This window comes from Muntiacus reevesi, chromosome 17 (genome assembly GCF_963930625.1).
Source record: "Muntiacus reevesi chromosome 17, mMunRee1.1, whole genome shotgun sequence".
Classification (NCBI taxonomy): Eukaryota; Metazoa; Chordata; class Mammalia; order Artiodactyla; family Cervidae; genus Muntiacus; species Muntiacus reevesi.
In genome coordinates this window covers 13,887,107-13,959,195 of record NC_089265.1, presented here as the reverse complement: position 1 = coordinate 13,959,195, position 72,089 = coordinate 13,887,107, and positions in this window count along the sequence as shown.

The window sequence follows — 72,089 nt, the reverse complement described above, 5'->3', positions numbered from 1 at the left end:
TCAAGTCAAAATTGCAATTAACCTTTCATTAAATTTATAGCAATCTTTTACTCAGAGAGTGATCAAGTCAGATAGATCAAAGTAGACATACGGCTTCTGTGATCCAGATTGACAAAGAGCAATCTGTCAGTTGAAGAACGATTCATTGATCCGCTAAGTCAGAATTCCCAATGATAGCTGTGCAAGGTGCATGCCGGCCAAGTCTGACTGTTGCAACCTGTGGACTGTAGCCTGCCAGACACCTCTGTCCATGGAGTTTTCCAGGCAAGAGTACTGGAGAGGGTTGCCATTTCCTTCTCCAGGCGACCTTCCTGACCCAGGGATCGAACCCACGTCTACTGCATTATCAGACGGGTTCTTAACCTCTGAGCCATCAGGGAAGCTCCCAAGATAGCTATAAAGATGTTTAAGCTCCTAGCTAGCAGACCGGAACTTTTGAATTATTACTAGTGGGTTTAGGAAGTTGTTTAGTACAGCTTTATAGTTGTGATTTCATTGAATCATTAAAAAACACTTAAGAAATACAAAGTGCTATGCTAAAATCCTCATTTTACAGATGACCTTGTTAAACAGCTACAGGGCCTGGGTTCAACTCAAATCTAACTCCAACCATCAGAGTCCAACCATTAAACCATCACATTATTCTGCCCCTTCCCTAATTTGGGTATAGATACAGGACCATTTGTTTTGACAAGATAAACATGCTATGATAGATGCGTACTGTGTATGAGTTGGAAGACAATCACAAAAATTATTCTTTGCCTTTTATCCCTCTCTCCTGTTGTTGATATGTTGAAAATGCAGCCAAGGACAGATGGAGAGAGGTAAAAAGAGTATCTTTATCTTGTTCTGCCATGAATCAGTCATATAATATGCATAAAGAGAAGCAATGAGAACTCAGTTCAAAGAGGAAATTACCTTTTAAAAAGGAATATAGTTTTCCTATAAAATAGCGTAGTGATCCCTATTAAGCATAGATAATTACAGAGACTGTAATATTTGTATCTAAAATGTCCATAATTTGAGATAGCATGGTATCATGATGTTGATACAATTTCTTTTTTTTCCCCCCAATTATTTTTATTAGTTGGATACTAATTACTTTACAATATTGTAGTGGTATTTGCCATACATTGACATGAATCAGCCATGGATTTACATGTGTTCCCTATCCTGAATCCCCCTCCCACTCCCACCCCATCCCATCCCTCTGGGTCATCCCAGTGCACCAGCCCCGAGCACTTGCAATCCCACTCCTGGGCATACACACCGAGGAAACCAGATCTGAAAGAGACACGTGCACCCCAATGTTCATCGCAGCACTGTTGATAATAGCAACCTAGATGCCCATCAGCAGACAAATGGATAAGAAAGCTGTGGTACATATACACCATGGAATATTACTCAGCCATTAAAAAGAATACATTTGAATCAGTTCTAATGAGATGGATAAAACTGGAGCCCATTATACAGAGTGAAGTAAGCCAGAAAGATAAACACCAATACAGTATACTAACGCATATATATGGAATTTAGAAAGACGGTAACGCTAACCCTATATGCAAGAGAGAAAAAGAGACACAGATGTATAGAACAGACTTTTGGACTCTATGGGAGAAGGCGAGGGTGGGATGATCTGAGAGAACAGCATCGAAACCTGTATATTATCAAGTGTGAAACAGATCACCAGTCCAGGTTGGATGCATGAGGCAGTTTCTATCTTAACATACTAGTTTACCTAAACTTGGCAAAAAGGTGTGTGTTCTATTCTAAGGTAGAGAAGCCTATGGAAAATGTTACCAAATAATGACCACACATAAACTTGCTTAAACAGTAATCCTCAGCTAAAGAGCTCCAGTGCCTACAGATTTTGTCCAAAACATATAAGCAATGGCAGATAAGCAAATTCTGCCTCTCTGAATATAAGGACATGTGGGTGCTTTACCAAAGATTCCTTTCAAACTAATATACATGAAGAAGATAATTCAGAATAATAGAAGATGAAGAAAAAAGAATAAGCATGTGCTGAGCAAATAAGTCAACATTTATGTTATGAGTAATAACTGTATTGTATGCTTACATATTTCGTAATAAGAAATAAAAACAACCAGAGTTTATTAAGTTCTTTCTATGTACCAGGCATTGTAGTAAACATCTTACAAACACCAGGGCATTTTCTTCTCACAACAATTTTGTGAGATATGCATGAGGACTCGCAATTTACAGTAGAATAAATAAGATTTTTTGCTAGGTTAAGTAATCTGCCCAAAGCCATGCAGCATTAAACTGCCATAGTTAGGATGCAAACCCAGCTTCATGGACTCAAAAGCTGCGAGGTAGAAATGCCTTATTTGAACCCAGGTTGTGTTTTAGATTATGGAATTGCACCAGATTCTAGATAAACATCCAGGTACAGATGATACACTGGTGAAATTCACCTGTAAATGCCATTTCCATCACCCTCCAGGACTTTCAATCAAAGGATTAGCAAGATCTTGCCTTCTCACCCCACACTGTCATCTGCCTTCAGACACCAATAGGCTACTGGCTCTAGGAGATTTCTTAGCTATCTATATTAACTCATCTTAAGAAGCCCACTGCAAGTATTATGATAAGCCCTTTACCTGGGACCTTCATACTTCCTTTTAATCTCTAGGAAATGTGCCAACTACCTGGGCACAATCTTTTCTCTGGGAATGGCTTCCTTACTCTTCGGAAGAATTCAAGTAGGAAAGAAAACTCAGAAATTTGATTCAAACCTTCTCCTGTAATAACTGTATAATTAAATAATTAACTATAGTTAAAAATGAAGCTTTTTTTCCAAATATAATTCTGGGAGAAAAAAAATAAGATGACTCAACTCAGGTTAAAATTATCTTTCAAAAATAAAATTCAAATTATTCAGCTATAGAGTGGTTGGACTTTTCAAAGAAAATACAAAGTGATTAGCATTCTAACTCTTATTTATTTTCATTGGGAGAAAAATTAGACAAGGAAGGGCTGCGACCAAAGTTAATCAAAGAAGAGCTGAATACTTTAGCTTTGTATCCCCCCAAAAGATGCTGGACTGTCCTAAATTATTGTTTTGAGCAAAGTAAAGGGAAAATTTATTTTAATGATTTTATTGTATTTTACACTATTTTAACCTATGTGTGCAGTTTTCCATTTTAGAGGTTGAAGTGAAAGTGTTAATTGCTCAATTGTGTCCGACTCTTTGAGACCTTATGGGGCCCATCAGGCCCCTCTGTCCATGGAATTCTCCAGGCAAGAATACCGGAGTGGGTAGCCTCTCCCTTCTCCATGGGATCTTCCCAACCCAGGGACTGAACCCATGTCTCCTGCACCGCAGGCAGATTCTAGCCACCAGGCAATCAGCTTGTTAGGACAGGTTTTCCCATCATTGTCTGCTCAAAGCAATCACTTATGAAAATGAGAGTGCACTAGATAAAGATCTGTGACATCTAATGAATTCAAACAGAATCTCATCCTGGACCCCTATAAATTTCTTTAGATCTCAGGTCAAGCACACTTTCTTAAAGAGACCTTCTCTGACCTTCTTGACTATGTCAAATTCCACTTTTAAGAGCTCATCTCTTTTGTAACATCAAGCAAAATTAAAAGTTGGTATTTATTTATGTAATTATTTGATCAATGTCTGATTCTCCCACTAAATTGTAGACTCCTTGAAAACCAGCAGATGCCCAGAACCCCAGAGTACTTGCCAAAGAAAGTCAAACTGAAAGTTGGTCAGTCATGTTGGATTCTTTGTGATCCCATGGACTACACAGTCCATGGAATTCTCCAGGCCAGAATACTGGAGTGGGTAGCCTTTCCCTTCTCCAGGGGATCTTCCCAACCCAGGGATCGAACCCAAATCTCCCGCATTGCAGGCGGATTCTTTTCCAGCTGAGTCACAGGGAAGCTCATGAATACTGGACTGGGTAGCCTGTCCCTTCTCCAGTGGATCGTCCTGACCCAGGAATCGAACTGGGGTCTCCTGCATTGCAGGCAGATTCTTTACCAACTGAGCTGTCAAGGAAGCCAACAGAGGCGGCACTCAATGCATGCAGTTAAATGAATGAGAGAATGCAGTAACTGGATAGAAAGATCTTGATGGAAAGTTCAACACAGGTGGTGTTATATTTTTTTTAATTTTTTACTGTTCAATTAGCAACTCACTCACCAAATTATTTAAACCTAGGTCACAGACACGTTCTTTCCCACACAAAATGTACTGTGATAACATTTCAATTGAAAGTGGGAATTGGTTCTTAAATTAATCTATTTCATCATTATCATACCTGCAGTTTCAAAATTAATATTTGGCAGCTTGGTTCACTGATTTTCAAAAAATTCATCTTATTCTGGAGTCTCTCGGTTGTAGAAAGTCACTACCTTATTAAAATAGCTCAACAGGAATTAACTAAGTGTCCTGTGACAAGTAGGAAAGCATAAATTAAACCATTGAAGATATTCAGATGTCTGCTTTCTTGAGAAACTTAAAACTAACAATGAAAAATAAGAGCCACTACCATCAACAGATTGCTTATTATGTATATAAAGGGCAAAAGTTAAGACACAAGCTCATTTTTTCCCCACAATAACTTTTTAAAACAGGTATCACTCTCCTTTAACATTTTTTGAAGAAGAAATCAAAGATCAAAGAGCTATAATATCTAAAGTTTGGGGTCCACATGAATGAAAGAATGAATGAATGGAATCAGAACTCCTAACAGTTTTTGCCTGAATGAGGGGCAACATCAAGGAATAGCTAAAAGATATGATTTCATTCTTGGAAGCTTTCTGAAGCTAAATATTACTTTGACACTAATAATTATAGCTAACATCAATCTAGCACTTATTATATTCCAAGCACTTTATACACTTGATCTCTCACTTAAACTTATGAGATAAATATGATCTAGGTACTATTACAAAATGTTTATCCTCGATTTATCAACAAAGAAATTGAGACTCAGAGGTTGAGTAACCTGCCCAAATAATAAACATGTGTTAAGTGACTCAGCCGAGATTCAGATTCAGTTCTAAAGTCGTGACTTGAGCTCTTAGCTTCCACACTAAGTATCCTGTAAGTAGTTCCGACTTCCTCAGTTACAAATTTGGCCTCACCACAGCCAAGTATAGTGGATCTGAATCGATAGTGGCACAGGTTTGTTTTTCTGGAGGATATAAAAAGGGCACAGTTAGAGAGGTGAGAATGAATGGTAGGTCCACTTTACTCACCTCCTTGCTGTCTATAGAATCAATAGAATAACCACAAAACAACGTGTAAGGCAAAATACTAAAGTAATCAAAGCCAGGACAACTTAGGACACATCAGGCGAACTTTTACAGGTCAGAGGACGTACCTGTTAATATGCCTCTTACATTAACAGTACAGTTGTGAGGAGCTTCAGTAAGGAACACAGGAGTAAGTGCTTGAGAATGATGACTGAACTGAGTAGAATGTATATTTCTCTTCAATTACTTATCTTAGAAAAGATAAGTTCTGTGGGTACTTAGGGAGTTCTATGGGACAGTCTTAAATTTTTTAATGGGATTGAATGAACTATTTATTTTAGAAAACACATGGTTCTTTACAAAGAACCCTAGCCCAGTAACCTACCCAATGTTTTAACTAATGCAGATTGTGTGGTATTGAGGGAAAAAAGCACTGAAAGCTTGAGTATTCATCCTAGTTCTGGCATTATGAGCTAGACCTGGGTAAGACTTCACCTCTCTGGTTCTCAATTCCATTCTCAATAATAAAAGGGAATGGGGCAAGTTAAAATTATAAGAATTTTTCTGGAGAAAATCCATAATTATTCAATGTTCTTCTGGAAAATTAACAGCAGAAGGTTAAATAAATAATTGAAAGCATAAAAACAGTAAAGAGACAATATATACACTATTTTTTTCTTCCTTGTAGTATTAATTAATTCATTTCCAAACAAAAGTGTCTAATCAAAGATGCAGATAAGGTTTAATATATGGATCCATTGTAGAAGCCACAAGTAAGACCAAAACCTGATCTCAGAAATTTTACACACCACTCTTAATTTACCAGGTACATTCGACAACAGTTGGGAGAAGTTGGTAGTCTAATGATCAAGAGCAAAGATCTTTATCATATGACATGGATTTAAATCCTAGTTTCACAGCTTCCCCAGTGGTGTGGTGAACTTCTGAGCCACAGAAGTTTAGAAGAGACTAAATAATTTCCCATGAGTTCGTAAATAGGAAGCAATCAAACTAGAATGGAAACTTTACTCTATTAGATTTTAAAGCCCAAGTGTACTTTCCCCAAGACTGTTTCCCGAAGCTGTAGCTCTCTCACTCATACACTTTGGAAGATATTTTATCTCCTCAGCCTTCATATTTTGGTCCTGCTGATAATTAGACAATAAGTTGCTTAAGTAGCTTCTGTTTTCAATTCATATTTCCTAATACCCAAGATAGGGTTTCAAAAAGTAAGGTGTATGAAAATAGGAAAATTAGCCCTTATTTCACTAAAGAAAAAGGGTATTTTTGATTGGGTTTATATCCTAGCTCTGGCATTTTATTAGCTATGGGATCTTGGGCATATTATTTGACTTTTCCAAAAAACTTTTTTTCTTCATTGTAAATGGGCATAACAATAATTGTTGTTGTTTACTTGCTAAATCACTTCCAATTCTTTGCAATCCTATGGACTGAGCCTACCATGCTCCACTGTCCATGGGATTTCCCAGGGAAGAACACTGGAGTGGGTTGTCATTTCCTTCTCCAGGGCATCTTCCCAATCCAGGTATTGAACCTGCCTCTCCTGTTTGGCAGGCAGATTGTTTACCAATGAGCCACCTGGGAAGCCTTATAATAATAAAACCTACCTCCTGAAGATTAAATACATAGGTTAAATACGTTATGTGCTTGTACATATTAAGTGCTCAATGAATGAATGCCCTTTTAAATATATCATCAGTACTTCCATCTAGGCTTCTTTGTGCCTTTGATTTTCCTCATCCATCAAGTGAGCAGTCTACCTCAAAGGACTGCTGTGAGGATTCAATGACAAAATGTTTGTATATTCCTTAGAAGTTACAGTAAGCTCAAATAATGTATTACTTTTATTAGTGTGATATTAATACCTGCTTTCAAGATCACAAAAGAGTGACCACATTTAACAGCTGTTAGTCCTTCATCTATGTGCCATATCATCTGGGTCTGGTTCTCTAAGGTTCCAGCCTGCAAGCCAATACACAGTCCTCTCTGCCAAAACCAGTACTGCTCACTTCCTCCAACAGGGAACCTATGCAAACTGGGACCGCAGCCTTCCTCGGAAGAGGTGACTGAATGCATTGTGAAGCCTCGACTGTCAAAGGTATTCATGAGCCAGGGGCCCTTTCTGTATGCTCCGGACACCACTTCACTGTGACCTCGTGTGCAAGTGGCACTCAGGCTGTGACTCACTACAGCAGGAGTCCGATAATCATTCTGATCTCACCACTACTTTATAATCCCTTCTAACTGAAAAAAGGACAGGAGATATCAATATAATCTGGCATCTTGCTCCATAAAACAAGAACAATCCCTATGAGGATTATTGTTTATTTCTGAAAAATATACTACAGGCATAAATCCAAATCCGATTCAAAGATACTCTTTATGGATTCACAGTCTTTCAATTTACAATGGATATCTTAATAGATGTGTTTGCTTGAAGAGTTATATTAGAATCTGCAATGCTGACAATATAGAAAAACAGACATGGAATGCTGAAATTTTCATAGAGCTAAAATGCAACTAAAATACTATTATCAACTCTAGTAACATGGCTTTCAGCTAATCTCGACTGACAATTATGAACCATGTGCTCCGCATAGGAGGGCAAATAGTTTTGCTAAAATAACTTTTGTTCTGTGTGTGATGATTACCACATTCCAAGGAAACAGGTCCAGGGTTTAGACATCTTTATTGGAAGTGAAATGACATGTCCCCCAAACTTTCACCCCTTCATTTTTGGAGTAGACCAAAAGTGCAAAGTTTTCATAAAGCTTTCACCTGTTTGTTTTGGGAGTAGACCAAAATTGCAAAGTTTTCATAAAGCAATTAAAATCAGTAGGATGTTAACAATAGGCCCAAAACAGCATTGAACACAATGTTTACACTATAGTCTTCTTTATTTATATTTATTATACTAATCTCTTTCTTTGGACAAAGTATAGTAGTTTTGGTTGAACAATAATATACTCTTTTGTCAAGTAAATGATCCTAGTCTTTCAAATGTTTCACAGTAATACCAACAGCTATGAAGCAGTAATACTATTATTTTTAACAATCTTCCAAACTGCTTACAAGTCTGCACATAAATAATGATACAAACTATCAGGCAGAGAAAGGAAACAATACTTACAAAGATCAATTTTAATATGATAGATATTTTTTAAAATTACTTCAAGCAAATAAACTTCAAAGTCTCTTTTCTCTCATTCTCCCTACCCTTTATTTCTTTTTCTAATTTTCTAGGCCTTAGTCATAAAGTCTGTACCAAATTATAACTTGGTAAATACTCTTTTTGATGAGTTTGTGAATGACAGCTTTTTTTTTATAAATCTGCTTGGTCTTATATGGTGTTTGTCATGCAATCTAGATTTGTGAATGCCGGTCACTATCGAATGACTCCTACAGTGCAGAGAATGATATGCAAGCTCTGAGAGAACAGGATTTTCTGTTTTGTTGATTGTTGTATCCCCATGCTTAGACCAATTTCTGGTATATATTAGGTGCTAAATAAATATATGTTGAATAAATGTTGAATGATCTATATAATTTTAGTTTTTTTCATACTAAAAGTAATACAATTCATTATTGTTGTCATATTATTCAAGAATAAACTGCTACAATTTAATTACATATTAACATTGATGTAAAGAATGTATAAATATGGGGACTCCTCTGTGTGTTTTATATACATATATAAGCCTCTGATGTGTCAGACACTGTAATGGATGCAGAGGGATTCTCCTCACATATCTCTCTAACGTACCCCCAACCTAGCATCTGTCACAATGTATTGTAGTGAGTTTTGTCATTTCCTGTTCATATCATGCTCTTTCATCCTCTGTGCCTTATCATATGACATGCCATCTGTCCTTCAGATCCATCATTCCATCACCCAGCTCCATATGTGACAAAGTCCTGCCCAAATATTCCTCCTCTCTGAAACGTTCCTTCCTCAATACTTATTCATCACCAGTCCCACAAGGCTTCCTCTCCAAATATCCTGAACCACTGTCATATGGGGCTACCATGTCTATGACTGTTTCTGCCATCGCTGTTTCTTAAGAAGCTTCTTCTTAATCATTTTTTAATCTCAAGTGCCTAACACAGTTCTTAGTACAGATCAAGTTCTAAATTCCTGAAGACTAAAAGAATGAAAACATGGCAACCTATTTTCTCATAATCTGTGAGAGTATAGAAAGCACCATATTGTACATATGTATTAATTTTGTTTGCAATGAAGAAAACAAACTCTATGATTTATTCATCAACCCAAAACAAAAATCCAGAAATTTCAAGATCAGAAAGCCAAAAGCAATGGTTGGATGTGCAATCTAAATGATGCCAATTCAAGTCAGGATTTTAGTAAACTTGTTATGTATGTGTCCCTGATGTGATTAAATGATGTCTTTAGATAATAAATTCACTAAGTAGGAACAATGGCAACATTTTCCATTATAGCATTTATATATATGTATAATATGCAATAATAATATGTAACATATGTGCACATATATATATATATATTCAGGAGTCATTTACTACCCATCTGATGCTTATTTTTCAGTAATAGGACCTAGAAATTATTTTCTATAATAAATATTAGTTGATATAATTTCTAAATACACAAGTATTTTTTTTATTCCTCTAAGATAAAAGAAAGATACTTAAAGCACAAATTCTGTCAGTCCCACTTAAGATGATTGGGAAAATGAAATAAGATTTTCATCTTTCCTATCTGTCCAGCCTTTCCACCAACAGTCATGGCACTGAATGAAATTTAGATTCATCTAGAACACTGAAGATTGCAATTCCAAATACGACATCTCTTGGGAAATTATCAAAGGATTATTGAAAGGGAAAAGCTGAAGCTACAAATGCATGCCTTATTTGGACAGATGACAGAGTTATTCTTTTTCTTTATTTTATGTTTCTCAGCTATGCCAGTGAACTCCCATGGAAACATGGACTCTTCCATTGTTTCAATTTAGAGACATTATTTTCAAAATTAAATGTTATAAGGAGTAGGAATAGGAACAATTCCATGCAAATAGTAATATTTTCAAAATGGCTGCTTTTGCTAAATATATATAATGAAGAAAAACAGAATTCACTTTATTTAAAGTCAAGGGCTAGATGGGAGTGAAACAGCTCTCAGCCAGCACCAATTACTAAAATGCTCCAGGGAGCTTTGGAAGGTATTACTTTAGGTCTACAAATCTGGGCCACTGGGGAAATGAAACCTCCTCCGCAGTGCAGAAAGTGAAGAGCCCCTGCTCTCAGTTACCTAGTAATGTACAGATGATGTCTACCATGGTGCAGGACAATTCCAGCAAAGACTGATTTCTCTAAATTCCAAAGGAGTATCTGTCATAACTAAATAATTTTGACTCTAAATTCCACATTCAATACATTCACCTTGCCCTGGGTATAAGTAAAGCCACTTAGGTCAATACCTAAATTTCTATAGGTTCCTAAAGTTTGAAGAGACCCCCACAGAGAAGGCAAGTGGATAGAATGCACATGGTATTGTTTAGGGATCTATTTTCCATTATTAAAAGGCATGGCCAATGTTTCCTTGACTAATAAGTAGTCTGGCTCTCAATCTCCCATGCTTCACATAGAAAACTTCAGAAAGTACTTGAGCATAAATAATTATATGCTGCTGCTGCTTAGATACTGAATTGTGTCCGACCCTTTGCAATACTAGGCTCCGCTGTCCTTGGATTTCCCAGGCAAGGACACACTGGAGTGGGTTACCATTTCCTCCTCCAGGGGATTTTCCCAACCCAGAGATTGAACCTGTATCTCCTGTGTTTCCTGCATTGGCAGGAGGATTCTTTACCACATGGGAAGCCCAAATAATTATATAGATCCCCAAATATCCTAGTTATTTATATAACGATACAATCTTTGATGACTACAAAAACAGTAATCATAGCCATAAAAAAGAAAAATGATCATCGTAAACCTGTACTGAGCAGTCACCCACAGGCCAGGTACTTTGCAAGAATCTATGCTCAAATTATATTAGATAATAAAATATCCCTGTAAGTTAGGTACTGATTAATATTTCCATTATCAAGATGAGGAAACAAAGGCTCAGAGAGAAAAAACAACATATTCAACTCCTCATACCTATAAGTGGTGGAGCCGAGTTACAATCCAAAATCTGCTGAGCTCCAAAGTCTCTGCTTCTTACCACTGCTGTGTCTTAATATAGGCATAACACGATAATCAGGTAATAATTAGATCTAAGCTCTTCCCTTGTGGCTCAGCTGGTAAAGAATCCGCCTGCAGTGTGGGAGGGCTGAGTTCAATCACTGGGTTGGGAACATCCCCTGGAGAAGAGAAAGGCTACCCACTCCAGTATTCTGGCCTACAGAATTCCATGGACTGTATGGTCCATGGGGTCGCCAAGAGTCAGACATGACTGAGCGACTTTTATTTTCATAAGATCTAAAACCAAGGCCAACTTACCAAGTATTCTAGGTGAGTGCCTAGGACCAAAAAGATTGCTAGGAACTTATAAAAAGTTTGTACTCTTAAACCAATCATTGGCTCTAAAATAGGAAAAGACAAAGTCAAGATTAGTTTATAGTTATCTGTAAAACCCAGTAATATTTTCACTAATCAGAATCACGTAACTTAACTTCATATAGTGATATAAATACCATAATCAGTATCAGAGTGATGAATTTTACTGTGTTTTATATGACAGGGAGAGAGAATTTAAATTTGTAATGGAGAATATAATTCATGTATTTAAACACAAATGAAAAAATATGTTGATTTTTATATTATGAATATATAATCTGCTCTATAGGAAGGACTGTTTCAACAAAATCTGTCTAAAGACTGTTTAGACATAATTTGCAATATTTTATAAATGAAACCAAAATCTCTTAGGAATTACCTATATTTTAACATCTATATCTCTTCCTTATAGAAATAATTCATGTATTTTACAGTAGCAGAAAATAATTTATGTCATCATGACAATCATTTTATCCAGAACTAAGATAATTCAAAAGACTTGGTTTCCACATAAATCAGAAACCAGTATCAAGATAAACATATCTGACATTCTGTACTAATTTATCATTATTATTCCTGGCACTAATAGTAATACATAATATTTGTATAGCATTTAACCATTTATAAAACACTTTCCATATGAACTCCTTTCAACTACCGTATAATTTACTTCATCAGTTTCCATATGAAATTTTACTAAAAACAGCTAGTTAAAATAGATTAATCTGCTATTTTTTTCACACATTATATAAACAATTCAAAATGTAACATTTAAGCAATATTTCTTATATTCAAAACTAGAAAATATCATTTCTACGTTACCTATGAGAGTCCTTAGAACACAGTGTAGTTAGAGAACCCAGCAGCAGGCACAGATTTAAAAGGTCACCTGTGCAATTTGTATCATTAGCTAGCTATAAAGGTCTCTTGAATTTTAAAAAGAACATTAATATATAAATGAGAAGTGCCAGAAAACAGTGGAAATTACACTTGGTTTCTAAGAATAGTCAATGCCCATTGATCTTTTTCCCTTTCCTAAGGAAACATTTGAGTATGCTCAACTATTTATTTAATAAAGAGCGTTTTTGCAAGTTTCATCCAATTTGGACCAACCTGATTTTTGGACAAGACTGACTTTTCAAATTACTTTGCTCAACAGAATTCATTAAGAATAAATTCTATATTTTAATTTAAAAAATATTTTTGGAGTCAGAAAAAATCTTCTGCCTTGGCAGCTCCTCCATAGGTTCTCTGGTTTCTGAAGAATGGGCACTACGGTGTTTAATTATTTGAGCAACTGATACAAAATCAGATAAAGCACTTCATCATTGAACAGTGTCCTTACAAAACAAAAAGCCTAGATTAGCAAATATGTGTAATAATAAAATCCTTTAAAATCCCTAGAGCCAAAACTATACTTCATTATAACATAGTTATGTGTGTGTGTGTATGAGTCGTTCAGTCTTGTCTGACTCTTGCGAGTCCACGGACTGTAGCCCTCCAGGCTCCTCTGTCCATGGGATTCTTTAGGTAAGAACAGTGCAGGGGTTAGCCATTCCCTTCTCTAGGGGATCTTCTCAATCCAGGGATCGAGCCCTGATCTCCCACATTGCAGGTAGATTCTTTACTTTCTGAGCCACCAGGGAATCCCGATTTAAAGGTATGCAGGTAGTTTAATTCTCCTCATACATAAAGGTGTTTTTTAATGATTCACAGAGTACTGTGATATTTTATTCAAACTTGATACAATGTACTTTACTGACAAGAGCACAACCTATTAAACTGTGTTTAGTCACTCAGTCATGTCCAACTCTTCTCGACCCCACACACTGTGACCTGCCAGGGTCTCTTGTCCACGGAATCCTCCAGGCAAGAATACTGGAGTGGGTTGCCATGACCTCCTCCAGGGGATCTTTCCAACCCAGGAATCGAACCCAGGTCACCTGCATTACAGGTAGATTCTTTACCATCTGAGCCACCAGGGAAGTCCTCCTATCATACTAATTTTACTTATACAAAGATTTTCAACAGACTATTACATGGCTTTCTCTTAAGTTGTATAACTTTCTGCTGCTGCTGCTACTAAGTCACTTTAGTCGTGTCCGACTCTGTGCAACCTCATAGATGGCAGCCCACCAGGCTCCCCCATCCCTGGGATTCTCCAGGCAAGAACACTGGAGTGGGTTGCCATTTCCCTCTCCAGGGCATTAAAGTGAAAAGTGAAAGTGAAGTTGCTCAATCGTGTCCGACTCTTAGCGACCCCATGGGCTGTAGCCTGCCAGGCTCCTCCGTCCATGGGATTTTCCAGGCAAGAGTACTGGAGTGGGGTGCCATTGCCTTCTCCATGTATAACTTTCTAGAGTAACATAACTTAATATTGGAAATAAGAGCAATTTAATATTAATATTGGAAAAATGAAGAAACTGAAGGAAGGAACAGTTAAGTGGGTTGTGTAAATCTCAAAGGGAGCATATTCAGTAATCTCTCTATACCTGGCCAGCCCAACACAACAGCCATAGGGCCATACACTCCTACCCACTTAAAATATGCTGATTGGCATTGAGATGGGCTATAAACGTAAAACTGTAGCACAATAAAAAATATTTGTGCTTTGTTCCCAGTTCCTGGAACAGATCTCCTAAAACACTTAGAATCTCCATAAGGGCTATGAGTACCTTCTGTTATTCACAAGGAGCTTCTTCTGGGCGCAGGTAAATTTATGCTAATGAGGTGACTGGTTACTGGGGTTAGGCTCCAGACAGCCCCAGGATGGCACCCAATAAGTCAGCATATTGGGAAAACTCAGCTGCAGCCACAGGGCTGGAAAAAGATCAGTTTTCTTTCTAATCCCAAAGAATGGCAATGCCAAAGAATGTTCGTTCAAACTACCATACAACTGTGTTCATTTCATATGCTCGCAAGATAATGCTCAAAATCCTTCAAGCCATGTTTCAACAAGATGTGAAATGAGAACTTTCAGATGTACAAGCTGGATTTAGAAAAGAAAGAGGAACCAGAGACCAAATTGCCATCTGTTAGATCACAGAAGTGAGAGAATTCCAGGAAAATATCTACTTCTGTTTCATTGACTACGTTAAAGCCTTTGACTGTGTGGATCACAACAAACTGTGGAAAATTCTTAAATAGATGGGAGTACCACACCACCTTACCTGCCTCCTGAGAAACCTATATGCAGGTCAAGAAGCAACAGTTAGAACCAGATGTGGAGCAATGGACTGGTTCAAAAATGGTAAAGGAGTGCATCAAGACTGTATATTGTCATACTATTCATTTAATTTCTATCCAGAGTACATCATGTGAAATGCCAGGCTGGATGAACCACAAACTGGAATCAAGATTGCCAGGAGAAATATTAATAACCTCAGATATATGGATGTCACCACTCTAATGGCAGAAAGTGAAGAGGAACTAAAGAGTCTCTTGATGAGGGCAAAAGAAGAGAGTAAGTTTGCTTAAAACTCAGCATTCAAAAAACTAAGATCATGGCATCTGACCCCATCACTTCATACCAAATAGATGGAGAAACAATGGAAACAGTGACACACTTTATTTTCTTGGGTTCCAAAATCACTGTAGATGGTGATGAAGCCACGAAATTAAAAGAGGCTTACTCTTTGGAAGAAAAGCTATGACAAAACTAGAGAATATATTTAAAAGCAGAGACATCATTTTGCCAACAAAAGTCTACATAGTTAAAGCTATGGTTTTTCCAACAGTCATGTATGGATTTGATAGTTGAACCATAAAAAAGGCTGAGCATCAAAGAATTGATGCTTTTGAACTGTGGTGCTGGAGAAGACTCTTAAGAGTCCCTTATACAACAAGGAGATCAAACCAGTCAATCCTAAAGGAAATCAGTCTTGAATATTCATTGCAAGGACTGATGCTGAAGCTGAAGCTCCAGTACTTTGGAACTTTAACATTAAGAACTGACTCACTGGAAAAGACCTTGATGCTGGGAAAGACTGATGGCAGGAGGAGAAGCAGGTGACAGAGGATGAGATGGTTGGCCGGCATCACCGACTCGATGGACATGAGTTTGAGCAAGCTCCAGGAGATGGTGATGGACAGGGAAGCCTGGTGTGCTGCAGTCTACGGGGTAGCAAAGAGTCGGACATGACTGAGTAACTGAACAAGACCACTACCGGAAATACTGAGTGATCAGATAAGTAGGAACTTCTTCACCACCTACTGAGCTCTGGGAAGGGGAAGTGATGGAGAGGTTGGAGATTAAGCTCTATAAAAGTCTGAAACAAGGATACATCGTGAACTTTCAACTTTGTTACCTATGAAGGTGCTGGGAGGGTTGTGGGCCCAGAGAAGGCATGGAAGTCTCACGCCTCTTCCTCCACACACTGCCCTATGCAGCTCTCCCATCTGGCTCTTCCTGAGTTCTATCTTTGACTAATTAATCAATAAATGTAAGTAGAAATTTCCCAAGTTCTGTGAGCCTTTTTAGCAAATTATCAAACCTGAGGAGGAGATCGTGAGAAGCCCCAAGTTACAGCTGGCTGGTCAGAAGTAGAGGCAATCTGGACTCGTAATTGGAATCTGAAGTGAGGGCTGTCTTGTGAGACTGAGCCCTTAACTGGTGAGATCTGCACCGTTTCCAGGTAGTGTCAGAATTCAGTTATTTAGGACCTTCAGCTGATGTCTAACGAAAACTGACTTACTGATTGATGTGGGAAACCACACCTACATTTGGTGTCAAAAGTATTGAGAGTTGAGGAGGAGCAGAGTTTTTCCTTCCAAATATACACACCAGATTTTGGCAACTTAGTATAAAAAGGTAACATAAAATACCTCAATTATATCTTTATTTGATTTTTTATCAACTGTTATTGGAGTATTGTTGATTTACAATGTTGTGTTTTTTGAGGTATACAACAAAGTGAATCAGGTATACATGCACTTACACCCACTCTTTTTTTAGGTTCTTTTTCCATATAGGCCATTACAGAATATTGAATGGAGTTCCCTAATAGGTTATTAGTTATCTATTTTATATGTAATATTGCACATATATCAATCCCTGTCTCAATTTATACCTCCCCACTCCTCTTTCCCCCTTGGAAAAGATAAGTTTGTTTTCTATATCTTTGATTCTACTTCTGTTTTGCAAATATATTTATTTCATAATATTTTATATGAATTCTATGTTTAAAGGTATTTTAGATATACCATATAAAATGTTAAAATCATTTTCATTTCTTTTGCTGCACCCTTTTAAAATGTACCTACCAGAAATTTTAAAATTACATGTGTAGCTCACATTATATTTCTACTTGACAGTGCTGTTCTGGACCATTACCTTTTACATTATTTTAGAGTTACCTCTTTCTGAGATTTCAAGTACATACAGTAATTTAATATACAAAATTCATATTTTTCATTAGTCAACCAAAGGAAAAATTCTCCTTTGTCATTCAAGAGCTTAATTTTACACAGTCTAATACCAGACTAACCGATATAGGCTTATCTACTTTCAGAAATGTTTATAGCTTTATTAACACTCTGTCCTTCACTTTGTTTCATACACATTGATTTCACTATTCTAAGATAGTCTTCCCTAAACTCTGTATAGTCATCCAAAATCTGCTCTACTCTTTGATAAATGCATGCTAGCAAAGAGTTAAAAGGAAAAAGAGAGTATTGAGTTTTCATTGTCACAAGAGAATAATAGAAGATAATTCCAGTTAAGAATAGACTTTTGATTAAACTATGGCAACTGCTAACAACATTTCTGAAAAGGAAAAAAACAATTATGTTTATATTACGAGTCAAAGTTAAAACATATTCTTCCTGAAAGGGGAAAATGGACTAATTTGAAGACCTCATGAATACAAAAACAAACCAAAATAACACCCAAAGCACAAAGCCTTAACTTACCCTGGACAACAGAGCATCTAAACGTGTCCTCGATGAGTGAATAATTTGAAAGCAAGAATTATGTCATAGGAGCAGGCAATAAACATTCTCCTTAAATACTGGTGAAAATTTTCAGTACAGTTCAGGCATCTTCAACAAATGAACTTTTGAAAGCCGTGTACTCTCTAAGGATTGGCAAATAATTCTTGTTATAAAGGGCTGGGTTTGGGATGACTTTATACAAATCAGAAGGATTCCGTTTACTCCTTTCCATTCAGAACTCATCTCTAGATACAGATAGCCCTAAGTAATATTGATGCATTAGAAGAGGAGTATCCAACCATTCATGGAAGAGTGTTTCTTTTTCAATTTTCTAGTACCTTAAAGAATACTGACACATTAAGACAACAGAGCAGATGTTGAGAAATGCTTGCAGCTATTAGTTCTCAGAAACAGAATCATTCTGGATTTCCTGTTTCATCAGTCACCAGCTAGTCATCACAATTCCTATTCCAGGAGCTCTTCTCAAAAGTCAAATGATCTTACTGCTGACATCATGGTGAAGCTGCATTTTTATTTGTGTGATGCATATCTGAAGACAAGGAAGACAGCATAATCATGTTTTGTTTTGCTTTTAAGAAATAAGTCAGAAACCAGGAGTCTGTTCTTCCATAAAATGACTTTGGGCAAACCTCTTCCCTGAATCTGAATATAAACACTCCAAAGGTAAAACCAGATGCAGTGTACATTCTACAATATTTCCTAAATGGACGTTTATGAACTTTCAGGAGATGATGAGTCTATTTCATTGGGTTCCTTCCACATAAAGACCTAATAAAGCATATTTATATATTTTAATATAATAATTATACTACTATAATAATAAAATTTATTTCTGTTACTATTCTTACTAATAAAATAGCAACATTTATTGTCCGCTTTACGAAGAACACTTAGTGCATCTTGAGTGATCTAGGAGTGGGAAATAGTGGGGACTGGATGAATATGTTCATGGCTTTTTTTTTCATCCAGCTGAACACAATATTCTTGGATGCCATGAGGGTGTTGATGGTTACCTTGATTTTAATTATTTATCTTAGTCATATATTTAAAATTTTAGTTTCTAAAATTTGCCCCACAAATGACTCTTACTTAGAGGCAAGAAACATAATAAAAACCATTATGGAATTGTTATAAGTTAATATGGGGCTTCTCTGGGGCTTAGTGGTAAAGAATCTGCCTGTCAATGCAGGAGATGTGGGTTGGAACCCTTTGTCAGGAAGACAGATCCCCTAGAGAAGGAAATTTTGCAACCCATTCCAGTATTCTTGCCTGGGAAATCCCATGGACAAAGGAGTCTAGAAGGCTACACTTCATGGTGTAACAGAAGAGTCAGACATGACTGAGTGACTAAACAAGTTAATAAGAAGCATAATATAGTAATTCTCCAAATTCCAAAACAACAGCATCATCAAACACCAACATTTCTCTCACATATCAACATTTAAAAGTATACATTTAATAGGAATTATATATGTTCTTCTTTCTGTATATCATGACAAAGTCTATACACATTTTAAATCTATTCATCTTTGAAGAGGCTTTGTAGATAGCATCATGAAGCCTTCTCCCTTATCTCATCATTAACAAGCAAAAGAGGGCACATAAAATGTAAACAGTATGCTATTTCAGTGAAAAAATAGAGGAAAAATTGATCTATTTTTGATGTTACAAAACTTATTAAAGTTCTATAATTAAATATATATCTAGCTCCTAAACCAAACTCTGTATCCTATTTTTGTTATTTTCCTTTTCATGCCCTCTCTTACATGTCATTTAAAGCAAATTAAGCAATGCTGGGAATAGAAAAATTTAACATTTTTGTATGCTATGAGTATTGTTATGTATTAAAATATATATTGAAATAAATTTAAATTCATTATGTATTAAACATACTATGTTTAATGCAATGTGTTTTAATGTACTATCTATTTATTAATGCATTAATGTATTGATTAATTAATGTACATTAATTATTAATGTATTAATGTAATTAACATATTAATGTATGTGTTTATTAATGCTATGCATTAATGTACTATGTATTAAAATAAATTTTATGGTATAATATTTAAAGTTCTGCCAATCCAAATTTTTTAATTTTTTAAGTGCTTTATTTTTTTTTCCATTTATTTTTATTACTAATTACTTTACAATATTGTAGTGGTTTTTGTCATACATTGACATGAATCAGCCATGGAGTTACACGTATTCCCCATCCCGATCCCCCCTCCCACCTCCCTCTCCACCCGATTCCTCTGGGTCCTCCCAGTGCACCAGGCCCGAGCACTTGTCTCATGCATCCAGCCTGGGCTGGAGATCTGATTCACCATAGATAATATACATGTTTCGATGCTGTTCTCTCAAAACATCCCACCCTCGCCTTCTCCCACTGTTCTGTACATTTGTGTCTCTTTTTCTGTTTTGCATAAAGGGTTATCGTTACCATCTTTCTAAATTCCATATATATGCGTTAGTATACTGTATTGGTCTTTATCTTTCTGGCTTACTTCACTCTGTATAATGGGCTCCAGTTTCGTCCATCTCATTAGAACTGATTCAAATGAATTCTTTTTAATGGCTGAGTAATATTCCATAGTGTATATGTACCACAACTTCCTTATCCATTCGTCTGCTGATGGGCATCTAGGTTCCTTCCATGTCCTGGCTATTATAAACAGTGCTGCGATGAACATTGGGGTGCACGTGTCTCTTTCAGATCTGGTTTCCTCAGTGTGTATGCCCAGCAGTGGGATTGCTGGGTCATATGGCAGTTCTATTTCCAGTTTTTTAAGAAATCTCCACACTGTTCTCCATAGTGGCTGTACTAGTTTGCATTCCCACCAACAGTGTAAGAGGGTTCCCTTTTCTCCACACCCTCTCCAGCATTTATTGCTTGTAGACTTTTGGATAGCAGTCATCCTGACTAGCGTGTAATGGTACCTCATTGTGGTTTTGATTTGCATTTCTCTGATAATGAGTGATGTTGAGCATCTTTTCATGTGTTTGCTAGCCATCTGTATGTCTTCTTTGGAGAAATGTCTGTTTATTTCTTTGGCCCGTTTTTTGATTGGGTCATTTAATTTTCTGGAATTGAGCTTCAGGAGTTGCTTGTATATTTTTGAGATTAATCCTTTGTCTGTTGCTTCGTTTGCTATTATTTTCTCCCAATCTGAGGGCTGTCTTTTCACCTTGCTTATAGTTTCCTTTGTTGTGCAAAAGTTTATAAGTTTCATTAGGTCCCATTTGTTTATTTTTGCTTTTATTTCCAATATTCTTGGAGGTGGGTCATAGAGGATCCTGCTGTGATTTATGTCGGAGAGTGTTTTGCCTATGTTCTCCTCTAGGAGTTTTATAGTTTCTGGTCTTACATTTAGATCTTTAATCCATTTTGAGTTTGTGTTTTTTAATTTTTTAAGTGGTTTTAAATGACTGATAAGAATCACCCTGTGGTTACCTAATAAAGAACTACATCAATATACAACTCCTGCCTGGAGATTATGATTTAGTGGCATGGAACTCAGGAATACACATTTTTAACAAGAACACTATGAGAGCTAGTTTGATTTCGGAGGAAGATAGTCTCTGAACATAGCTCAAGGTGATACTAATAATCCTCAATTCTTTCACTAAAGTAAGAGAACTGTAATCACTAAAAAACCAGAATGATTATATAAGTGGAGTCCATGAAAACTGTTCCAAACTCCCAATAGGAAAGTAGCATCTGAAAAAAATACAGGGATTTATTTTGTTTATCTTTGAATTCTAGACCTAATACAATGCTTGAACATAATAGATGAATTATCGCTGTTTGAAGAATGAATGAAAAAAAATCCCTAGGTGCTATCTAAATTATCCACAATAAAGGCAAGGTATGAAGGTCCATGGTAAAAAAGGTTAGCTGGATATTGAGATGTGTCATTCTTCAAACATTTATTCATATATTCATTCACTAATTCATCAAATCGTGATAACACTATCTGGACACTAGTGGTATAGCAAAGATCAAGACAACCACTGTCTCTGTAGTTATTCCTTATTCTATTAACTGCTTAACCACATTTGAGAAGCCGTAGGAAGGAGGAATATAGGATACTAAAAGGACATAGGACTTGCCTAATAAAAAGGATTTTCATAAATAGGAAAGGACCTACGAAAACACAAAAACCTAAAAAAAAGCAGAAGACATTAAGAAGAGGGGGAGAGGAAGACATAGGAGAACTGTACAAAAAAGTTCTTAATGACCCGGATAAGCACGATGGTGTGATCGTTCACCTAAAGCCAAAGAATGCTCAAACTACCACATGATTGTTGTGCTCATTTCGCACGCTAGCAAGGTCATGCTCAAAAATCTTCAAGTTAGGCTTGTACAATACATGAACTGCGAACTTCCAGATGTACAAACTGGATTTAGAAAAGGCAGAGGAACTAGAGATCAAATTTTTAATATCCATTGGATCACAGAGAAAGCAAGGGAATTCCATTAAAAAAAAAAACAGGTATTTCACGTTCATTGACTATATGAAAGTATTTGATTGTCTGGATCACAACAAACTGGAAAATTCCTAAAGAGATGGGAATATTAGAACACCTTACTTGCCTCCTGAGAAAACTGCCTGTATGCAGGTCAAGAAACAACAATTAGAACCAGACATGGAATAAAATAGCTCAAAACTGGAGAAGGAGTACATCAGTTCAGTTCAGTTCAGTTGCTCAGTCGTGCCTGACTCTGCCACCGCATGGACTGCAGCAGGCCAGGCTTCCCTGTCCATCACCAACTCCAGAGTTTACTCAAACTCATGTCAACTAAGTCAGTGATACCATCCAACCATCTCATCCTCTGTCATCCCCTTCGCCTCCTGCCTTCAGTCTTTCCCAGCATCAGGTTCTTTTCAAATGAGTCAGTTGTTCATATTAGGTAGCCAAAGTATTGGAGTTTCAACTTCAGCATCAGTCCTTCCAATGAATATTCAGGTCAGATTTCCTTTAGGATGGACTGGTTGGATCTCCTTGCAGTCCAAGGGACTCTCAAGAGTCTTCTCCAACACCACAGTTCAAAAGCATCAATTCTTTGGCACTCAGCTTTCTTCACAGTCCAACTCTCACATCCATATATGACTACTGGTAAAAAAAAAAAAAAATAGCTCTGACTACATGCACATTTCTTGGCAAATTAATGTGTCTGCTTTTTAATAAATAAGCTGTCTAGGTTGGTCATAACTTTCCTTCCAAGGAGTAAGCATCTTTTAATTTCATGGCTGCAGGCACCATCTGCAGTGATTTTGGACCCCCTCAAAAATAAAGCCTGCCACTGTTTCCACTGTTTCCCCATCTAGTTGCCATGAAGTGATGAGACCAGGTGCCATGATCTTAATTTTCTGAATGTTGAGTTTTAAGCCAACTTTTCCACTTTCCTCTTTCACCTTCATCAAGAGGTTCTTTACTTCTTTTTCACTATCTGCCATGACGGTGGTGTCATCTGCATATTTAAGGTTATTGATATTTCTGCCAGCAATCTTGATTCCAGCTTGTGCTTCTTCCAGCCCAATGTTTCTCATGATGTACTCTGCGTATATGTTAAATAAGCAGGGTGACAATATACAGCGCTGACATAATTCTTTCCCTATTTGGAACCTGTCTGTTGTTCCATGTCCAGTCCTAACTGCTGCTTCTTGACCTGCATACAGATTTCTCAGGAAGCAGGTCAGGTGGTCTGGTATTCCCATCTCTTTCAGAATTTTCCCCAGGTTGTTGTGATTCACACAGTAAAAGGTTTTGGCATAATCAATAAAGCAGAAGTAGATGATTTTCTGGAACTCTCTTGCTTTTTCAATGATCCAATAGATGTGCGAAATTTGATCTCTGTTTCCTCAGTCTTTTCTAAATCCAGCTTGAACATCTGGAAGTACACAGTTCATGTATTGTTGAAGCCTGACTTGGAGAATTTTGAGCATTAGTTTGCTAGCCTGTGAGATGAGTGCAACAGTGCAGGAGTTTGAGCATTCTTTGGGATTGCCTTTCTTTGGGATTGGAATGAAAATTGACCTTTTCCAATCCTTTTTCCACTGCTGAGGTTTCCACATTTGCTGGCATAATGAGTGCAGCACTTTCACAGTATCATCTTTCAGGATTTGAAATAGCTCCACTGGAATTTCATCACCTCCACTAGCTTTGTTCGTAGTGATGCTTCCTAAGGCCCACTTGACTTCACATTCCAGGATGTCTGCCTCTAGGTAAGTGATCACACCATCATAGTTATCTGGGTCATGAAGATTTTTTTTGTATAGTTCTTCCGTGTATTCTTGCCACCTCTTTTCAATATCTTCTGCTTCTGTTAGGTTCATACCATTTCAGTCCCTTATTGTGACCATCTTTGCTTGAAATGTTCCCTTGGTATCTCTAATTTTCTTGAAGAGATTTCTAGTCTTTCCCATTCTATTGATTTCCTCTATTACTTTGCATTGATCACTGAGGAAGGCTTTCTTATCTCTCCTTGCTACTCTCTGGAACTCTGCATCCAAATGGGTATATCCTTCCTATCCTCCTTTGCCTTTTGCTTCTCTTCTTTTCACAGCTATTTGTAAGGCCTGCTCAGACAACCATTTTGCCTTTTTGAATTTCTTTTTCTTGGGGATGGTCTTTATCACTGCATCCTAAACAATGCCATAAACCTCCATCCATAGTTCTTCAGGCACTCTTGTCTATCAGATCTAATCCCTTAAATCTATTTCTCACTTCCACTGTATAGTAATAAAGGATTTGATTAAGGTCATACCTGAAGGGCCTAGTGGCTTTCCCTACTTTCTCTAATTTAAGTCTGAATTTGGCAATAAGGAGTTCATGATCTGAGCCACAGTCAGCTCCTAGTATTGTTTTTGCTGACTGTATAGAGCTTTTCCATTTTTGGCTGCAAAGAATATAATCAATCTGATTTCAGCAGTGACCATCTGGTGATTTCCATGTGTAGAGTCTTCTCTTTGTTGCTGGAAGATGGTGTTTGCTATGACCAGTGCATTCACTTGACAAAACTCTGTTAGCCTTTGCCCTGCTTCATTCTGTACTCCAAGGCCAAATTTGCCTGTTACTCCAGGTGTTTCTTGATTCCCTACTTTTGCATTCCAGTCCCCTATAATGAAAAGGACATCTTTTTTGGGTGTTAATTCTAGAAGGTCTTGTAGGTCTTCATAGAACCATTGAACTTCAGCTTCTTCAGCATTAGTGGCTGGGGCATAGACTTGGATTACTGTGATATTGAATGGTTTGCTTTGGAAACAAACAGATCATTCAGTCGTTTCTGAGATCACATTCAAGTACTGCATTTCAACTCTTTGTTGACTATGATGGCTACTCCATTTCTTTTAAGGGATTCTTACCCACAGTAGTAGATATAATGTCACCTGAATTAAATTCACCCATTACCGTGCATTTTAATTCACTGATTCCTAAAATATCGATGTTTACTCTTGTCATCTCCTGTTTGACCACCTCCAATTTGCCTTGATTCATGGACCAAACATTCCAGGTTCCTACACAAAACTGCTCTTTACAGCATCAGAATTTTCTTCCATCACCAGTCACATCCACAACTGGGTGTTGCTTTTGCTTTGGCTCCATCTCTTCATTCTTTCTGGAATTAGTTCTCCATTGATCTCCAGTAGCATATTGAGCACCTACGGACCTGGGGAGTTCCTCTTTCAGTGTCCTATTTTTTCACGTTTTCATTCTGTTCATGGGGTTCTCAAGGCAAGAACACTGAAGTGGTCTGCCATTCCCTTCTCCAGTGAACCACGTTTTGTCAGAAATGTTCACCATATATTGTCAGCTTGCTTATTTAACTTCTACGCAGAGTATATTGTGCAAAATGCCAGGCTGGATGAATCACAAGCTGGGATGAAGACTGCTGGGAGAAATATCAACAACCTCAGATATGCAGGTGATACCACCCTAATAGCAGAAAGTGAAGAGGCTAAAGGGTCTCTTCATGAGGGTGAAAGAAGAGAGTGAAAAAGCCAGCTTAAAATTCAACATTCAAAAAACGAATATCATGGCAGCTGTTCCTATCATGTCATGGCAATTAGATGGGGGAAATAGTGGAAACAGTGACAGTTTTTGTTTTCTTGGGCTCCAAAATCATTGCAGCTGGAAACAGTAGCCATGAAATTAAAAGATGCTTGCTTGTTGGAAGAAAATCTATGTCAAACTTAGACACAGTTTAAAAAGCAGAGATATCACTTTACCAACAAACATCCATATAGTCAAAGCTATGATTTTTTCAGTAGTTACATACAGATGTGAGTTGAACTATAAAGAAGCCTGAGTGCCAAATAATTGATGCTTTTGAATGGTAGTGCTGGAAAAGACTCTTGGGAGAGTCCTCTGGACAGCAAGGAGATCAGTCCTAAAGGAATCAGGCCTGAATATTCACTGAAAGGACTGATGTTGAAGCTGAAGCTCCAAAACTTCAGCCACCTGATGCAAAGAGCCAACTCATTGGAAAAGACCCTGATGCTGGGGAAGACTGGAGGCAAAAGAAGAAAAGGCTGGCTGAGGGTGAGATGGTTAGATAGCATCACTGACTCAATGGACACGAATCTGTGCTAACTTAAGGAGATAGTGAAGGACAGGGAAACTTGCTGTGTTCTGTCCATGGGCCACAAAGAGACATGACTTAGCGACTGAACAACAACAAAATAGCATGTAAGAGGGCCATGGCCTAGTCTCAAGAAGGTGGAAACACTTAGTGAAATCCAAGCTGACCTTTAATGGATGAAGAGTATATACAAATACAAGTGATGCTGTGGAGGGAGGCTGACGATTGGACACTATCTTGGCAGAAGCAATACCATGTGAAGTTCCTTATGTCCCCAAAATTAGAGAATAGATCTTAAAGGCCACTGTGGACCCAGTATGGAGAGACGAAGTGTCACTAATTAAGCCAGCAAGATACCCAAAGCTAAGTCATGCAGGGATTTAAAATCCATGATATTCCTGATAATGCTATTATTGTGATCATATATGCATTAAAAACAATGTGTGCCGTGTTGAAGTGAAGAGCAGTCAGAGACTAGTTAAGAAATAACTGCTGTAGTCCAGGCAGAAGACAAGGATGAGTGGTACTAAAATGGTCGGGGTGGGAAAGGACAGAAAAGTGAAAATGCCAAGGCTCGGGTTCATAAACAGGGTTATTTCCCCTGAGCTTCCAGCATTCTTATTGGAAGATGGTGGTCATATTATTTATTTACTGTAATACTCGCTTTATGGCTAAAGGATGTCATAACTTTGGCAAGGTCATTTAATTTCTTGAGGATAAGAAAAACACACATTTCATGTGAAGAGAGTGTTGACACTTGGAAAGGAGTAATAGAGTCTTTATATCACCTTTCACGCAATTAATCAAAAGCACCAGTAGGTCTGACAGCGACAAAGTTGCAAAGAAACTACCACCTGTACTTCTAAAAATGCATGAGGACTGATGGAGACATAAGTGAAGACTCAGTATAGGATAAATCTATGAAAAAGGATTCATAACTGAAACATAGGTGTGCAAATTCAATTTCTACATTCAGAGAAACACCAAACAAAACTGTCAGGAGGTTAGCTGGAACACACTGTGTGAGAATGTGACAAAGGTGTACTCTGAGACAATGCGGTATGATTGGACACACCAATAAATAAATTGAGCCAATTCTTGCTTTAAAAGTGATGTTCGAGTAAACCAGTTTCATAAGCACTTTATAAAAGTATTTAATTATAAGTGATTTCTCAGAGGTTAATCTATCAAACAGTGAAGGGTGCTTATATTTGTTAATAACATCTGCAGCTTTAAAAGAAACAAAATCTGCTTGCTAATTCTAGTTCTCTCCAATAACAGAATGATGGGAACTGGCATATATAGGAGATGATAGTACCAAATTTATTTTTTTACTTGTAAAAGAGCTTTAATTCCTTCACACACAAAAAAATATACTCATAAAGAATGATGTCTGAGTTTCATTAGATTTGAAGTTCCTCAAGTATTCAATTTTCTCCCTTTTTCTATCAACCTAACCTAGTATCCATCCTGACTAATGTTCAACACTTTACCTTAAACTGAAGAAGGGGATTATGTACATATACCATACGTGTGTGTGTGTGTGTGTGTGTGTACACTTACTGCATAAGATCATGCTAGGATTTGAGGGAAATAGGGATTACAATACTACTTTATAGTATTACTTATTGTGTGCTATTTTTACATAGTTAAATAATATTATTTTGTCAATATAATAATACTGTCCTGGTACATTAAAATATATTAAATACTCTATCTAGAGACACACTTGAACATTTATATACTACATTACAGTTTTGAATCCAACAAAGGATATTTAGAAAGCATCCTTTCTACTTTAATAATCTCCAAGCAGAGGAAGCAAAGGCCAATTCAAGAATCAATATTTCTTTTTAAGCATGACTTTTTCTTTTTAAAAAAAAAAAAACCTCTTATTCTGTACTGGGGTATAACCAATTAACAATGTTGTGATAGTTTCAAGATTCCCAGGTAGTGCCATGGTAAAGAGTCCACCTGCCAATACAATAACTTTTTCTCTGATTTAATAATTGGCCATGCAAGCTGAATATGAACATGATAACAAACAAAAATAAAATATAAAATATAACAGAATCTCCAAAATACTTGAGGAAATAAAAGAATTTTAAGGTGATCAGAGATGCACCATTTACTTTCATGTAATTTTATTTCTTTAATTGAAATATATTTGATTTACAATGTTGTGCCAATATATATGCTATACAGAAAAGTGATTCAGTTGTATACAGATAGATATTCTTTTTTTTAAGATTCTTTTCTCATTAGTATCTATCACATGATATTGAATATAGTTCCCTGTGATATATAATAGGACCTTAATTATTCATCTTATCCATAATAGTTTACATTTGCTAATCCCAAACTCCCCATCACTTTTTAAATAGAAAACTACCTTGCTATAACCTCAGTTTGTTATAACAGCTTCTGTCATTTATCCAGAGCACTCACTGCTCCACAAAAAATTATTCTAAAGGTGAACTCAGGTAAAAATTGAAATGACTTTTTTTTAAAGATCATAGGAGAGTAAAATATTCAAAGTTAGCTTCTATCTTTTCACCAGTGTCTGGACTTAAGAGTTATACAGAACTTTCACGGTAGTTGGAAAATGACACAAAAATGCACTTGTGATTCTACAATCACATCTGGATGAGCCTTAAAGATGGAACTGGTTAAGGAATGATGAGATAATACTTATTTTAGGTTTTCCATGGTCAAATTTTCTTTACTTTCATAGTTTTCAGCTTATTAATGAGTGATTATTTATTTTACCTACTACTAATAAATAATACTGGAATGCAAAAGTAGGAAGTCAAGAAACACCTGGAGTAACAGGCAAATTTGACCTTGGTGTATGGAATGAAGCAGGGCAAAGGCTAAAAGAGTTTTTGCCAAGAGAATGCACTGGTCATAGCAAACACTCTCTTCCAACAACACAAGAGAAGACTACACATGGACATCACCAGATGGTCAACACCAAAATCAGATTGATTATATTCTTTGCAGCCAAAGATGGACAAGCTCTAAACAGTCAGCAAAAACAAGACCAGGAGCTGACTGTGGCTCAGATCATGAACTCCTTATTGCCAAATTCAGACTTAAACTGAAGAGAATAGGGATACCACTAGACCATTCAGGTATGACCTAAATCAAATCCCTTATGACTGTACAGTGGAAGTGAGAAATAGATTTAAGGGGCTAGATAGACAGAGAGCCTGATGATCTAGGGACGGAGGTTCGTGACATTGTACAGGAGACAGAGATCAAGAGCATCCCCATGGAAAACAACTGCAAAAAGGCAAAATGGTTGTCTGAGAAGGCTTTACAAATAGCTGTGAAATGAAGAGAAGCAAGAAACAAAGGAGAAAGGGAAAGATATTCCCATTTGAATGCAGAGTTCCAAAGAATAGCCAGGAGAGATAAGGAAAAAAAAAACAAAAAAGAAAGCCTTCCTCAGTGATTAATGCAAAGAAATTGAAGAAAACAACAGAATGGGAAAGACTAGAGATCTCTTCAAGAAAATGAGAGACCAAGGGAACATTTCATGTAAAGATGGGCTCAATAAAGGACAGAAATGGTATGGACCTAACAGAAGCAGAAGATATTAAGAAGAGGTGGCAAGAATACACACAAGAACTATACAAAAAAGATCTTCACAACCCAGACAATCACAATGGTGTGATCACTCACCTAGAGCCAGACATCCTGGAATGCAAAAGCAAGTGGGCCTTAGCAAGCATCACTACAAACAAAGCTAGTGGAGGTGATGGAATTCCAGTTGAGCGATTTCAGATCCTGAAAGATGACACTGTAGAAGAGCTGCATTCAATATACCAGCAAATTTGGAAAACTCAGCAGTGGCCACAGGACTGAAAAGGTGAGTTTTCATTCCAATCCCTAAGAAAGGTAATCCCAAAGAATGCTCAAACTACCACACAATTGCACTCATCTCACACGCTAGTAACGTAATGCTTAAAATTCTCCAAGCCAGGCTTCAGCAATACGTGAACCGAGAACTTCCAGATGTTCAAGCTGGTTTTCGAAAAGGCAGAGGAACCAGAGATCAAATTGCCAATATCCACTGGATCATCGAAAAAGCAAGAGAGTTCCAGAAAAACATCTATTTCTGCTTTATTGACTACGCCAAAGCTTTCGACTGTGTAGATCACAATAAACTGTGGAAAATTCTGAAGGAGATGGGAATACCAGACCACCTGACCTGCCTCTTGAGAAACCTGTATGCAGGTCAAGAAGCAACAGTTAGAACTGGACATGGAACAACAGACTGGTTCCAAATAGGAAAAGGAGTACGTCAAGGCTGTATATTGTCACCCTGCTTATTTAACTTATATTCAGAGTACATCACATGAGAAATGCTGGGCTGGAAGAAGCACAAGCTGGAATCAAGATTGCTGGGAGAAATATCAATAACCTCAGATATGCCGATGACACCACCCTTATGGCAGAGAGTGAAGAGAAACTAAAAAGCCTCTTGATGAAAGTGAAAGAGGAGAGTGAAAAAGTTGGCTTAAAGCTTAACATTCAGAAAACTAAGATCATGGCATCTGGTCCCATCACCTCATGGGAAATAGATGGGGAGACAGTGGAAACAGTGTCAGACTTTATATTTTTGGGCTCCAAAATCACTGCAGATGGTGACTGCTGCCATGAAATTAAAAGACACTTACTCCTTGGAAGGAAAGTGATGACCAACCTAGATAACATATTAAAAAGCAGAGACATTACTTTGCCAACAAAGGTCCATCTGGTCAAGGCTATGGTTTTTCCAGTGGTCATGTATGGATGTGAGAGTTGGACTGTGAAGAAAGCTGAGCACCAAAGAATTGATGCTTTTGAACTGTGGTGTTGGAGAAGGCTCTTGAGAGTACCTTGGACTGTAAGGAGATCCAACCAGTCCATCCTGAAGATCAGTCCTGGGTGTTCATTGGAGGACTGATGCTGAAGCTGAAACTCCAATACTTTGACCACCTCATGCGAAGAGTTGACTCACTGGAAAAGACCCTGATGCTGGGAGGGATTGGGGGCAGCAGGAGAAGGGGGCGACAGAGGATGAGATGGCTAGATGGCATCACCAACTCGATGGGCATGAGTTTGAGTAAACTCTGGGAGTTTGTGATGGACAGGGAGGCCTGGCGTGCTGCAATTCATGTGGTCGCAAAGAGTCGGACACGACTGAGCGACTGAACTGAACTGAACTGAATAAATAACAAGGGCTTCCCTGGTGGCTCAGAGGGTAAAGCGTCTGCATGTAATGCCGGAGACCAAGGTTTAATATAATACAATAATAATGTATGTTCCACATTTATCTTTCATAGCGTTACATTTTATTTGACATTTGATTATAAGTTTGGAAATGGGTTTCTCTCATAGCTCAGACAGTAAAGAATCTGCCTGCGATGTAGGAGACCAGGGTTCAATCCCTGTGTCAGGAAGATTCCCGTGGAGAAGGGAATGGCTCCCCACTCCAGTATTCTTGCCCGGAGAATTCCATGGACAGAGTAGTCTGGTGAGCTACAGTCCACGGGGTCTCATGGGGTCACAAAAAGTCAGACACATTTAAGTGACTAACACACTTTTCATTGGTTTCCAACTGTAATATCAAACAAGAGACAAAAAGGAAGGGCTGGAAGAACTACTCAAAATATGGCATCTGAAACAACAGACAGTTGGGTGAACAAAAGCAAAGACCTAAAATGTAAACAGTGAATAATGGTTTCTTTCATTACAGAAGAAATACCAAAAAGTGAAAGCCTCCTGAAGGTCAACACTTTTTTATCAGGTTTTAAAATTTATTCAATAATGTTCTTTTTGAAAATATACTCAGCCTATTTTTTCTGTTATAATATTGTGCATTAGTATTCTACATCTTTAAAATTTGTGTCATGTAAATCCATAATTACTTGCAACTTGTTTTCAAATGCTAATCATCTTATGAAGATCAAATTTCTATACAAAAATACAGAAAGCACTTTTCCTTAGAAGATAATATCAAATTTAGATAAATAATGACAATAAGGATATAAAATGTTGGCATCAGAGGTGATGCCTCATTTTATATATGATAAATAGGGGCTTCAGAAACACAGTGGTTTCTGAGTAAGGTAGTCATAGAACTGGAACATGAATCCACATTTCCTTTTGAAGCCTAAATCCCCAAAACCTACTAATTTGTACTTTTTAGAAATCAAGAAATTCAGACTGAATAGGAACTTAATTCATCAAAGTGTTTTCTGTATTCCACAAATATTTGAGCAGCAAGAGAACAGAGTAAGAAGCATCTGAGCAGCTTGCCCATTGTAGAATCAAATCAAGGCAAATGGTAAAATATAAGAAAAATCTTTATCTATATTAGCAGCCAATGAGACATAATTAAATTAACATCACGTCATTTTAGACTAATCAAGAGTTAACACAGCAGAGTAAGCTCAATGGCATCACAGAACTGCTTAGAGGTTTCCATGTGCATTTTCATGTCACCAAAAAAGGTGAGTTTTCCTATATAAACTCCACATGAGAGAATCAAGCAGTCAAAAATTATGGCTTTCCCAGATCACCAGCCCAGGTTGGATGCATGAGACAAGTGCTCAGGGCTGGTGCACTGGGAAGACCCAGAGGGATCGGGTAGAGAGGGAGGTGGGAGGGGTATCGGGATGGGAAACACATGTAAATCCATGGCTGATTCATGTCAATGTATGACAGAAACCACTACAATAATGTAAAGTAATTAGCCTCCAACTAATAAAAATAAATGGAAAAAAAATCAAAGCATAATAAAAAAAAAAGTTAGTCATCAAAAAACAAAATGCCAATCCATAAGGCATTTGATAAGGAAAATTTAAGATGGCTCCCAAGGTTCCTATCCTCCATGTAAGGTTCTGCCTAATCTCTACTTTTTGAGTGTGCCTACAACCAGTCATTGTGTTAAAAGATCACTCCCATGAATAAATTACTAATCAATTCATCTTTGAGTCAAATTTAAGGGGCTTATCCTTTTTGGGGTAGGCCTGACCTAAGGACTTTATTCCTTAGCAGAAGGTACAATGTTAGAGGGGCTTCTCTGGTGGCTCAGCTGGTAAAGAATCCATCTGCAATGCAGGAGACCTGAGTTCAATCCCTGGGTTGGGAAGATCGCCGAGAGAAGGGCATGACAACTCACTCCAGTTTTCTTGCCTGGAGAATCATCAGACATAGGAGCCTGGTGGGCTACAGCCCATGGGGTCACAAAGAGTCGGACACAACTGAGCAATTAAGCCTAAGAACACAGACAGTGTTAGAGAGAGATTCTCTTGCTGTCCTAGAAGATAGTAAGTAGGGATATTGCAAACTGCCTATGCTGATACTATGTAGCTGGGACCTCAAGGTAGCTTCTAGGAATGAAGAGCAATCCCCACCTACTTCTTCTGCAGAGAACCAACACAAAATGCAGACCTTGGTCCCACAGCTGTAAGGCAATAAATTCTGCTAACAAGCTGAAAAAGTTCAGGAGTGGGTCCTTCTATAATTAAAAGATGACATAAGAACACATAAAAACACCTTAATTTCAGTTTTAGAAGACCCTAAAGAAAGGACCCAGTTAAAACATGCGAAATACATGGAAACTGTGACATATTAAATGTGCCTTACTTTAAACAGCTCAGCTCAATTCAGGCACGCACTTGTGTCTGACACTTCGTGACCCAATGGACTGCAGCACATCAGGCTTCCCTGTCCATCACCAACTCCCAGAGTTTGCTCAAACTCATGTCCATTGAGTTGATGATGCCATCCAAAAATCTCATCCCCTGTCGACCCTTTCTCCACCTGCCTTCAGTCTTTCCCGGCATCAGGGTCTTTTCCAATGAGTCAGTTCTTTGCCTGAAGTGGACAAAGAATTGAAGCTTCAGTTTCAGCATCAATCCTTCCTATGAATATTCAGAATTCAGGATTGACTGGTTTGATCTCCTTGCAGTCCAAGGGACTCTCAAGAGTCTTCTCCAGCACCACATTTCAAAAGCATCAACTCTTTGGTGCTCAGTTTTCTTTACAATCCAACTCTCACATCCATACATGACTACTGAAAAAATCATAGCATGGACTAGACAGACCTTTGTCAGCAAAGTAATGCCTCTGCTTTTTAATATGCTGTCTAGGTTGGTCATAGCTTTTCTTTCAAGGAGTAAGTGTCTTTTAATTTCATGACTGCAGTCACCATCTGCAGTGATTTTGGAACCCCAAAAAATAAAAGTCTGTCACTGTTTCCCCATCTATTTGTCATGAAGTGACGGGACCAGATGCCATGATCTTAGCTTTTTGAATGTTGAGCTTTAAGCCAGCTTTTTCACTCTCCTCTTTCACTTTCAGAGGCTCTTTTGTTCCTCTTCATTTTCTGCCTTTAGGGTGGTGTCATATGCATATCTGAGGTTATTGATATTTCTCCCAGCAATCTTGATTCCAGCTTGAGCATCATTCAGCCTTGCATTTCCTATGATGTACTCTGCATAAAAATTAAATAAGTAAGTGACAACATACAGTTTTGACATACTCCTTTCCCAATTAGGAACCAGTCTACTGTTTCAATTCTAATTCTAACTATTATTTTTTGGCCTGCATATAGATTTCTCAGGAGGCTAGTAAGCTGGTCTAGTATTCCCATCTCTTGAAGAATTTTTCACAGTTTGTGGTGATCCACAAAGTCAAAGGCTTGGCATAGTCCATAAAGCAGAAGTAGATGCTTTTCTGGAATTCTCTTGATTTTTTGATGATCCAACAAATGTTGGCAACCTGATCTCTGGTTCCTCTGCCTTTTCTAAAACCAGTTTGAACATATGGAAGTCCACAGTTCACATACGTTTGAAGCCTTGCTTGCAGAATTTTGAGCATTACGTTGCTAGCTAGAGATGACAGCAACTGTGCAGTAGTTTGGACATTCTTTGGCATTGCCTTTCTTTGGCATTTGAATGAAAACTGACCTTTTCCAGTCCTCTAGTCACTGCTGAGTTTTCCAAATTTTCTGGCGTATGAGTGAAACACTTTCACAGCATCACCTTTAGTATCTGAAATAGCTCAGTTGGAATTCCGTCACCTCCACTAGCTTTGTTCATAGTGATGCTTCCTAAGCCCACTGGCTCTAGATGAGTGATCATACCATCATGGTTATCTCAGTCATGAAGATCTTTTTTGTATAGTTCTTCCGTGTATTCTTGCCACCTCTTCTTAATATCTTCTGCTTCTGTTAGGTCCATACCATTTCTGTCCTTTATTGAGCCCATCTTTCCATGAAATGTTCCCTTGGTATCTCTAATTTTCTTGAAGAGATCTCTAGTCTTTCCCATTCTATTGTTTTCCTCTATTTCTTTGCATTGATCACTGAGGAAGGCTTTCTTATCTCTCCTTGCTATTCTTTGGAACTCTGCACTCAAATGGGTATATCTTTTTTTTTCTCCTTTGCCTTTTGCTTCTTTTCTTTTCACAGCTTTTTGTAAGGCCTCCTCAGACAAAAATTTTGCCTTTTTGTATTTCTTTTTCATGGGGTCTTCTTGATCACTGCCTCCTGTACAATGTCATGAACCTCCATCCATAGTTCTTCAGGCAGTCTGTTCATCAAATCTAATCCCTTGTCACTTCCACTGTATAATCATAAGGGATCTGATTTAGGTCATACTAATGGTGGTTATTTGTATATATAGCAATAGAGAACTAGCACAGGCAGAGACCTTTACTTTGTATAAACACCAAGATACAAGATACTGTGGTAGATATTTAGGTACTTAATATATTTTTGATTGGATTATTTTAAATGGAAACGGTATGCTTGTTTTAGCACACTGTCAGTAAATCTATAAGAAAATAGCCTACTGTCATTTATGCTTAGCTAGCCTTGCAGTATTTAACCCTATGAGATATATATGACAAGGGCTACTTATCTCCACCTCATGGAGAAGTAAGTAGAATCCAAAAGAGGTAAAATTCCAGGAGTTACATTTTCTTTCTGGTATGCTACTATCTACTTTCAACAATTTCCTTTAGGAATTCCCTAGACACTTAAGGCAAATGAGCACACTCTATTAAATTCTCTGAGGAACCTAAGGTGCCTTATAAAGCAAGAAAGAGAGTGTTATTCTATTCATTTTCTTGCAGTCTTGATTCGCCATGGGAACATAGTCAAGCACCGTTCACATGCTATACAGACACTGCTCACTGACTGAATGTAAGCAACTCCGCACACAGACCATATTATACTTCTGATATTCTAAGCAAAACAATATTCATAGTAATCATAACTACTAATGGTGTTCCTGTGACATCATATATTCTTTATATGCTTTTTCAATAAACTGTAACTGTATTTCTAAGTAAAAATAAGGATTTTATTTAATCTTTACAATAAGCAGGGAAAGAAGTTATAGCGAGGGGACACATATACACCTATGATTAATTCATGTTGATGTATGACAGAAATCAAACTAATACTGTAAAGCAATCATCAATCAATTAAAAACATAAATATTAAAAAAATTAAGAAACTGAGTTTTGAACAGATTTTGATAAAAAATTTGATGAAGGTCACACAGCTATCAAATGATGAGTACAGACACATAATAATAATCATGTACTATTTCCATGATTTCATGTTCCTGTCATAAGAGGAATTTCAGTGCAGAAAAGTGGCAGAGAATACCAACAAATACTGGAGAGCTTTCAGACCAGATAATCTTTTGTTCTTATGGGCGATACTACAAAATATAACCCTTTGCATCTATCCATACTGCACACTATTTGAAAGTATCAAATGCTCTTATGTGTAATACTATATTGATCATTAATTACTTGATGAATTCATATAATACCACGGAAATGAAACTGTGGTCTGTTCTGGCCAGAAAAACTAATCTTTACTATTAAAATTAATGAATTTCTCAAATTCTATTTACAGATTTACATAGATCATACTATACTTAACAGCACTTTTGTAGTCAATCATTTCTTCTTTAGTACAGAAATAAATGAAGATACTTTTGTACTCTGCATTCAACATGCATTCTCAATTCTGTGTTGTGAATTTTATAAATGCAAGAAATCTCTTATTGAGAAATTTACTTCCGAGTTTCAGTTAAGGATTTTAAAGAGTCATCCTGGAAGGCATCTCTTCACAAAGGCTTTCTTTTACCTGTCTCCTCCAGAATATAAATGGTTATGAAAGTCTCTTAGGCACTTAGAGACCCAAAAGGATCATCTTTTTAATTTTTTAAAAAGTAAAACAATTCAAGCTTTCAAAATTCTACACAGCTTGGCTATACAGCTATTTCATTATATTTAGAAAAACATTAATTCTCAAACTAAATCAAATCTTGACAAGAAGGACCATTATCCGAGGATGACTGCAACTTTCTTTTATTTCTTTGGCAATCATCATTTCCCAATAGTCACTCTCAAGCATGGGGACTTTCCCGATGTCTTAAGCAGTAAAGAATCCACCTGCAATGCAGGAGAAATAGGGAGACACAGGTTCAATCCCTGAGCCAGGAAGATTTCCTGGAGGAGGAAATGGCAAGCCACTCCACTATTCTTGCCTGGAAAATCCCATGGACAGAGAAGACTGGAAGGCTACAGTCCATGGAGTCTCAAAGAATCAGACTCGACTGAATACACATACTCACACGCACTCTCAAGCATCCAACTTTACAGTACATTATAACATAAATCTAAATCATTTTAATGTTTCTCTTGATGCTGCATTAATCCACTGTGACACTGTGAAAAAGGCAAACAACTTTTAGCTTTCTATTTCATCATCTTCCCTATGTCTTGTTCCTCTGGCCACTGAAAATTAAAAAGTATAAAATACTGAGGAAGTATTCTGTGATTGCAACAATAAATTAAATCCTTTTAAAAGGGAAAACATGCTTAAACAGCTGCAAGGAAAATCACTGAAATTTCTGTGGATAACACATCCCACCTGAGAACTCTAAAGGCTCATGGAGACACTACAAAACTAAATATGTTTGTCTGTTTCCACATCATTAGACAAGGAATTCTTACTTCTCTTCCAATACTCACTGCTGAAACAGCTACACAGCAGTCAGCCATTCATCTATCAACTGTATTATTCCATTGCTTAATTGGGAGAAAACACACCTGCAAAGATGATCGTGCTATAACATAAACAAGAAATGCTTCTCAGATTGGAAGAAAATGTTGAATCAAGCAATTAGTAAATGGAAGATTAGGCAACTAGAATGGAGAAACTTTCCACTTGCTTGGTTATACAAATAAGCATGTTCCAAGAGATTAAAATAAATCTGGGTGGGCTTAAAAAACCAGGCTATGGATTCAGAAAGCATCAATCACCGGGCCTGAAGGAAATATAGAAACTCGCCCACAAAGGCTATAGAATTTACAAGAGTTCAATAAATTCTCAATAATATAAGGTAACAGCAAGGAGCCAGAGATGCTATAAATTAAAAGCATCTTTCTATTTGGGCACAAATGTACTGCATTACAGATTAGTAGCTATGCTAATTATGCATTACTCAGACAAATATTAAAATCAGACCACATTCTCTAAGCAGACATCAGCTGACAGGAGGAGCAGGCTTTTAGAGGTATGCACAGGGGCAAAGGGAAATAATCTTAGAATTAATGAACACATGGATAATGTAGAGTTAATTACATGAGTTTGGCTACAGGATGATGCTTGAATTCCTGCTAATTTATTGAAGTGGGCACCAACACTGTTTTGGGGGTTAGCCAGGAAATGAGGCAGGTGACATGAATAAATGCAAACTTCCAAAATGTGTTATTGCAAACTCTGTTTATGAACTAGAATTTGTGTGAGCCTAATTATTTGCAAATCTGTACTCTGCACTTAGGCTAACTCCTTTTCTATCCTTGACTCAGATGGAATTTACTCACATAATAGGTAGAACCATTTTACTGAAAAATAGAGCATTTTTCTATTTCAATTTCATTTTGAGTATAAAATTGAATGGAAATCTACATATTTACATATCAACCATTAGTGCGGACTGGGTTTACAGATAAGGTTTTTCCACTTCTTTTGCTTGTGAGTGATTTTTTTCAAGTCTGGTGAATAAAAAGCTACTGCATAAAGTGCTTAACTAAATCAATTTCTTTTCACCTGCATAATTTTAGAAGCTCAATTACATATTTCATCGAGTGAGGTGCACACAGTAGTCTTTGCTTCTTTAGAAGGTAGATTGGGTTGATAACTGGTCATTATATTGAAAATTCTTTATGTTATGCCTAAAGCTTTCTATGTACTCCAACTCTCCCCAGTTCTTATAAGAAAATAATTTGCAAGATAAATGCAATGTATATTATAAAATCTCCTCTACTTTCCAAAACTTCACCCAAAATGAATGGCATTTAAGTCTTGTAACTTTGGGAGACATAATTTATGTATATATGAGGAGGGTTGCATAGTATAGAAGATTACAGGCATCTCAAGTTAATATTTGTGATGCCTAAAAACCCCTGGCCACTTGAAAGTCTATTAACACATGAAAAATTAGCCTGAATTTCATACTATTCAAAGTATTAAAGGTGGGAGGGGAAAATGTATAAAGCATGGGAGGGAAACAAGACACTGAGCTTGGCAAGTGAACCTAGACTGGAACGTCTTCATTTCACAACAAATTTGCTTTTCCCTACCATTTGTAAAGCCAAGAGTTAACGCAGAAGTCTATACATTAGAGTGGTATTAGTAAAGCTGCTCTTTTTGAAAAGGAGCTTGGATACCCAAGGCATCAATGACAATAATCTTCTGATATTAGAGAAAAAAAAAGTTGCTAACAGCCCCCAGTGTCTGAGCGCTACACTGCAGCCTCTTTTATATACAGAACTACAAGAAAGCTCCTTCCCCATTCTAGATGTGAAGATACTTGCTGGCACTGGATAAGAAGAATGTGAAGGAATTTTGGAGACTCAGACACCATACCCAGGGAAACCAATGCAACTAAAGAACAAAACAAAAGCTTAGTTCTCATGGAAGAATTAGGCATAGTTTAAAGTGTGCATTGCTGCAAAATATGTGCATTTGAAATTGCTTGAGGGAACGGACTACTTTGGAAATAATTAACCTCTCATTGGTTCTTCTATGAAATTACTATGAATAGGACTAAAAATGTTCCAAATAATGTCTTGATAATTCTGGAGACGTCAGGTATTATCCCAGCCATAATTAATTCCCTCTTAGACACCTATACAACTACAGTTGTAATAGTAGAAACATGATCAGGATTAGTAGCCTCTAAAAGAAAGTTCTGAAATAAGTTACTAGCAATCAGTCATACAAATGTCAGGCAAATGTTTGCACATTGATTCCTTTCTGCAATATCAAATAAACACAGGAAATACTATTTAAATGAGCTTTACACATATTTGGATGTTATTTAAGGATAATCTGTCTAGACACAATACTGTAAGCAATTATCTTCCAACTAAAAATAGAATAATCTGTTTAACTTTTATGTCATATGGGAGTATAGTTGATTAACAATTTGTGTTTGTTTCAGGTGTATAGCAGAGTGATTCAATTAGACACACACATGCATCTGTTCTTTCCAAATCCTTTTCCCATTTAAGTTATCATAAAATACTGAGCAGAGTTCCCTGTGCCATACAGTAGGTCCTTGTAGGTTAAATATAATAGTGTGTATATGTCAATCTCAAACCCCCAATTTATCCCTTCCCCTCAATCTTTCCCCTTTGGTAACCATAAATGTCTTCTAAGTCTGTGAGTCTGTTAAAAAAATAATCCATTAAAAATTACAGTTTATGAATTTTTAAAATACAATTCCCTTCCAAAATACAACGGGCTGAAACCAACCTGACCTATAACATGTTTGGTGTCCTGTCCACGCAGTCATCACCAGCATGGATTTCAATCACTGTACCATGTTTTGATTTTCTGTCTCCTTGGACCTATTCTAACCTCAATAGGAGCTCAGAGGGTTAAGAATCTGTCTGTAACACAGGAGACCAGGGTTCAACCCCTGGGTTGGGAAGACTCCCTGGAGAAGGGAAAGGCAGGATAAGAAGGTGGCAGAGGATGAGATGGTTAGGTAGCATTACTGACTCAATGCACATGAATCTGAGTAAACTCCAGAAGACAGTGAAGGACAGGGAAGCCTGGTGTGGGGCGGTCCATGGGTCCCAAAGAGTTGGACATGACTTAGCAACTGAACAACAACAAATCCATCTGTTCTAAGTTGAGTTCAGTGAGTTGCTCCCTTGCTAAATGTCCGGGTACTGTCCTAATGCAGCAGCTAAAGCTTACTGCCCCTCTTTCACTCTATGATTTCTTGACAATTCTGTTGTTTCTCAACAACCGCTTTCTACACTAGCTTCTTCTAACTTCCGGTCCCTTAAAACTCAGACAGAAGCTAAATTTACATGGGAAAAAAAGCATATCCATTTGGAAAGAATAATTTTTGACTCCTTGCTAAATTGAAAGGTTTAAAATTAGAACCTGTATATATAGAGAGCTAGCTTTTTCTTCTGCAGAGTAACATGCATAGCTTCTATAACAATAATTTTCTTGACAGTTTAGCAGATTTACTACTGTTATTACATACTTTATATTATTGTATGGTCTACCAATGGCAGAATGAATAGAAGTTCAAGTATCTGATTAATGCAGAGAAGAAATTTCTGTGGCTTAGAGGGTGGATGGGACTTTAATCCTAACACCCAGTGACTATTCATTAATGTTAGATATGCATACAGGCACACCTGATTTTATTGTTCTTTGCTTTACTGTGTTTTGCAGAAATTGCTTTTATTCCAAATTAAAGGTTTATGGCAACCCTGTGTCAAACAAGTATATCAACACTACTATAGTAAGAATATAGCTTTTCCCTTCTCTAGGGGATCTTCCCAACCTAGGGATCAAACCCAAGTCTCCCACATGGCAGGCTGATCTTTTACCAGCTGTGCCACAAGGGAAGTCCATATTGAGAATATATTAATAATTAAATATATTTATTATTTGCTCTATTCTTCTCATGATCAATATGTTGTAAATAGAGCTTGTATTAAAGAGTTCCTAACTTTAGAAGCTGATGAAGAAAACACACTCACGTAATACTTACTCTGTACCAGAAATTGTTCTATGAACTTTCTACCTTAAGTACTGATGCACTTAATAGTCACAGAAACCATTTAGAGGGTAGATTCTAATACCCTCCTAATTCTATTCTCTTTAAGTGACTTGCCCAACATCTCACATCTAGTAGGTAAAGGAGCTAGAACTTAATGCCAGGCAATCAGAGCTTTCAAAGATAGACTGTCAATGGCAAAGTACAATAATTATCAAAGGAGAAAATATAACTTGCAAATATATCACCTCACTAACATTAAGACCTTTCTTCTTGATCATTTAGTTAATAAAGTTTAAGCCATTGCTCAACCTGAGAGTGATCATGTCAAGGAACTGACAGAGCAGTTTACATTGCAAAGTCATTCGCAAGGCGATTCAGCAGTAAAGAACAAACAGGAAGAGATAGGAAAACGAGAAGCCACAGGCACTAGATAGAAAACAACTTGCATTCAACTGATTTTTTAATTTTTAGACTAGTAATAAAATCCACTAAGAACAAATAAATAATAGAACTGTTTTCTTATAACAATCCTTCTATATTGTTTGGGGCCAGTAAAGTGTTCAAAACACTGGTCTTTATCACAATCTGTGTTACCTTCAGTAAACCAGCAAACTTCTGAATTTTATTTTGGGTTTAGAAACAAAATATGATGACTCCCATTTTAAAAATAAGTTGCAAAATCAACAAAAATAAACTATGAACCAGAATTCTGATTTTATGGATTATTTTTCAAAAACAAATGTAACCTTTTATATTAAAAATTAACATCACTAACATTTTTAATAATCGTCATTATTGCTGTTTGCTTACTAAGTTGTGTTCAACTCTTTGTGAAAGCATGGACTGTAGCATACCAGGCATCCCTGTCCTTGACTGGATCCTGAAATTTGCTCATACTCATGCCCATTGACTCAGTGATGCTATCTAACATCTCATCCTCTGCCACCCTCCTTGCTCTTGCCCTCAATCTTTCCCAGTATCAGGGGAATTCCAATCAAGGGAGTCCAATGAATCAGCTCTTCACATCAGGTAGCCAACGTATTAGAGAACCAGCTTCAGCATCAATCATTCCAATGAATATTCAGGGTTGATTTCCTTTAGGATAGACTAGCTTGATCTCCTTGCTGTCAAAGGAACTCTCAAGAGTCTTCTCCCACACCACAATCTAAAAGCAGCAATAATCATTATACTATATAATTTATTATAATACACATTATTAAGAAATATAAGTAAGATAACCTCTTAAAATACTGGTTTTTATCAGGACATGCTGCTGAAGAATATAAATTCCTGGAATGTAAAGACAATTAACACAAGCAATGAAATCTATTTTCTTAGAAATCATTCTGTGTTTTACACTTTAACAAATACAGCCACTTTCCCCCTGTCAACCAGAGGACAAATAAAAGCTAGAAAAGCCCACCCATCACAATATTCTATGAAAAAATTATTCTGGCCAATTGAGTTTTAACTATGTATCATTTGTTGTAGCATACTAAAAATGGAAACTCCATGTGCTAAATTCATTTGTGTTTAAAGTTGACCCTATCTAACCACTTAGGTTTTGTTTTGTTTTGTTTTTGCCTAGGGAGTACTAGAGAAAATTAGTAATATTTTGGTAAAAATTAGAGGATAAATTGTGCTATGATTAGGGACTTAATACAATATCTGATTTGATCATTATTAGAAAAGTTATTTTAATTTATGTATTTCCTAATGAGATATAACATAAACAAAAATGTGTATCTATAGTTTTGTTTCTATAACTAACAAAAATGTTTTCAAGAAAGATATTTGGCAAATTCATAACCTCTAAAAAAACAAGAAACATTCTAGGGTTGACTGGAAAAACAGAAAGAATATTGACAAAATGCCTAGATTTATCATCAGTACTATTAAATCATATCATCAATAGTGTCAAAAAGCAAGCACTTTTGTTGGACAAATCTGTAAGCCAATGCATATATCTGTCATTTTTAAATATAAATTCTCCATAAAGACGGCATAAAATCTATATCACCTTTGTCTCAATGATATTCTTTTTTAAGTGTAAATAATAATTGCAAAGAGTGCTTTATTTCTTTTTACTAACTTAAAAGGCTAAGAAAAGACCTGTTTTTATTCTAAAATGCTGATCACATTAAATACTCTCGGTGGTGTCTAGTTTTACTACAATCATGCTCCAGAAGATGTACAATCACTTTTTTCTTCTTAACCATGATTAAATCACAGTATTTGATCTTGATGGTAATATTTAAGAGTAAAAAAGCAGAAATGTCAATGACAGTCTTGACAAAAGACTAGATACTGCAGAAAACCAAAATTCATCTTTTTCAGAACAAAGTACAATATTTCACTCATAGCACATCTTTAAATAGCTGTCACCTCTGCTTAAATTGATTTACTTTCATCATTAAAAAGCTCCCCCCATTTAAAGTAGGAAGGATAATCAATTTTCCTGAATATTTTACATAAAACCATGCCAAAAGACAAAGGACTAGACTAAGCAATCTTCTAATGTTCTTTTCATCTTTTGGACATAGTATGACAGATTAAAAAGGATATGCACTTTGGAGACATTTTACAAGCTACATAAAGCTTACTTTGCTCATCTAGAAAATCAGAGTCGTGACATTTTCAAAGCAGTATCCTAAAAACTGGGCTTCCCTTGCAGCTCAGCAGTAAAGAACCACATGCCAATTCAGGAAATGTAGGCTTGATCCCTGGTTCAGGAAGATCCCCTGGAGAAGGAAACAGCAACCCACTCCAGAATTCTTGCCTGGGAAATCCCATGGACAGAGAAGCCAGGTGGCCTACAGTCCATGGGGTCGCAGAGAGTCAGACATGACTCAGCGACTCAACAACAACAACAATCCTAAGAATTATGTCACACACGTAGTGTGGCATCTGGCACAGAGCAGGCACTTCTCTTAGGTCAGTTTTCCTAGAAACAGTCTACAATCGTAATTTGAATGTAAATGAGTGTCGAGGGTATCCTCTCAGGTAAAACCTTTTGAAAGTGAAGGAAAGAGGACACGGCATAAAAAATAATCTTGTCAAAGATGAGGGTTTGGTTCAGTTATTTGCTAGTAAGTGGTTCTAGGAGACAAAACAAAAAGAAAAAAAAGAAAAGAAAAGAAACTGATATTTTTAAAATGTATCTCTTTCTGTGGCATAAATACTCATACCATAGTCAGTTTTAAGTTGCACACATGATGTCACTGAACAGAATTTAAAGGAAATCTTAATCAATTTCAGTGCAAGGTGGCTTTCGCACACCACTGTGTTAGATTGATCCCTCAGAGATCTCTGGAATGTTAAAAAAAAAAAAAAAAAAAAAACCACTGCAGAGTTATCCCACTTAGAGGCAAGAGGGGCTGCCCTATAGCATACCAGAATCAGTCAGTCCTAAAGTGTGGGATATCCTGGGAAAAACGACACAAACTCCAGAGGGTCTCATCACCAAGTGCAATTCTCAGAAAGAAATCAGTTATGAACTGTGATCAGCCCAGAGACTACAGTAGCTGGGAAATAAGTGCTTCTACCTGGTAAATGTGATTCCGGTGGGGAGGCAATATCAGCCGGTATGATGCTAAATTAGTATAATACCCAAGTGATCCTTGCAGTCCAGATGCACTTTATTAAGTTTGTTCTGACTTGCTTCACTCTGTCTGACACATCTAGGTCCATCCACCTCACGACCAATGACCCAATTTCATTTCTTTTCGTGGCTGAGTAATGGGGGCCTGCTGATCTGGGTGCACTCTGGTGACCCAGATGGGCGGGGTGGGCCGGGGGAGGGAGGGAGACCCCAGAGGGAGGGATGTATGTATACATATGGCTGAGAGCTCCACATTGAAAGGCAGCTATATCCCAATAAATTAAAAAAGTGTTTGTTCTCTCACCTTAGATAAACCAAATGATATTTGAACTTGCTTCAAAATAAAAGGCACTACCAATATTTAGTAAGTGGATGCTGTGCATGAATGAACTCTTTTTCCCTCTTCTCTGTTTTATTTTTAAAAATCAGGACCTCAGGCTCCTGAATAGAACAAGCAGCAGCAGCTTCTGTTTTACCCCAGAACACTAATATGAAAACAGCTGACCAAGATCTCTGTGGAGATGATCAGAAGGCAAATATTACTAAAACTGCCTCTTAAATAGCAGTATAGATACAGAGGGAAGATGTAGGAATTTCTTGATTTCTGATGGTATTTGGGTTTAAGGAAGGTTAATTTACCCTGAGGGCTGTTCTGCCCCCATTCATCACTGACTATACCCTATAACTCTCTGATCCTTTCATTTGATGGTGCAAGATCCCAAGTAAATGATGGCAACAAACTATGAGATTTGGAATGAATAGTTTTGTATTTCGCTATCCATGCATCTATCAATCAATCAATGTCTAAAATCTTTAAAAGGTCAAGGATGGTTAAGACAGGAGGGAAATTTATATCGTTTCATAGGCTACAGGAACTAAAGTTTAAACTAATAAAAAGTATATTATTTTAAATATTGCACTATCTCATCCTCAACTGAGAGCCTTCAAATGTTCACTGAAGCTCTTAGAAAAACTCTTCAATGAACAGCATCAGAATTCTGCTGAAGATCTGACTGTTTCAGTAGGAAGTATGAAATTAAAGTATTATAAAGCAATGTTTTGGCAATGTCCCTTATTCACATACCAAATTATTTGAATCTCACTGTTTTGATTGGTTGAGATTTTACCTGTTTTATTTGCATGCTACTATTTGGTTTCCAAAAATATTTTGCTGAGAAATCTTTGAAAAAATCTGCAGTGAGTGGGAACTAAAGTTAAGATAGTATATACTGATAACAGCAATAACTTAATGTAAAAAATAGGTCTGTTAGTATAAGAAATATTATAGAGTTTCTAACTGAAGGATATTGCAAACAGTCATCAGTTTTGAGTTAAGCAGTAACTCAGAAATTTCTCTTTAATCACAAGATAACCTTACCTTAAATTCTAGTTTGCTTGCACAAAATTCTTTATACTTTGTTTTCAGTCATAAGAATTACATGTTCATAAGTATATTTTTGGATGGAGAAGGAAATGGCAACCTGCTCCAGTGCTCTTGCCTCGGAAATCACATGGGTAAAGGTGCTTGGTGGGCTGCAGTCCACAGGGTCACAGAAGAGCTGGACACAACTCAACAACTAAACAACAACAAAGTACATTTTTAAGAACTGTTACTTGAAAATTGGTAAACTTGGCTGTTAGACATGCATGAGGTGGAACACCGGGAAAAGGGAGGATGAACACAAATTGTGCAAGTTAGACTGACTGATCCAAGTTGAAGTTTTCTGCTTTGCTCTGTTTAGCGCTGCTATGAATATATCATAGATGCAGAAAGCTGTTTATACCCTTAAGTATTTTGAAGGAAACTTGGAAAAGATCAATACCCAAGGTTTCCCCACAGAGCCATCTAAGGTCGAGTCTTTGTTGCCACAATCATTCTGGAACCTTGAAAACAGCAATCATCAACTTTCAAACACAAACCAAAAACACAAAATAAAAGTGGCAATAGATACAGTTGCTCAGAAAACAACATACACTAACACACACCAAGCTCTTGCTCTTTGAGCAACAAAAAAAAAGAACATGTCATTGAAACTGTGGGGATACACAAACTAAAAATCTTATCAAAGAAAGATTAGTTTTATGCTCCTAATTGATACACATTTAAATTATGTGATCACTGTTCACTTTTTTACTTTGTATTATTTTTAATTCTAGTAAATGGTTAAAAAAATAATGCAGGATAGAATTAACTACTACTATGTCTGGTTCAACTCAGTTTTCTTTCCATAAGATTTTTTTATTTCCAAATTTTTATTTTATATTAGAGTATAGCAAATTAACAATGTTCTGATGGTTTGAGGTGAACAGTGAAGGGATTCAGTCATACATATACATGTATCCAAGATATTAAGTTCCTAAAACAACCAGTGCTCCAAGTAAGAGGATTTCAGGTAATAATCCTTTTATGTACTGTACTGTTTAATAAGACTCTGTACCCTGACACTGAAAATACATTGTAAGAGATTAGTCTTAACTTCATCTCTAGAAATAGTGCAAAACAGCTTGACCATGAGAGTCAAACAAACTGAACATGAACCAGACTTTGGCACATACTATGTCACAGCCCTAGACGAGTTAACTTCTCTAAGCTTCAGTTTCCTCCTTCACAGAATGAAGACTGCAGTAAGAACTATGAGATCTATGGTACCTAAAGTTGTTAAAGCCGCAACTGGAACAAGGTAAATGCTCAGGAAATGCTGTCGATTCAGAGGCTCAGATGTTGGAGATACACAGTCCAGTGTCCAATAAGTCAAAAATGTGGTTTGCTCTACAGAAGGACACACAAAGACTTATGATCAAATGTTCTAGGAATATTGATAAAATAATACAAGAGGTCTTATAAAAACAATTTCCAACAATTTCCAAAACCAACGTCCCAAAGTGCTTATTTTTTCAGCCATAGTGAAAGTCGCTTAGTCGTGTCCAGCTCTTTGCGACCCCATGGAGTATACTGTCCATGGAATTCTCCAGGCCAGAATACTGAAGTGGGTAGCCCTTCCCTTCTCCAGGGGATCTTCCCAACCCAGGGATTGAACCCAGGTCTCCTGTGTTGCAGGCGGATTATTTACCAGCTGAGCCATAAGCGAAGTGCTTATTTTTTCGGCCATAAAAACAAACTAAAAAAAAAAAAAAATGCATCAGGCAAAAACTCTCAAAATCTTATTACCTGTCTTACCATCCAAACAGGAAAACTGATTCCAATGCAAATTTCTCAAGTGGGAGTAAATTTCAAAATGTTAAAAGAGGGGATTGTTTTTTTCCATTTTCAATTGCACCCACAATTTAAATAAATTAGAAGATAAAAATAGAAAATCCAAACCTCAATTAATAAGACTTTAAGAAAACAGAATTAGAGTAAAAGGAAGTAGTAACCATAAAGAAACAGTATAATGAAATTTCTCAGAAATGAAGAGGATGCATTTCTGGATGGAAGGGACCACATGACCATGAAAGAGATGAAGATGATGTGCAGGAAGGCACACTGTCACCACGTGTCCGAAAAGCATCAGAGTTGCCATTTCACTCCATCCTCCCCTCTAGCCAAATATTAAGAAGTCAAATGACACTGGATCCCCAAGTTTACTTTTTCCTTTCTGGAGACATCTGGAATCTTCTCTTAAATTCTAATTTTCTGAAATCTTAGAGTCATAATATTGATTTACAAATCAACTATATTTCAATCAAAAAAAAGAATGCATGTCAAAAATAAACAAAAATGATACTGCTTAATAAAAAACAATTTGATTATTGGATAGATAACAGTAGTAAAGTTTTAACACACTGGATATATGGAGTAAATACATGAAGTAAAGTCTAAAGTGAGATCTGAAGACATTCTGAGCATCAAGGCTTACCATTTTGTATACAACTGCAAACCAGTGTCCTGTGTCTGCTTTATCTGTAGGGGTAAATACAGACATTTACTTTATCTATCAAAGGAAAAAAGAGAGGAATTAAGGCTAAAGACTGATAGTACAGAGGACCAATATTTCCATATTCTTATTTTTTTAATGGTAAAATATTTTCCTTAGAAGGCAAAACTAATAAGATACCAACTTTATGAAAGAAGAACTTAAAGAAATCTTCATTAATTGCAATAAAATTATTTTACTGCCAAGAATGAATGTCAACATTTTCAGAATCCGTAAACTAACATGGACTAGAATGGGTGAATTTAACTCAGATGACCATTATATCTACTAGTGGGGGCAGGAATCCCTTAGAAGAAATGGAGCAGCCATCACAGGCAATGAAAGAGTACAAAATGGAGTTCTTGGACGCAATCTCAAAAACAACAGAATGATCTCTGTTCATTTCCAAGGCAAACCATTCAATGTCAGAGAAATATAAGTCTATGTAAAGACCAATAATGCTGAAGAAGCTGAAGTTGAATGGTTCTATGAAGACCTACAAGACCTTTTAGAACTAACACAGAAAAAAAGATGCCCTTTTCATTATAGGAAACTGGAATGCAAAAGTAGGAAGTCAAGAAATACCTGGAATAACAGGCAAATTTGGCCCTGGGGTACAAATTGAAGCAGGGCAAAGGCTAATACAGATTTGCCAAAGAATGCACTGGTCATAGCAAACACCCTCTTCCAACAACACAAGATTCTACACATGGATATCACCAGATGGTCAATATTGAAATCAGATTGATTATATGCTTTGCACCCAAAGATGGAGAAGCTCTACACAGTCAGCAAAAACAAAACCAGGTGTTCACTGTGGCTCACATAATGAACTCCTTATTGCCAAGTTCAGACTGAAATTAAAGAAAGTAGAGAAAACCACTAGACCATTCAGGTATGACCTAAATCAAATCCCTTACGATACAGTGGAAGAGACAAATAGATTCAAGGGATTCGATCTGATAGACAGAGTGCCTGAAGAACTATCAACAGAGGTTTACGACATTGTACAGGAGGCAGAGATCAAGACCATCTCCAAGAAAAAGAAATGCAAAAAGGCAAAATGGTTGTCTGAGGAGACCTTACAAATAGCTGTGAAAAGAAGACAAGCTAAAAGCAAAGGAGAAAAGGAAAGATATACCCACTTGAATGCAGAGTTCCAGAGAATAGCAAAGAGAGACAAGAAATCCTTTCTCAGTGATCAATGCAAAGAAATAGAGGAAAAAACAGAATGGGAAAGACTAGAGATCTCTTCAAGAAAATGAGAGATACCAAGGAACATTTCATGCAATGATGGGCTCAATAAAGGACATAAATGGTATGGACCTAACAGAAGCAGAAGATATTACGAAGAGGTGGCAAGAATACATAGGATAACTATACAAAAAAGATCTTCACCACCCAGATAATCAAGATAGTGTGATCACTAACCTAGAGCCAGAGATACTGGAATGCAAAGTCAAATGGGCCTTAGAAAGCATCACTACAAACAAAACTAGTGGAGATGAGGGAATTACAGTTGAGCTATTTCAAATACTAAAAGATGATGCTGTGAAAGTGTTGCACTCAATATGCCAGCAAATTTGGAAAACTCAGCAGTAGTCAGAGGAAAGGAAAAGGTCAGTTTTCATTCCAATCCCAAAGAAAGGAAATGCCAAAGAATGCTCAAACTACCACACAATTGCATTCATCTCAAACGCTAGGAAAGTAATGCTCAAAATTCTCCAAGCCAGGCTTCAACAGTAGGTAAACCATGAACTTCCAAAAGTTCAAACTGGATTTAGAAAAGGTAGGGGAACCAGAGACCATTTGCCCATATCCATTGGATCATCAAAAAAGCAAGAGAGCTCCAGAAAAACATCTACTTCTGTTTTATTGACTACACCAAAGCTTTTGACTGTGTGGATCACAATAAACTGTGGAAAAGTCTGAAAAAGATGGGAATATAAGACCACCTGACCTGCCTCTTGATCTGTATGCAGGTCAGGAAGCAACAGTTAGAACTAGACATGGAACAACAGACTGGTTCCAAACAGGGAAAGAAGTACATCAACGCTGTATACTGTCACCCTGCTTATTTAACTTATATGCAGAGTACATCATGAGAAAGGCTGGGATGGATGATATACAAGCTGGAATCAAGATTGCTGGGAGAAATAGCAATAACCTCAGATAAGCAGATGACACTACCCTCATGGCAGAAAGCGAAAAAGAACTAAAGAGCCTCTTGATGAAATGAAAGATGAGAGTGAAAAAGTTAGCTTAGAGTTCAACATTCAGAAAACTAGGATCATGGCATCCAGTCCCATCACTTCATGGCAAATAGATGGGAAACAGTGGAAACAGTGACAGATTTTATTTTGGGGGGACTCCAAAATCACTGCAGATGGTGACTGCAGCCATGAAATTAAAAGACGCTTGCTCCTTGGGAAAAAAGTTACAATCAACCTAGACAGCATATTAAAAAGCAGAGACATTACTTTGCCAACAAACGTCCATCTAGTCAAAACTATGCTTTTTCCAGTAGTCATGTACAGATGTGCGACTTGAGCTATAAAGAAAACTAGTTCCCAAGAATTGCTGCTTTTGAACTGTGGTGTTGGAGAAGACTCTTGAGAGTCCCTTGGACTGCAAGGAGATCCAACCAATCCATCCTAAAGGAAATCAGCCCTGAATATTCCTTGGAAGGACTGATGCTGAAGCTGAAACTCCAATACTTTGGCCACCTGATGCAAAGAGCTGACTCATTGGAAAAGACCCTGATGCTGGGAAACATTGAAGGTATGAAGAGAAGGGGGCGACAGAGGATGAGATGGTTGGATGGCATCACCGACTCAATGGACATGAGTTTGAGTAAACTCTGGGAGTTGGGGATGGACAAGGAGGTCTGGTGTGCTATAGTCCATGGGGTCACAAAGAGTCAGACACAACTGAGCAACTGAACAGATGATGATGGCTGGAAAAGTTAAACATATATATTTTAAAATGTAAACAATTCAAGGAAAAAAGTATCATTAGTTCAACACATTCTGAAGCACTTTACAAAATTAATATTGCTAATGATTTGGGGAATACAGTATTTTTCATTACAGAAAATAAAATGAAAATCACTGTGCTTGTTTGTGCAATCATTAGTCAAGAAAAACATCCTGACTTGCATTGAGGTTTAGGCTCTGATAAAACTACATAATTCGACCCAGTGGCTTTTCATTAACAAATCTATTGCCTCCTAAGACAGAAAGTGAAATGTGTAAGATGGTATCACATTCCAATAAAATGTGTAACATTTCATCAAATATGCTTTCCTAAGCATTCACTAAGATATAATCAGGTGAAAAAAATAAGATGATAATCTTTTTATTTAGTGTGCTTGAAGATCAAACAGCCTCAGATCATCTGAAAATATATATATTTTTTATTCACCTGGAGAAAATTTCAAAGGTGACTTTGCTTGGAACAAAGAGGACTGCAATGACAGGGAACACAAAGGAGACAGAAACTGCCATCATTCTCCTCTGTCTCATTCCACAACCAAATATGGAGAATGGCCTAGGGTCAGCATACGTGTCCCAATGGTGGTGAGTCAATTAAAAAAATACATATTGCAAATCTGTGCCATGTTCTGGGAAAGAGTTATGATCTGGTCAGGGGCTTTGTTACTGTTCAAGCCTTAGCTCAGCATGTCTCAAAGTTTAAGATGCATGCAAATCACCTTGTCAGCTTGTTAAAATGTAGACTTTCATATAGCAGGACTGGGATAGTGCCTAAGAATCTGTATTTATAATATATTCCCAGGTAAGGCCCCTGCTGTCTCTCTGTGTAGGCTCAGCCACTCTGTCGTGTCCAAATCTTTTTGTGACCCCATGGACTGCAGCCCGCCAGGCTCCTCTGTCCACGGAATTCTCCAGGAAAGAATGCTGGAGTGTGTTGCCACTTCCTCCTCTAAGGAATCTTCCTGACCCAGGGACAGAGCTTGCATCTTCTTCACTGAAGGCAGATTCTTTACTACTGAGCCACCTGGGAAGTCCTGCTCTCCACAGATCACACTATGATTGGCAAGGGTTTACAATGCACAAAACAGTCATTCAGTTTCATGTAGTCAAGGTTCATGTGACAGGAGAGGGCTAGGAGAGTTAAATTTATCGTTTCTCAGTACAGTAGATAGTTTTGAGCTAATAATTATAGTCAATGAAATAGGCAATTCAAAACATTCTAGAGATAACATGAACTAATGGTGAACATTTTCCCAAGGTCATTCCAGCAAGAAAGCATAACCTGCTATTTTCTTACAATGTGAATTTCATGCACTTGAATAAGAACTGCATGAACATCCAACTGTAGACATGGCAACATTTCTACATAAAAGTATGCTCCAAACATTAACATTAGTTCAGGATTAGTCAGCCTGATTTAGAGAAAAATCCAAACTAGGGATTCCACAGTGGCTCAACAGTAAAGAATCTGCCTGCAATGCAGGAAATGGTGGGTTCGATCCCTGGTTCAGGAAGATCGCCTGGTGAAGGAAATGGCAACCCACTCCAGTATTCGTGCCTGGGAAATCCCATGGACAGAGTAGCCTGGCAGGCTACAGTCCAGGGGTTGCAAAAGAGCCGGATATGACTCAGCAACTAAACAACAATTTTACAACATGGATACCATTCCAATTGTAAATTCCAGCTCAAAATAGGCTGCTGCGTTACGGGTTCTCCTAAGACTTTAACTTTTAAATAAACTTTCCCTATGCTCAATACTATATGTCTAGCAAGAAAAAGTTTCCTAGATAGTGAAGAGGTAAACAAGACTCAAAATAATAATTGTTGTTCAGACACTATGTCTTGTCCAAGTCTTTGCAAGCCCACAGATTATAGCTCGACAGGCTTTCCTGTCCTTCACTATCTCCCAGAGTTTGCTCAAGTTCATGTCCATTGAGTTGGTGATGCTATGTAACCATCTCATCCTCTGCCACCCTCAAATTCATCAGAAAGGGTCTTAACAATAGGTTTTAAAAATGCACATCTCTTCTGTAAATCAAGTATTCTTCAATAAAAAATAAATTAAAAAAAAAAAAAAAAAAACAGCCTCAGGGTCTGCCAACCTGAGTTCTAGCCATTGCTAACATTTTACTTCTCAATATTCATTTCTTATCCAGGACCAGCCTACAGCAAGACTTGTAACTTTGACCAATCCCAAAATAGTCCACACTCCAAGTCATTTGAAGCACATTTATACATACCATAGAACAACTCATTCAAAACAATGATATATTTCACTATTGATTTTGTGGTCAAACACAAAAGACGGTTTGCCTTGTAGTTGACACAATAAAAATGTTTAAATGTTCTTGAAAAAAAAATGCACATCTCTGAGCTAAAATACCTGAAGAATGTACAAAAATTTACATTTTAATACCTTATTATGATACATGTTATTTTGACTTTTATTAAGATTATATAAAGCATTCACAGCAGTTCTCTCCAAAACAATAATAGAAAACCTCTAATTAATATAACAAAACTTCTCTATAATATTTGAATTCATAACAGTCATTAATTATGTTTGGCCTCCAAAATCACTGCAGATGGTGACTGCAGCCATGAAATTAAAAGACACTTGTTCCTTGGAAGAAAAGCTACAACCAACCTAGACAGCATATTAAAAAGCAGAGGCATTACTTTGCCAACAAAGGTCTGTCTAGTCCATGCTATGATTTTTCCAGTGGTCATGTATGGATGTTGAGAGTTGGACTGTGAAGGAAGCTGAGCACAGAAGAATTGATGCTTTTGAACTGTGGGGTTGGAGAAGACTTTTGAGAGGCCCTTGGACTGCAAGGAGATCCAACCTGTCCATCCTAAGGGAGATCAGTCCTGAGTGTTCATTGGAAGGACTGATATTGAAGCTGAAACTTCAATACTTTGGCCAGCGAAGAGCTGACTCATTGGAAAAGACCCTGATGCTGGGAAAGATAGAGACAAGAGGAGAAGGGGACGATAGAGGATGAGATGGTTGATGGCATCACCGACTAAATGGACATGGGTTTGGGTGGACTCCAGGAGTTGTGATGGACAGGGAGGCCTGGCTTGCTGTGGTTCATGGGGTCGCAAAGAGTTGGACACAACTGAGAGACTGAACTAAACTGAATCATATTGTATAGAATCATAATGGGTTCTCTTATCTTGAATTTTGTCTCAAATAGGAAACATGATTTAGATACATGCTATAGAGTTGTCCCTGCTGAAACAAAAATATCCATGTTTTAAATAAAGTATTTTAAAGATGCAGTTTCTATTTAACAAAAAACTTAATAGCTAATTAAAACCATGGTCTAATATCCAACTAAAGATTATTACAGTTTACAATAAGTTATTCTCTGATAAATTTTGACAAATCAATGAGCTAACATGTTAATACAAATATTTTAAATTTTTGTTTAAATATATTGCTATTGTTGAACCTTATTGGTTTTGATAATCATGGGTTAAATAATGTTTAGCTATATTGGGAACAACCAATAAATACAATACTTACTGACATTTTAACATTCTGTGAAACTGCTTACACTTACTAGAAAAAACTCACGAAAGTATTTAAAGTGTAGATGACTATAAATGAACACAGGTTAATGTAAAAATAATTATTTTTTAGCACGTTTAATCCTTACATCCTCATGAACACATGGTTTGTTTTAGAAATAGTAAACAGACTGCCAAAGTTTATTTTGAGATTCTCAACCTTACTGTGGTAATGATATGATTTGTATTCATACTTATTTATAACTAACCAAGTAAAAATAGAAAAATCAATTTCACCAGATTCTGGACAAAATAAGAACTAATGATTTATCTGACTCATTTATTCCTGATCCAAATAATAAAAACCAAACCTATTTAAATGAAACTATTTTATGTGCACCGTTATTTTTGTAGTTATTTTACATCTGTTGGAAGTAAGCTTTCTTACTCTTGAGTTCTTTTGATCTGTCAGTAAGTCATCCCCCAGTTATGGTGCTCAGGATTACTGAAAAGTAAATGGTTTTAAAAAATGAGGAAGAAAAAGTAGTTTCATATGTGCTTTTACAAAGGACATAAAATCAAGAGTGGCACAAAATAGTTAAGAGCAGACCCTCAAATGTAAATTATAGCTCTGCCATTAAACAAGTATGTAACCCTGAAAATGTCAGTGAACATTACTCAATCTAAGTATTATCAACAACAAAATAAGGATAAGGGTATCTACAACAGTGGTTCACACAACATTCTGTAAATAAGGCCTACATTATAGTAATGCATGACACATAGAGATGATGTGTAACCTACTGTTACACAAAATAAGTTTTTGGGCTACTTGTAAATGCTACTCAATAAAGAAATCTATAAAATCTTTTTCTTCATTTAAAAATGCATAAATGAAAACAGACTGGTCCTAACCACTGTATTTAAGTTCAAACAATCCTATATACGACTGCTTTTGCAAGTGTTTCTATTTTCTCAAACTCCCCTGTTACACTTTTGAATGATTTATGCAAGACAATGCTCATCTCAGTGCAACTTGAGCAACATAAAGGAGAAAAACACAGGATTTGGCTTGAATTCCATACATAAGTTAGCAGAACTGACCTCCATGCAGAGATTGCCCATGGAGGAGCAAAATGGTCCAAGGTGTCTCAAAAGGCCAGTCACTGCAGGCAGAATGGGTGCTGCCCAGTGGGGGCATGAAGAAGCAGGCTGGCATGAACAAAGCCAGCAGACATGGAACCAGGCCAACAGCTGAGTGTCCACCGTATTGGTAGCCTGTTACAGTCAGTTTTGTGTCTGGTCATAACTAAGGAAAAGGGACTAATCAGAATCTGTGTCTAATTAAAAACAAACATGTAAAGAGAGGATGGGATGTGTCTATGAAAACAGAGAGTAGAATCCAAGTATCAGCAAATACAGTTAAGGAGGAATATAAATCCCCTGCATGTGTGATGAGTCCAGGTTCCTGGTTACTTAACTCTAAACCACAACCATAGAGTGGAACTAGGCAATCTGAAGATATTTTTATTCATGGGCACTGAAAATTCTGATTCCTTCACCACTAAAAGTGAAAGTCACTCAGACGTGTCCGACTCTTTGTGATCCTGTGGACTATACAGTCCATGGAATTCTCCAGGCCACAATACTGGAGTGGGTAGCCTTTCTCTTCGCTAGGGGAGCTTCCAGACCCAGGAATCACACTGGGGTCTCCTGCATTGCAAGCAGATTCTTTACCAACTGACCACCTTCACCATTGCCACTCCCCAAATTCATGCCTCCATCATTTCACATCTGGATTACTGCAATAGTCTCTTTACTGGTCCACGTGCTCCTATTCTTGCCCCTTTCAAACACCTTTAAGATACAAATCAGATCATGTAATGCTCCACCTGAAGTCTTTAAATGCCCTGTCAGTTGATTCACAACAAAAAGAGTACCTTTTAATCATCTACAAGACACGCACTGTATGACTCATGGCTACCTCTACATCACACCACAGGCACCACTATCTGCTTACAGTTCCTTCAATATATCCAATTCTTTCATACTCTAGGACAACTGTATTTGCTGTCATATTTTGTTTGAATACTTAACCTTTGGGGATCTTCACATAGCTGGATCTTAGGCATTCTTCAATCCTCAGCTTATTAGTATCCTTTACAGAGAGGCCATCCCTGTCCTGACAATATAAAATAGCATTTTTCCTTGTTTTTCCGAGAACTTGTTTTTCCAGTTTTTCACAGTTTATTTGTAGGATTATCAATAACTGGAATTACCTTGATTATTTATTCACTGATATGTCTTCCCCATTAAAGTGAAATCTTGAGGGCATGTTTCCAAAGTTTAACAAATAGTAGCTAAACACATATCATATAAGTATATATACATACATCATAATAGATGTATCATGCATACATCTGTTGAAGAAACAAAAAAAATGACAAAGAATCTTAAGGGAGAGAAACAGATTGCCTACAAGTGGGAAATGAGCTATTTATATGTACTTCCAGCTGCTTCAGACTATATTGTGTTCCCCTAAAATTCATATGTTGAAGCCCAAACTCCCAAAATGACTATATTTGCAATAAGTAAATAATTAAGGTTAAATGTGCCCATAAGGGTAAGGCCTTGATCTGCTGGTATTAACATTCTTACAAGAAGAGACACCACTCTCTCTCCCCACCCCCAGCCTCTACCACTAAACTGAAGAAAGACTACCTGAGAACTTAGTGACAAGGCATCCCTGTGGACCAGGAAGACATCTCTCATCAGACACCAAATCAGCCAGAACCTTGACCTTGGACTTACAGCCTCCAGAACTATAAGAAAATAAATTTCTGTTTTTTTCTAACCCACCCAGTCTCTTGCAGCTATTATGATATCCCAGGCTTCCCAGGTGGTGCTAGTGGCAAAGAATCTGCCTGCCAATACAGGAGATGTTAAGAGACACAAGTTCGATCCCTGGGTTGGGAAGATCCCCTGTAGGAGGGCACGGCAACGCACTCCAGTATTCTTGCCTGGAGAATCCCATGGACAGAGGAGCCAGGTGGGCTACAGTCCATGGGGTCACAAAGAGTAGGACATGATTGAAGTGACTTAGCACGCACGCATGATATCACAAGCATACTAAGAGGGTCTGTGGCAAAAAGGAGACAGCCAAAATGAGACAGGAATAGATGACAGGATTACAAAAGAATTCATCTTTTATGGAGGATTATTGTTACAAGTACACGTGCATCATGTTTATAATATGGCTATCATTATTGTTACTTTTTTAAAATTATTTACTTTACAACATTGTACTGGTTTTGCCATACATTGACTTGAATCCACCATGGGTGTACATGTGTTCCCCATCCTGAACCCCCCTCCCAACTCCTTCCCCATCCCATCCCTCTGGGTCATCCCAGTGCACCAGCCCCAAGCATCCTATATCATGCATCGAACCTGGACTGGCGATTCGTTTAACATATGATAATTTACATGTTTCAATGCCATTCTCCCTTATCATCTCACCCTCACCGTCTCCCACAGAGTCCAGAAGACTGTTCATTACATCTGTGTCTCTCTTGCTGTCTCACATACAGGGTTATCACTACCATCTTTCTAAATTCCATATATATGTGGTTAGTATACTGTATTGGTGTTTTTTATTCTCGCTTACTTCACTCTGTATAATAGGCTCCAGTTTCATCCACCTCATTAGAACTGATTCAAATGAATTCTTTTTAATGGCTGAGTAATATTCCATTGTATATACATACCACAGCTTTCTTATCCATTTGTCTGCTGATGGGCATCTAGGTTGCTTCCATGTCCTGGCTATTATAAACAGTGCTGCGATGAACATTAGGGTACACGTGTCTCTTTCAATTCTGGTTTCCTCAGTGTGTATGCCCAGCAACGGTATTGCTGGGTCATATGGCAGTTCTATTTCCAGTTTTTTAAGGAATCGCCACACTGTTCTCCACAGTGGCTGTACTAGTTTGCATTCCCACCAACAGTGTAAGAGGGTTCCCTTTTCTCCACACCCTCTCCAGCATTTATTGCTTGTAGACTTTGGACTAGCAGCCATTCTGACTGGCATGTAATGGTACCTCATTGTGGTTTTGATTTGCATTTCTCTGATAATGAATGATGTTGAGCATCATTTCATGTGTTTGTTAGCCATCTGTACATCTTCTTTGGAGAAATGTCTGTTTAGTTCTTTGGCCCACTTTTTAATTGGGTCTTTTATTTTTCTGGAATTGAGCTTCAGGAGTTGCTGGTATATTTTTGAGATTAATTCTTTGTCTGTTGTTTCATTTGCTATTATTTTCTCCATTCTGAAGGTTGTCTTTTCACTTTGCTTATAGTTTCCTTTTTTGTGCAGAAATTTTTTAAGTTTAATTAGGTATCATTTGTTTATTTTTGCTTTTATTTCCAATATTCTGGGAGGTGGGTCATAGACGATCCTGCTGTGGTTTATGTTGGAGAATGTTTTGCCTATGTTCTCCTCTAGGAGTTTTATAATTTCTGGTCTTACATTTAAATCTTTAATCCATCTTGAGCTTATTTTTGTGTATGGTGTTAGAAAGTGTTCTAGTTTCATTCTTTTACAAGTTGTTGACCAGTTTCCTCAGCACCACTTTTTAAAGAGATTGTCTTTTCTCCATTGCATATTTTTGCCTCCTTTGTCAAAGATAAGGTGTCCATAGGTGCATGGATTTATCTCTGGGCTTTCTATCTTGTTCCATTGATCTATATTTCTGTCTTTGTGCCAGTACCACACTGTCTTGATGACTGTGGCTTTGTAGTAGAGACTGAAGTCGGGCAGGTTGATTCCTCCAGTTCCATTCTTCTTTCTCAAGATTGCTTTGGCTATTTGAGGTTTTTTGTATTTCCATACAAATTGTGAAATTATTTGTTCTAGTTCTCTGAAAAATACCATTGGTAGCTTGATAGGGATTGCATTGAATCTATAAATTGCTTTGGATAGTATACTAATTTTCACTATATTGATTCTTTCAATGCATGAGCACAGTATATTTCTCCATCTATTTGTGTCCTCTTTGACTTATTTCATCAGTGTTATATAGTTTTCTATATATAGGTCTTTTGTTTCTTTAGGTAGATTTATTCCTAAGTATTTTATTCTTTTTGTTGCAATGGTGAATGGAATGATTTCCTTAATTTCTCTTTCTGTTTTCTCATTGTTAATGTATAGGAATGCAAGGGACTTCTGTGTGTTAATTTTATATCCTGCAACTTTACTATATTCATTGATTAGCTCTAGTAAATTTCTGGTGGAGTCTTTAGGGTTTTCTATGTAGAGGATCATGTCATCTGCAAACAGTGAGAGTTATACTTCTTCTTTCCCAGTATGGATTCCTTTTGTTTCTTCTTCTGCTCTGATTGCTGTAGCCAAAACTTTCAAATCTATATTGAATAGCAGTGGTGAGAGTGGACACCCTTGTCTTGTTCCTGACTTTAGGGGAAATGCTTTCAATTTTTCACCATTGAGGATAATGTTTGCTGAGGGTTTGTCATATATAGCTTTTATTATGTTGAGGTATGGTCCTTCTATTCCTGCTTTCTGGAGGGTTTTTATCATAAATGGATTCTGAATTTTGTCAAAAGCTTTCTCTGCATCTATTGAGATAATCATATGGTTTTTTATTTTTCAATTTGTTAATGTGTATTACATTGATTGATTTGTGGATATTAAGAATCCTTGCATCCCTGGGATAAAGCCCACTTGGTCATGATGTATGATCTTTTAAATATGTTGTTGGATTCTGTTTGCTAGAATTTTGTTAAGGATTTTTGCATCTATGTTCATCAGTGATATTGGCCTATAGTTTTCATTTTTTGTGGCATCTTTGTCAGGTTTTGGATAGAAAATCTCAACAGACCCATCACAAGCATGGCAATTGAAACTGTAATCAGAAATCTTCCAACAAAGAAAAGCCCAGGACCAGACGGCTTCACAGCTAAATTTTAGCAAAAATTTAAAGAACTAACACCTATCCTACTCAAACTCTTCCAGAAAATTGCAGAGGAAGGTAAACTTCCAAACTCATTCTATGAGGCCACCATCACCTTAATATCATTATTATTACTATATAGGCAGTTTGTAATAAGTTAGGGCCAAGAGAAAAAGCAGAGATAATATTAAGGATTAACGGATATCTGCAAATGAAGTGGGGAAAAAAGCTTCTAAGACTTACCAGGATACTTGCTTCCAGGGAAACAAAAAGTCATATAAAAGAGAAAATTGACAGCTTGCAGGACAGGAAATTGTCTTGTCTATATTTTTTCACAGAGAATTACGACTGACATATTTTGAAGTTACCCATGGAGTTAAACACTCACCTCTGGATTCCAGAGATCTTAGATTCCACTGTAAGTTCTAGAAAGCCCAAAGTGAAAGTGAAAGTCACTCAGTCGTGTCCAACTCTTTGTGACCCCATGGACTATACAGTCCATGGAATTCTTCAGGCCACAATACTGAAATGGGTCGCCTTTCCTTTCTCCAGGGGATCTTCCCAACACAGGGATTGAACCCATATCTACCTCACTGCAGAAGGATTCTTTACCAGCTGAGCCACAAGGGAAGCCCAAGAACACTGGAGTGGGTAGCCTATCCCTTCTCCAGCGGATCTTCCGGACCCAGGAATCGAACAAGGGTCTCCTGCACTGCAGGAGGATTCCTTACCAACTGAGCTATGAGGGAGCCCAAAGCCTAAGGGTAAATCCAGGTGTCACAAATGAAAACCAGTAAAGAAGGAAAAACAAAAACAAAATCCATCTCCCCCTCTCTGTCCACCCTGAGTGAGGTGAAAGATAGTCCTACCTGGCATTCTGCTAGCATAGGCAATCCACCACCTTTATCTGTCAGTTAGAAGTCAGTGTTGTGGAACACACATTATTCATTCATTAAAATAACCGTGTGGTGAGAACACTTTCAAAGATGCCCAGGAAGTCAATCTGATTCCCTAATATCAGACTCACTCAGGCAAAAAGTGGGAATGAGGCATCAAAAGCTTATCAAGTTCATTATCTAGTGAACTTGGGGGAAAAAAGAGAGCACAAAGAATATTAGTCCACCCAGGTGAGTGGCTCCTTTAAACCATCAGAGCCCTGCATGATACAGCTGGCGGGAGAAAAACAAGCCCCTGACACCTGGCTCCATCACTGCTTTAGTGCTGAACTCCTTCCTCCGCCTATTTACACATCACGTTCTCAGTTACAGCTGAGGTGATCCTGCCATCTAACTCAGCCTCTGTTTAAATCTTAGCTGATGCACAGCACAGCTTCTTGCTAAAACTCATTTCATTCAATATCCAAGATTCTGATTCTCCCGTTGCCTCTGCTGCATTCATCCATTTCTGATCTACAAACCTCTCTTCCTAGAGACAGGCTTTCCCTACCAATGTCATAATTAGAGACATTCCCAAAGTTTTCACTGAAACCACATACTACAGCTATATATAAATGCTTCTTCTAGCCAAAAGCTTCTGGGAATCCAATATTTTACTGTTATTTCCTACTTCAGATCTTTTCCAGAATGGTAAGAAACAGCAACAGCCCAAAGCCCTCCATGGAGATACTAGAATGAAAACAAACACATACTGATTGATTTTCTCATGGTAAGTTATCTAGGGACATTCTGGACTTCATTATTTCACAGAGAGATAGTCAACAGCCTCCTACCTGAGCTTCCATACTTCCAACTTTTTATAACTTTCACTCTATCAATCTTGACACACTCAGATTACCTTCCCAAAAGATTAATACTCGTTAAACATCATACACTGACAAAGACATAATCCTAGCCAATTTTTCTATAAAAGCATTCTTCTGTGTAGAAAAAGAGTAAACATAATTTTTTTTACATTAGGAGGATGCTGAGATACTACATTCTTACACTATTTTATTTTTTTCTGATATGTCCATAAAGTTATCAATGAATTCATCTTCCAAAACATAACATGGGGCTTCCTAGGTGGCTCAACAGTAAAGAATCTGTTTGCAATTCAGGAGACTCAGGTTTGATCCCTGAGTTGGGAAGATTCCCTGAAGAAGGAAATGGCAACGCATGCCAGTATTCTTGCCTAGAAAATTCTGTGGACAGAGGAACTGGCAGGCTACAGTCCATGGGGTTGCAAAAGAGTCATACAAGATAGAGACTAAACAACAAACATAATATACATTAAATATTATCACTAATAATAACCTAGGTCTTATATATTTTCCTCAAAGTATTAAAGCACCTTGAAAGCAATTACTATTTTATAGTCCTTAACAGAAATATGCACGTTCAGGACAAGAGGACTTCAGTGACTTGCTCAGTGTCACATGGGGACTTGGTGTCATGGTTAGAGCTGGAGAATCTGTTCTTAACTCCCAGTCCAATATTTTTTAAAAGTGAAAAATTTCCAAGAAATAATATCCCCTTTACTAGCTCATGTAACTGACACATTTATTTCTTGGCAACAATAGTGAAACATTTGTCAAAATAGCTCTACAATAACTTCTAGTTGCTAAAGAACACTCCAGAAAACTTTCTAATCCATCACTGTCAATCTTATTGCACTGCAGCCTGAGTAGGCTGTTTCGCCCAAACAAAAGACAAAATTTCCCAGGGGTCATGTTTTATGAACAATGTACAAAATCTTACTTGGTTAATTATTAATTCTAAATGGAAACATGGGTAGAAGACAAGCACAGCTTGGGAGGATAGGGTGAGATGTATGGAAAGAATAACATAGCTTGGAGTTTATCATGACATGAATCTTCAACATCTCAATGGGATTTTTCCTGTTAGCATGCAAATTTGTTCAAATGCCCTTGGTATCACAAACTTATTAAAAAAAAAAAAAGGTCTAGGAGTGTCAAACCCTAATCACTATCCTCTCTCTCTTAATCCCTTAAGAAGTATTATTTTCAAATTTTAGTTCACAAATATTATCTCTACTTCTTGATCTCCTATGCATTCCTCCTGTTTCCACCATTTCTCAGAAATTACTCTCTCCAAGATAACCATTATTTTTTGAATTAAATTGCTATTTAGACTTTCTATTACTTGACTTCTCAGGAGCACTTCACAAGGCCGCTTAGGTCTTTCATCTTACAGAATCTCTTCATCAAAAACTCACACAGCATTTCTCTCTGCTGGCTTTTCTTTCTTCCTTTTGGGTACTTCTTCTCAGTCATTTGCATGAGCACTTCATCCTCCACTTCTCAGACATCACTTTTCTTCTGGTGTCAGTTCACGGTCCACAGCCTGGTGGCCCTCTCACCCTTCACATTCTCACACATTCACAAGTTATATCGTCCACAACTAGAACTTCAAGGGTTGCTCAACTCCAGTTCCTAATACACGTCTCTGCTTCACCTTCACACCCAGAAATCCAACTGCTTAGTTGATATCCACATCATCTTAGCTGTCCTAAAACATCTCAATCTCACAATGCAACATATAGGATTTATTTTATGAATAAATAAATAAGTGAATGATACATTATATATATAAATATATGTCCTGACAACTTTAACGATGTCATCTGACTAAAATAATTCCTATTACTTGACTTCTCAGGAGCACTTCACACGACTGCTTATGTCTTTTATCTTAAAGTATCTCTTCATCATTGACTCAACCAAATAGGCTGACCAGTTCTTGCCCAGACCAAGAAAATTCATACCAACCCCAGAAAATCAGCACGGTGAAAAAGCATTCCTTAGTTTCAACTGTCTGAATCCCATCCAGAGCATTGTTTTATAACTTTAACCATCTGATATTTTTAGAAGGGAACTGAAGAAACTGCAATTACAGATATCCCCAGGAGATACTACCACATAACCCTGACTTTTGCATGCTAATTCACTTCAGCCATGTCCATCACTTTGTGACCCTATGGGCCCGTGTAGCCTGCCAGGTTTATCTGTCCATGAGATTCTCCAGGCAAGAATACTGGAGTGGGTTGCCATGCCCTCCTTCAACCATGACTTTTAGCTAATGACTTTTCTCCTTTGTAACTGCAGTTTCCTCAGTCATTTGAGGCAAGACATAAATGAGCCCTAATACTCCTTTCAGTCTTCATAATTTATGAAGGTAGGTTGACTGACAGTTCACAAGGCACTTTAACACTAACATCTTGCTGGGTCACAATGTATCAGTTATCACACATATCAACCTTTAAGTTAAATAGATTAGAGTAAAGGTTAAAATTTCTGTGAGTGTATAGGGAAGGGGATAGATTTGTAAGAAAAATCACACAGCTACTGATTCAGGGAGCTTCACTTGCAAAGTCCAAAGGGAGAGCATACCTGTTAGGGTAACTTCATGACAAGACCTGGTGATTTTTTACCCTACACAATAAGTTGCTCTAAGTGACTTTGTCTCTTTTTTATTCATTCTACAATAGAGTAAAACATTTATGGGCATGGGCTCAAAAGCTATTCAAACCTGGGGACACTAAGTTGCCTGACGATCTTTGATAGCACTGACCTAGGTAAAGGTCTGAAATTCTGCATTTTCATCAATTTCCCACATGATACTGGGATGAGATGCTCCTGTTCTACAGATGGTGTTTTTAGCAGTTAGGCTGTAGACTAAACTGTGAGGTTCAAATCCTAATTTCTCAATTTATTATTTCTATGATATGTCAGGTATTGAATCTATTGGTACCTCAAGTTTTTAATCTATAAAATGGAGAAGATAAAGATAATATAGACCTTACAGGATTACTGCAAAATAAGATAATCATGAAAAGTTCTTCAAACAGTACCTGGTGAATTACCTTGTAAGATGTAATGTTTTTAGCACTGGATGAGGTTTCTCATTTTCCTCTCAATCTAGCTGCAAGCTTGATTTCCATAGTTTCCCTATCAAACATAAGAGCAGAATATTTGATAATGCCTCGCAGACAGTCTTAGTCTACTGTAGTCTCTATCAAAGAATACCACATGCAAATAAAACTCTTCCAAAAATGGAAACCATAACAACACTTGAAACACTTATCAACAGGCTTAATTTATGATTAACACAGGGAATGAGGCTAAGTCTGCCTGAATGACACAGGTACTCCTTTGCTCAGAAACCTTAAAAATTTCCCCCATGTTTACTGGAAAAATCTAGGCCATCTAGCCAGATATTCAGGGCCCAAACTATCTTTTTGACCATGTCTCCCTTTACTGCCCTTTACTCAATAAACTAGATTGTGTGCAATCTAGTTAAAACTATTTGCACATTCACACACTTCTCATATTTTCCTATATAGCTACTGACTAAACAGTCTATTTTCTCCAACTGTAAAAATGTTCTAGTTAAATATTTTTACTTCTCTTCTACATTTCACAGACATTTATTTCTCAAATTCCATGAATGAAATAGTCATTCAGATGCTCTATTCAATCATGAAACCCATGTGAGCCCATAGCAGCTTAATGATACCCATTGGTCATTTACATAGAGTTTTATACTTTAAAAGCTTACTGACATACATTAGACACCCTTATGAGGTAGGAATCATCTCCATTTTGTCTTAGGGTATACAAGCGATTTACCTAGGTTCATGCAAATTTTGTGATAGCACAACTGATGTCTCATACAATTCTCTTTTAGATTGATTATGTAATCCAAAACAACTAGACAAGTTCCATACTTAGAAGCTTCAACAGGGCCACCATGACCTCCATCTCCTGTTATTCACACTCTTGTATGATCTCCTCCCCACAATGGACTTGGTTTGGTAACTTGCTTCGAACAGAATATGGTAAAAATGGTGGCATATCATTTCTGGGATTCAGCTGCTAAATATTACTATGGTTTGCTTTGTCAACACACTTCCTTGCTCTCTCTTTTGCTCACATTGATAAAGTCATTTACTACTGGGTGAGCTCCCTAATGGGGAAGGTCACGAGAAAGACAACTCAAGGAAGCCTGCAACCAACATCCTGAGAAGAACTTAGATCCTGAGGCTAACAGCCCACAGAGAACTGAATTCATCCTACAACCACATGGGTGTACTTAAAAACAGATCCTACTCCAGATGCACCTTGAGAACACTGTAGCCCCAGCCAAAACCTTGATGATAGTTTTGTGAGAAAATGAGAGCTAATGGACCGAACTAAGCCATGCTTATATTTCTAACCTACAGAATCTATGAAATAATAAACAGTTTTATAAGCCACCAGGTCTGGAGGTGATTTACTGTGCAGCAAAAAATAACTACTAAAATTTCCAAACATTATAACTTTCATGTTTACATTCAGTGCCATATGAGATTTTTTTCCCCTACCACTGCTGCATTTGGACATGAGATCTACTCAGCAAGATAGCAGAACAGGAAACCCCACCTTTGGATTCATTATTGGAAACATATAACCTACCAAGACTCAATTATGAGTAAAGAGAAAATTAAACAGACATATAACCAGTAAAGAGATTGAATTGGTAGTCAAAACTTTCCAACAAAGGAAACCTCAGAATAAGATGGCTTCACTGGTGAATTTTACCACACATTTAAAGGAGAAGAATTGGAAAAGGAAATAGCAACCCACTCCAGTATTCTTGCCTGGAGAAGTCTATGGACAGAGGAGCCTGGCAGGCTATAGTCCATGGAGGCAAAAAGTCAAACATGACTGAGCGACTAGGCCTTCAATTCAGTTCAGTTCAGTTGCTCAGTCATGTCTGACTCTTTGCGACCCCATGAATCACTTCACGCCAAGCCTCCCTGTCCATCACCAGCTCCCAGAGTTTACCCAAACTCATGTCCATTGAGTCAGTGATGCCATCCAACCATCTCATACTCTGTCGTCCCCTTCTCCTCCTGTCCTCAATCGTTCCCAGCATCAGGGTCTTTTCAAATGAATCAGCTCTTCACATCAGGCGGCCAAAGTATTGGAGGTCACCTTAAAGAATAATAAGTGTTAATCCTTTACAAACTATTTCAAAAATTAAAAAGAAGAAATGTTCCCAAACTCATTTTATGAGGTCAGTGTTACTCTGACATTAAAGCTGGACAAGCACTAGAACAGAATAAAACTACAGGCCAATATCCCTCATATGTATACACACAAAAATCTTCAACAAAATACTAGCAAATGGAATTCAACAGCCCATCAAGAACAAGTGAGATCACATCATGAAAAAGTGGAATTGATTAGAGGTATGCAAGGATTGTTTAACAAAGAATACCAATAAAGTGATATACCACTTTAACAGTATAAAGGATTAAATGACTAAAAATCACATGATCATGTCAATAAATGCGGAAAAAGCCACTGAACAGAATTCAATATCCCTTCACGATAAAAAAAACACTCAACAAACTAGGACCAGAAAGCCATTACCTCAGTGTAATAATAGGCCATGTATGTAAAGCCCATAGATAACATTATACTCAATAGTAAAAAAACTGAAACCTTTACTTCTGAGATCAAAAATAAGGCTAAGGTACCCATTTCCACCAATTCTATCCAACAGAGTACCAGAAATCTTAGCCAGAGCACTTAGGCACAAAAAAGAAATACATACAAATAAAAAGACAAATAATGGAAAGACACTTGATGTTCATGGTTTGAACCCAAAAAAGCAACAAATTCAATGAAACCCTTATCAAAATCTTGATGGCAAATTTTGCAGAAATAGGAAAAACAATTCTAACATTCATATGGAACCAAAAAGGGCTCTGAATATCAAAAATGATCTGGAAAAAGAAGAACAAAGGTGAGGGTCTCACATTTTCTGAATTCAAAACATATTACAAAGCTACAGTGATGAAACTGGTGTGATATGGCATAAAGACAAACACAGACCAAGTGAAAAGAATAGAGAGAAATACACTCACATATATGGTGAAATGGACTAGTTGGGTTCAACCAGTCCATCCTAAAGAAAATCAGTCCTGAATATTCATTGGAAGGACTGATACTGAAGCTGAAACTCCAATACTTTGGCCACCTGATGCAAAGAATTGACTAATTTGAAAAGACCCTGATGCTGGTAAAGATTGAAGGCAGGAGGAGAAGGGGACAACAGAGGATGAGATGGTTGGAAGGCATCACCCACTCGAAGGACATGAGTTTGAGTAAGCTCTGGGAATTGGTGATGGACAGGAAGGCCTGGCATGTTGCAGTCCATGGGGTCACAAAGAGTCGGACATGACTGAGCGATTGAAATGAACTGGTAAATGAAATGATCTTGGACAATAGGCTAAGACTATTTAATGAAAAAAGGACAGTCTGTTTCACAATTGCTTTAGGAAAATTGGATATCCCCATGCTGAAGAATGAAATAGGAACCTCATCTTAAACCAAAAACAAAAATCAACTCAAAGACTTAAACATAAGCTTGAAATTATAAAACTCCATGAAGAAAATATGGGGAAAATGGTTTATAACACTGGTCCTGATAATAATTTCCTACACTAAAAAACAGGCAACAGAAGTAAAAATGTGTGTGTGCTCAGTCATGTCCAACTCTTTGTGACCCCGTGAACTGTAGCTCACCAGGTGTCTTTGTCCATGGAATCTTCCAGGCAAGAATACTGGAGTGGATTGCCATTTCCTACTCCAGAGGACCTTTCCAGCTCAGGGATCAAACCCACATCTCTTGCACCTGCTGCATTGGCAAGTGGATTCTTTCCCACTGTGCTACCTGGGAAGACCCAAAGCAAAAACAGGCAAGGGCAATTACATCAAACTAAAAAGTTTCTGAGTGGTAAAAAGAAGATCAACAAAGTAAAAAAAAACAACCTACAGAATGGGAGAATATATTTGCAAACCATAACTGTAAGGGGTTAATATTCAAAATATATAGTAATTCAAACAGCCCAATAACATAAATAAACTTATTAAAAGTGGATGAAATTACTTAAATAGACATTTCTCCCAAGACATACTGACAGTCAACAGGTATTAGAAAAGACAATCAACATCACTAAAATACAGGGACATGTAAATTGAAAGCACCTCACAGTTGCTAGAATAGCCATTATATAAAGCCAAAAACCAAAACAACAAATGTTAGGGTACAGAGAAATTAGACCCCGGTGCACTATTGATTGAGATGTAAATGGTGTAGCTGCTATTGAAAACAGCATGGAGGTTCCTCAAATCATCAAATATAGAACCACCTATGACCCAGTAATCCCACTTCTGGGTATGTATCCAACAGAATTAAAAACTATCTTGAAGAGATATTTTATTCCCAAGTTGATTATAGCAATATTCACAATAGCTTAGAGGGAGAAAGAACCCAAAAGTCCATCAACAGATGAACTATAAAGAAAATGTGGCACATACATATAATGGAATACTATTCAGCCTTAGGTAAAGAAGAAAATACTGTCATATGCTACAACATAAATGAACCCTGAGGATTATGCTATATGGAATAAATTAGCCGCTAAATAACAAGTACCAATGATTCCCCTTCCAGAAGTATCTATAGTACTCACATTCATAGAAGCAGAAATTAGATTCCATATATATGCATTAGTATACTGTATTGGTCTAATTAGAAATCAGAACCAGGGGCTGAGGGTAAGGTTGGAGTGAGGAATGCGGATTTGCTGTGCAATGGGTTTAGACTTTCAGTCATGCAAAATAAAGACACTC